This window comes from Sorex fumeus, unplaced genomic scaffold, assembly GCF_029834395.1.
Source record: "Sorex fumeus unplaced genomic scaffold, SorFum_2.1 ptg000153l, whole genome shotgun sequence".
In the NCBI taxonomy this organism is placed as follows: Eukaryota; Metazoa; Chordata; class Mammalia; order Eulipotyphla; family Soricidae; genus Sorex; species Sorex fumeus.
Window position 1 is genome coordinate 1,829,673 of NW_026606210.1, and position 60,791 is coordinate 1,890,463.

The 60,791-nt window shown below is 61.3% G+C and overlaps 2 protein-coding genes across 3 annotated transcripts; one reads left to right on the top strand and one right to left on the bottom strand.

The window, feature by feature from the left end:
- The first annotated feature begins 2,142 nt into the window (after positions 1-2,142).
- PHF21B (PHD finger protein 21B) lies at positions 2,143-27,211 on the top strand. Of its 2 annotated transcripts, none has more exons than XM_056107007.1 (13): positions 2,143-2,385; positions 3,182-3,244; positions 18,194-18,286; positions 18,968-19,324; positions 21,353-21,475; positions 22,988-23,039; positions 23,157-23,233; positions 23,786-23,840; positions 24,397-24,419; positions 24,830-24,988; positions 25,492-25,564; positions 25,672-25,775; positions 26,863-27,211. In XM_056107007.1, exons 1-13 carry the CDS (start codon positions 2,332-2,334, stop codon positions 27,061-27,063), a joined length of 1,434 nt encoding a protein of 477 aa, XP_055962982.1. In that variant the 5' UTR covers positions 2,143-2,331; the 3' UTR covers positions 27,064-27,211. The 2 variants fall into 2 exon arrangements, with proteins under 2 accessions (XP_055962982.1, XP_055962981.1); XM_056107006.1 differs by lacking the exon at positions 2,143-2,385 and adding an exon at positions 2,824-3,031.
- Positions 27,212-29,298: 2,087 nt separating this feature from the next.
- On the bottom strand, positions 29,299-45,295 carry ARHGAP8 (Rho GTPase activating protein 8). The gene is made up of 14 exons (XM_056107077.1): positions 45,259-45,295; positions 42,590-42,736; positions 41,973-42,060; positions 40,361-40,492; positions 40,167-40,253; positions 38,738-38,836; positions 37,944-38,054; positions 36,658-36,731; positions 35,911-35,988; positions 34,936-35,064; positions 34,706-34,809; positions 33,074-33,325; positions 30,444-30,561; positions 29,299-29,435 (listed from the first exon to the last, which is right to left on the bottom strand). The coding sequence occupies exons 1-14, from the start codon at positions 45,293-45,295 to the stop codon at positions 29,299-29,301; spliced, it is 1,593 nt and encodes a 530-aa protein (XP_055963052.1).
- Between the last annotated feature and the right edge of the window lie 15,496 nt (positions 45,296-60,791).

Here is a 60,791-nt window from a genome sequence, read left to right on the forward strand (position 1 = left end):
TTTTTTTTTGCTTTTTGGGTCACACTTGGCGATGCACAGGGGTTACTCCTGGCGGTGCTCAGGGGACCATATGGGATGCTGGGAATCGAACCCGGGTCGGCTGTGTGCAAGGCAAACGCCCTACCCACTGTGCTATCACTCCAGCCCCCCCGTTCCCCATTTAAATCTTTTTTCTTCCTTTTTGGATCCCACCCAGCGATGCTCAGGGGTTCCTCCTGGCTCTGCACTCAGGAATCACTCCTGGCAGTGCTCGGAGGACCCTATGGGATGTTGGGAATCGAAGCTGGGGAGGCCGCGTGCAAGGCAAACGCCCTCCCTGCTGTGCTATCGCTCTAGCCCCCGACTCAGAGATCTTAAGCGGCACCAAGTTGGGCTCCTGGTGCTCCCAGGGCGACGGAAAGCATTTCTCATTTCTGAGCAGCCAAAGTCCTCACCTCACGGGGTGCATAAGGACAAGCACCGAGGGTTAGGATGACTGACCCTCATTGTTTGGGGTCTCCACAAACACATCATCCGTGATGGCAAATATCCCGATTGCTGTCAGAGGAACACTGGGGTCCTGACCTGAAAATAAAATCCAATAATTCCTGCTGACCTTAGAAGCAGCACATGGTCTGTTGGCTGATGTCCAGCGGCCTCTGCCGAGTCCGGGGGTGAATTATCTGAGCCATGGAGGAATACGAAATTAGTTCAGTGTTTAACTTGCAGTAGAACAACACCTTTGCTCTTCGTCATTTCCAGGCTGCAGTGAACAGGGCACCAGGAACCCCGAAATGAGCCAAGGACGGGAAGATTTACTTATTTATTAATTTTGCTTTTTGGGATCACATCTGGTGATGCAAAGGGGTTCCTCCCGGCTCTGCACTCAGGAATGACTCCTGGCGGTGCTCGGGGGACCCTATGGGATGCTGGGAATCGAACCTGGGTCGGCCGTGTGCAAGGCAAACGCCCTACCCGCTGTGCTATCACTCCAGCCCAGGACGGGAAAATTTATTCACTCAAACCTTCATCCCGTGGCAACCGGGGCTGGGACTTGTGCAGCAGGACAGGCTAGCCAGAGTCGCCCTCACAGAAGGTTCACATGGAGCCCGACAATGACGATTCGAACCAGTAGTTTGAAAGTTTAATGGTGGGGCTGGAGTGATAGTACAGAGGGGAGGGCGTTTGCCTTGCACGGGGCTGACCTGGGTTGGATTCTCGGCATCCCACATGATCCCCCGCCAGGAGTAATTCCTGAGTGCGTGAGCCAGGAGTAACCCCTGTGCATCTCCGGGTGTGACCTCCCCCCCCCAAAAAAAAGAAAGTACAGGAACATGTGTTGAGAGTTTTAGTGGCAAAGGTTGAAAATAAAAATTAATTCGGGGCACAGTCCAGAGATGAATTTGCATGCTATTTTCATGTGGTGTCTGTCAGGCTCTGGGGGTACCAGCTGGTGACCAGGAGTCCAGAGCAGGGGGCCAGGGGCCCCATGAGAAAGGACATTTTTCATTCCACACATTTTTCATACATCCCTTATATTTTCCTTTCTTTCATTCACAAATTCCAGCCCCACAGGGGGGGAATGCCCCCCCCAACACACACACACACACACACACCGTGTTCCTTGGGTTTGGTCTCTGAATGAGTGGCTCGGAGCACTGAGCATTTTGTGCATTTTGAGTTTTGCGTTTTATTTTTGGGGGTTCCTCCTAGTTCTGCGCTCAGGAATGACTCCTGGCGGGAGCCTGGGGGACCCTATGGGACGCTGGGAATCGAACCCGGGTCGGCCGCGTGCAAGGCCAACGCCCTCCCCGCCGTGCTATGGCTCGGGCCGGGCCCGGGAGCTTTGGGGGAGCAGCTGCCCCAGCCAAGCCGGGGGGACCCGCTTTGCAGCCACTTTGTTCTCGGCTCCCGGGCCCCGGGCCGCGGCGGGGTGGCAGCGCGCACGCGCGGGCCGGGCGGGGGCGTGGCCGGGCGGGGGCGTGGCCCGAGCCGGCCCCGCCCCCGGCCCGCTCCATCCGGGCACTGCCGAATTCGCCCGGCGCCGAGGCACAACTTTGCCGCGGCCCAGCGAGATCCAGGCGCGCGCCGGTGGAAATATAGTCCCTGGCGGCGGGGCGCGCGCGGGGGGCGGCGGGGGGCTCCCGGCGCCGGGCGGGGGGCCATGCGCCGGGCCGCGCCCGCAGCCCGGGCACCCGGCGCAACTTGCCGGGCGGCTTGAGGAGTTGGGGTCCCCCCGCGCGCCGGCCCCGGGCTGGGGAGTGGGCGCGCGTGCGTGGCCCCGCCAGCCCCCTGCCCCTGTCCCCGCCGGGGCCGCGGCCAAAGTGAGCGCAAGTGCGGCCAAGTGGCGGGATGGAGCTGCAGAGCCGGCCCGAGGCGCTCGCCCTGGAGCTGGCGCGCCCCCAGGTAGGCGCGCGGCGGGGGTCCCGGACGGACGCGAGAGCCCCGAGACCCCTGCCTCTGGGCAGGGTCTCCCACCTCTCCGGGGGCGCGGGGAGGATGGACACGCAGAGGCCCTCTCCCTGGGCTGGCCACCCACCCACCCCCGGGCAGTCCCGTCCAGTTTTTATTTTTGGGGGGGTGCGTCCCTGGTGGGCTGCGGGACCCAAGCGGGGCGCCTTCTGGTCCTCACGGGGGTGAGGGGCGCCCGGAGGGGGCCCCTGCCCGAGGCTGCCCGGCGCGCGCCCCGGCCCCCCGCCCCGCGCAGACCTGCACACTTTGCAAAAGTACTTTTGGCGATTGTTGCTCGGGCGCCGAGCGGGGTTGCAGGGTGCGCGCGCGCGCGCGTGTGTGCGCGCGTGTGTGCGCGTGTGTGCGCGCGTGTGTGTGTGTGTTGGGAGATTAGGACGCGACTTGAATATTTATGAGCTTTGCTCTACACGGACTCGCCGTGTTTACTTGGCTCTTTGTTCCTCCCCCCTCCCCCTGCACACATTCACACTCCTCGCACACGCACCCCGGCCTGCAAACTTGCACGGCTCGGGGCGCGCCGCCGGGTGGCCTCGGCCCCCGCCCCGCCCCGCGAGCTGCCCCGATGCGGCGGCAGCCACAGGTAAGCGGCCCGGCGGCGCGCGCGGGACGCGGCCCGGGAACTTGGGGGCGCAGGGCAGCCGGGCGCGGGGGGCGCCGGGGCTCCGGGGTGCGCTCGCCCTCCCCTCCCCTCCCCCGCGCCCTGAGCCGGCTCCCCCCGTGTTGTCCGCAGAACGGAGACCTCAGCAAGCTCCACGAACGGCAGCCCCGGATCGCGGCGCTCAGCGACAAACAAGTAAGCGGGCCGGAGCTGCGCCCCCAAACCCGGCTTGGGGGGAAGGTCGCCGGGTACTTTAGCAGCACCCTCAGAAGTGCCGGCCTGGGCGGGCGGCGCGCACCGGCTCCCCGGAACCTCCAAGTTACCCGCACCCCTTTCTTTCCTGGAGAGAAAGAGCCGCTGCTCCGAGGCCGAGGGGGGCTGAGGCCGAGGGGGCCCCTCGGGCCCCCCGCAGCCGCTCTCGGTCGAGGCTGCCCTTAAAAGGCCACCCGGAGCCCGGCGTCCTTTTGGAGGTGGTGGACCTGATTTTGGGACGGGCACCCTGCACCGGGCCGGGCGCCCCGCGGCTGGGGGTGCGGCAGGGGTCCCCGAGCTCCGGGGGAGCGAGTCCCGCGCTCGGCGCAGCCCCTCTGCAGCGCGCCCCTGCGCCCCTCTCCCCTCCCTCGTCACTCTTGCTTCCCGGGGCCCGGGGGACAGCAGCTCCGGGGGAACAAAAGAAAGGCGCCCCCGGGACCCCCAGCCTCGGCCTGCCCGAACTTTGGTCTCCGGACCCGAGGTGTCGGCGTCGCGCCGCGCGGGGAGCCCCTCTCGGGCGGGGGCCACGACTGCCTTCTCCCCCCCAACCCCCCAGTCCCGGCCTCCCCCGAGGTGGCGGGGAGGAAAAGTTGTCCATTGTGACTTAGTTGCGCTGAGCTCAGCGCCCGGGGTTTCAGCACCACGAACAGATGCCGCGGCCCGAGCGCGGCCCCGGCCCCTCCCCCGCCCTCGCCCCTCCCCCCGCCCCTCCCCCCCGGGCGCTCCCCCCACCGCGCCCGCACGCGCGCCCGCCCCTTCCCCAGCCGAGAACTTCGGGCGGCGCGGCCAATGGCTTGCTGGGGGGCCACGGGGGCGCCGGGGGGGGGGACGGGGCGCCCCCTCCCTCGGCCCCGCCCCCCGCGCCCCTCTCGCTCGTCAGTCCATCCATCCATCCATCCATCCATCCATCCATCCATCGCGCTTGCTCCGGAATGCCGCCGCCGTGGGTACCAAAGTTGGCGAGGGCGCACTCCCCCCCGCAGCGCCCCGCACCCCAGGGCCGGGCTTCAGGTCTGCCCTTCACCCGCCACGCACCCACCGCCCCAAAGAACCCCCAAAACTCCTGCTCCAAAGACCCCGCGCCGCCTCCCTGCAGGAATTTGTCGGAGTGTCAGTGTTGGGGGCGGGGCGGGAAAGCCCGGCACCCCGAGGACCCCCCCCACACACACACATCTTCATTCTCTTTCAAGTCTTCTAAAGTTAGAAAGTGGCGGGAGGCGGCCGTGCCCGGCCGGGGTGGGGGAGAGGGATCCCCGGGAGGCCCGGGTAGCGCCGCGCCGACCCCCACCGACCCCCGCGGACCCCCGGCCCGCGGCGCGCGCCCCCCATGCGCGAGTGGAAGCTTCCATTCCCGCCGGAGGGGGCCGCGCGCGGGGGAGGGGACCCGCCGGCATATTACCATTTTGATTGCTTTGACGCCGTTTTTTTTTTTTGGAGGGGGAGGGGCTGGCGGACCCTCTGCGCGAGCACAAAGATGCTTCGTCCCAGAAGCCGCCGCCGATCCAGTACTTTCTTCCAAGACGCAAAGGCCCCGAGCGGCACAGCCGGCCACAAAAAGCGCCGCGCACACCCGCGTTCCGGGGGGCCGGCGACGAAGCACCCCTCCCCCCCTCCTCCCCCGCGCGGGTGGGCGCCGAGGGTCGCGACGCCCTTGTCTGCCGCGGCAGATTGCGGGGAGCGCGGCTCGGGGAGGCTGCGCCTTGTTGGCGACAATGTATTTCTGTCGCCCTGCGCTCTGGCAACAGTTTCACAATTATTTGCGGGAGCGGCGGAGGTTGCTTCCGGTCTGCTTGTAACTGTTTCAAGGCTATTTGAATTTTGATGCTGGTGGTCAGTGAGTCGCGGTTTATTATCTGTCCTGCCGGAATGTCCTTGAGGCGGAGAAAAACACTTAAAAAAAAACAAACAAACAACAAAAAACCTGGTTTTCTCTCTCTTTGGAGCTCTCGCCCAGAAGCGCTGCCTTTTAAATTGGATCCCGGGCCGAGGAAGGGGGGCCCAGTTGCACCCCCCGTCTGCCGTCTTGTGTTTGTAAGGGAAGGAAAGAAAGACCGAGGGGAAACTTGTGTTCCCCGACCTTTTAAAAAACGTTTCTCTCTGAAATGACTTAACAATAACCGCCGGGAAGCCGGCGGGGCTGGCGGGCCGGCACTTGCCCTGTTCCGCCCGGCTTGTGAGTCCTTTGTGGCATTTTATGTAACAAGGGCTCGTAAAAAAAGAGGAGGGGAGGGGGCCGGCCGTGCTGGCGCATGCTAATAAAGAAAGCGGCCTCGTCTGCGCCGGGCCTGGCTCCCCGCGGACACCGAGGGGGCGGCCCGGGAAGGAAGGAGTTGCCTGGACTTGGCTGAGTTGGAGCGAAGGAAGAGTCGGGTGGTTCTGGGCCCCGTGGCCTGGACCGGCTGGTGGATTCCGGGCTGCACCTTCCGGTCCCGGAGGAACTGCTGGGGGGTCGGAGGGTACCCCCCAGCCCCAGCTCAGGTGGAGAAGGGAGAAGTGGGGTCCACATAAACTGAGTGTTTTGTTTGTTTTTTGTTTTTTGGTGGTGGGGGGGCCACATCTGTGCTGGCAGACGAGCTCCTGGGGAGGGCACTTATAGGGTGTCAGGGATTGAACCCCAGTTGGCTGATGCACGGCAAGCACATACCTGCTGTGTATCATCGCTCCAGCCTGTTTAGGGGAGTCTCTCGCTGGCCGTTGAGTGGTGCTGGGTGCTGTGCGTCTGGAGTCCTGGCCACGAGGGTGTTTGCGCTGGAGATGCACACTGGCTGATGGCCAGGAGAGTTGCTGGCCCAGGCGCTGTGGAGTGGAGCAGGACAGTGCTGGTTGGTCCCCGGCCATCGGTTTCCCGTGCCTACTTGGGGCCCTGGCATTAGGTCAGTTACTTGGAGGACGGTGCACTGGGCCAAGCTTAAAGATGTCTGGGGACTCAGGGCTCGTAGGTGGACGGGCCGGTGGTCAGAAGCGTGCAGACGTCACCTTCCCCCACCACTGGGGTTAGGGGAAAAGCCAGGGTTGGGGGGAGTGGTCAGCTTTGGTCTTGGAAAACCAAGTTCCATTTAAAAATAAATGACGGTGATGTGGGGGGGCCAGGCAGGAGTGTCGCCTCCCCGGAGTGGGTGGTCCGGCTGCAGGCTTGCGCTTTGGGGGGCCGGCAGACCCTCTTCTTTAGGGAGACGGGATGTGTGAAGATGTCTCGTCTCCATGAATTGCTCCATGAGTGACTTTGTGCCGTGAATTTGCAGCACAGGAGATGAGGCGATAAACGTGTCTGTCTGAATGCCAAGCCACAGACACTTCCATGTAAATAACAGCTTCGTACAGGCAACTCTGGGATTCTGGAAGTGGTGCCGGCACCCTGTGGAGCTGGACTTAGGGCAAGTTTGGCCTTGTCTGGGCTGGGGATGTGTGTGTGTGTGTGTGTGTGTGTGTGTGTGTGTGTGTACATACACATGTAGATATATGTGTGACTGCCTGTGTATAGGTGGAGGGAGCACCACAGAGGTGAGCCTGGGAGCACGTGTCCTGTCCCTGATGGAGGCTAAATTCCAAGGCGTTTGTTCTCAAGTAGCAGAAAAATCCGTCTCCTTGAAAGGTGTCGTTGGTGGCATCCGCCCGGGCCCTGCCGCTTGGTGATTCACTCTCCGTGGCCAGCCTCGCTGGGGTTCAGCTCTGAAAACATCCCCCCAGGGGCACCTCAGGCTGACCGGATGCCCTGGGTCTGGACCTTGCTGGGGTTTTGGTTCTGCGCTCTCTGCCCGAGTTGCTGCGTTTCCATTGCTTGGGCGGGAGTAGTCTGGGCCAATCCGGGTTTGAGCCCTGGGTACCGCATGAGCCCCTGACTCCCGCTGGGAGTGCTCCCTGAGGGGGCCCTGAGCACATTTGGGTGTGATTCCCCCCAAATGTCGTCATCTTGAGCTGGTCCCCCCCAATGTTCTGTCTCGTGCGTGCATTTCACACTGTCAGCTCCCTGGAGAGAGGGTTGGACCCCCCTGTGACTCGGGGTCTCTCTCCACCTGGCTGCAGGGTCGGGAAGTTGGCTCACTTTCGCCTGGGAGATCCTAGCTTGCTCCCCAGCACTGCCAAGTCCCGAGCACTGTTGGGAGCGACCCGGAGTCCTGAGCTGGGTGTAGACCCAGAGCACAGCCAGGGGTGTACCCGACCTGCGCGTAGTTCTAAGAGTTGGGTGTGCGTGACAGATTTTACACCAGCTGTGTACATTAATACGACTCTCTTGATTTTTTTTTTTTTTTGCTTCTTGGGTCACACCCAGTGATGCTCAGGGGTTCCTCAGGAATTACTCCTGCCGGTGCTTGGGGGACTATATGGGGTGTCAGGGATCGAACCCTGGTCAGCCGCGTGCAAGGCAAACGCCCTACTCGCTGTTCTGTCATTCTGGCCCCAATGCGACTCTTTTGATATCAATCATCTGATTTTATGAAACGTTTATCTGGTGTTCATAGAATTGTTTGCGGGTGTAGGATTAGGCTCCTGAAGCAAGAAGACAGATTATTTATTTATTTATTTTTTGCTTTTGGGTCACACCCAGCGATGCACAGGAGTTACTCCTGGCTCATGCACTCAGGAATTACCCTGGCGGTGCTCAGGGGACCATATGGGATGCTGGGACTCAAACTCTGGTCGGCCGCGTGCAAGGCAAACGCCCTACCCGCGGTGCTGTCACTCCAGCCCCAAGAAGACAGATTTTGGAGGAAGAAAAATCATTCCTGTGTCCCGCCCAAGGCCAGCCCTGCAGAGGAAGGTGCAGCCCAGGCCTCTGGGCTGTTTCTGTAGACTTAGGGGCAGAGAAAGAGCCCTTTGGTGCGTGCGGGGGGCCTCACCCAATGACAGACTCGTGATGTCACAAGCTGTGGCCACCCCCAGCAGAGTCGGGGGTCCTGGGTGTTCCTGGCATTCCTCGTGCTGGCGCTGGGGGCAGTGCCCAGGGGGCCTTTGGGTGTTGGGGACCAGACCCAGGCGCGTGAGCTCTGCCCCCCGAGCCCCCTCGGTGCCCTCCCCCAAGGCCATGGTGGAGAAGGTCCTCACCCTGCTGGCGGGGGCCGGGTGAGGGGGGCCACTGCACCCAGTGCTGATTCATGTTCGGGAACGGGGGCTTCTCTCGTGGGGGTTTTGTTCATTTGCTCTTGGGCCACCACCGTGAACATTTTCTGTCCCTTCGCCTCGGGAAGGTGCCAAGTGGTTTATTTCCCTGCAAGGGGGCTGTTGGCCCCAGAAGTTTGAGAGTCTCTGCCCTGCCTCCTCCAGGCCCAGAGAAGGGGTCCGATGGCTGGGCCGTGCCCACAGTCTTGGGGGTCCGTCCTCCTGACACACCCCTTCTCAGCGCTGTTCGTTGCGTTCTGTGCTGTCATCTCTGACCCCCCCACCCCCCCACCTCCCCGTCCTGCCATCCTGGTACCCACAGACTTAGCCCGAAACTCAGCGCTTCTGCCTGATCCGCGGGCTGCCGCCCTGTGACCTCAAGTCCACCCGCGTCTGCACGATTCCCAGGAACCCCCCCCCCCCAATGCCAGCGCCTGCCCGGGAGGGGCGTCAGGGGTAGCAGCTGGGCCCACACACGTAAGTGCAAGTCACGTCAGTGTCATCGATAGCCGCCCCCCCCCCCCGCACCCCATCTCCTCCGCTGCCCAGTTAAAGTTATTTTATTAATCGAGTTCTGCTGAGTGGGCTCCGACCGCGGATCTAATTATAAACCCGAGGGCCAGCGGCGGGGAGGAAGCCGGGTTCGAGGGAGGGGCGTGGCAGCGCGGTGCGAACGCTCCCGTAATGAGCTTCTTGGCACTGTGTCTTGGCGACACGTTCATTACATCCCAGTGCAGCCGGGCGGGCACAGCTCGGCGATTTCTCCCTGGCCCCCCGCCCCCCTGGGCTTCGGGGCCCCTCGCCTGCCGGTGGGCGGGTGGGGGCGGGGGCTCTGGGTATTTTTATCTGGATGTCTTTGCTGGAATGACTCTCATTTGGAGACGGCGGAAGTGGGGACATTTGCAAAGCTGTCACTGCAATCAGCAAGTCTGTATGTGGTGGGGCCCGGGGGAAGGTTCTAGATGAGGGGAGTGGAGGCGGAGACGCCCGTCCGGGACCCATCTGGGCCAGGCCGAACTTTCCCTGCTTCACGCCGGGCGGACCCTGCACCTGAGGGTGGGCTTGGCCGCCCCTGAGGCCAGAATCTCGCTGTCGAGGTGACCCTGTCTTGCTGCTCCCGGCCAAGGGGGCCTTGGGGCTCGCCACCCCGCGACTCAGCCTCTGCCGTGGCCCCCTTGGGTGGTGACACTCTTCACCCCCCTCCCCGACATCTCTGGGCGTGGAGCAGGCTTGGTGCTGCCCCCTCCATCCTAGGCCCTGGGCTCCCTTCTGGAAGCTTCTCTGCAGCAGAGCCGGACCGCTGACCCTGGGTGTGGACACTGGGAACCAGGCCCAGCTCCTGAGTTCGGGTCAGCGCGGGGCTCTCGAACCGCCGGGGGTTGGATCTGTCTGCGGGGTCCATGTTGGTCTTTGCCCCCACAGCCTGCCTGGGACCCTCCGGCGTCTTTCTCCCCGGCTCTGCCTCCGGCCTCCTTTCTGCTGCCTCCATCTGGAACCTTCAGCAGTTCCCAGTGACTCTTGGCCCAGCACCTGCCTTCCTGACCCTTACCACGGGTGTTGACTTGTTTAGCCTGAGCGGGAGGCCCTGGGCTGCCGTCTCCACGGCGGCCAGGGGGAGCCCGGGAGATGCCCCGGCCAGTGCTCCTGGCCCCGCTGCCCAGGGAGTGAAGCCCACAGGGACAGTGTCGGGCTGAGAGGCGTCCCTCGCCTGGCCTCCTGGACATGGAGTGGACACAGCTCCCAGATGTGCCACAGCCCGCAGGCGGGCCGGCTCTGCCCAGCATGTGTCCCTGCATGAGGACCCCGCCCTTCCCGGGCCTCCACACCCCACCCCCCTCAGCCCACACAGGCCTCTGGCTTCCTCGGGGCTGGGCTGGGGGGACGGGACAGTGATGGCAGGTGGCAGCGACCAGTGTTGGCCGTGATAAGTCAGTGCCGATGTGGCCGGGACAGAGGTCAGGACTGATGGTGTCGGTGAGGGGGAATGACATTGTGGTGGCATTGGCGACCTCCGGACACTTTGGCCTGGTGTGGCGCTGCCCCCGGTCACCCGCCCAACCCGCTCTGCTGTCCCGACAGGACAGTGGTTTGTGACTGCAGCTGACCTCAGCGGTGACCCCGAGCTCCCGAGGTGGCGGCTTGACTCCCAGCACTCCGGGCTGGACGGGCGCCGGGTATGACCCAAAACACAAACCAAAAATGACTGTTTTAGAGACCAGGAGGTGATGGGAGGGTCGGGGCACTTGCCTTGCATGCTCCTGACCCGGGTTCGATCCCCAGCACCGTGTGAGACCCTGAGCACCACCGGGTGCAGCCTTGGGGGGCCCAGTTGGCCAAGTGTGGCCAGGAGTGACTCCGAGCATCGCTTGAGACCCTTTCCCTGCAAAATGTCACAGGAACTGTCGCTGGTGAAGCATCCCCGTCCTTCCTGCCACCATGAGCTGTGGAGCAAGATGAGGTGCAGTGACATACACGGTCCCTGACGGGTGGGGGCACACGGGCCCCCCCTCACCGCGCTGAGACTGACAGTGACCCCATGGGCAGGACCCAAGCCGCACCCCTGGCCCTGGAGTGTGGAGGTTAGGCTGCCCCTGGGATCTGGAGCCCCACGGTGTGAGACTCAGGTCTGGGAGGGGTTGTTGGCTCGTCCCCGAGTGGGTGTCCCGGCTGAAGCTTCGCCTTGCGGGCACCAGGGGCCCGTGTGTCAGTGGCGTAGGGGCTCCGGGTGGAGACCAGGTGCCGTGATGGGGAGAAGGTGCTGCTCGTGGTGACGGGATGGGGAGTTTGTTCGTGCTGTCGAGGGGCTGGTGGTGGTGGTGTTGGTGATGATGATGTGGTAGTGATGGTGATGGTGGTGACGGTGACGGTGGTGGTGATGGTGGTGGTGGTGGTGGTGGGTGACGGTGGTGGTGACAGTGATGGTGTGATAATGGCATGGTGGTGGTGATGATGGCAGTAAGTTCTCTGGGAACCGCACGGATGGTTCTGGCCCTGGTGGCTGGAAGCGGGGGCTTGTTGAGGACGGTGGCCATGATGGCAGTTGTCCTGCCCTCCTAAGACAGGGACAAGTGGAGGCAGGGGCCAGGGACCCTTTCCAGCTTCCTCCTGGTGTGCCTCAGTTTCCCCACTCGTAGCAGGAGGAAGAGCTTTGTCAGCCCCACCTGTCCCGGGGGCCTTTTGACTCTCACCCTGCTCGTGGCTTCTGTCTGTCCAGGGGCAGTGATGAAGGGGGAGGGTCGAGCCAACGGCAGGCAGCGGGCCTTGTCCCCACAGCAGCCCCGTGTCACCAGCGGGAAAGGAGTGGCCGTTCTTTCTCTGCAGTTTGTTTTACTTTTTTTTTTCCTTTTTGGGTCACACCTGGCGATGCTCAGGGGTTGCTCTTGGCTCTGCACTCAGGAATGACTCCTGGCGGTGCTCAGGGGACCCTATGGGATGCTGGGAATCGAACCCGGGTCGGCCGCGTGCAAGGCAAACGCCCTCCCTGCTGTGCTACGGCTCTGGCCCCTCTGTAGTTTGTTTTAGGTGGAGTTTGAGAACTCTTGACGCGTTAAGAGACCGCAGGCCATGTCTGGGGGATGCGGCAACTTCGTGCCAGCCTGCTCTGGGCTTCTCCGGCCTGTCTGTGGGTGCCTGGGGGGCTCTGCATCTCCCTGAGCCCCCCAAGCATCCCAGCAGAAGCCTTTTCCCTCCCACCCGCGGTCACATGGTGCCCCCTCCCCGCCTGCCGAGTCTCCCAGCCCCGTGATAAAGAATCAACCTAATGACCTACTTAGAAACTAAGCATTGATTTCCAGATCCAAATCACAATTAATCTTATAAATGCCCTCTGTAAACTTCTTACAAATAATTGCCCCAAACACACACACAGACACACACACACAAAATCTGAAATTAATGAAAATCTGCAGTCTTACGGGACGCGGGATACTGAGCAGGGCTGCAGAGGGCGGGGCGGTGGTGAGGGCAGGTGTGTGTCCAGCCTCATCCCTGCCATGCCATGGCGCTGTCCAGCAGGGTGGCCATGGGGGACAGCGTGTCCGCGGCACCGGTGCTGGAGTGACCAGCCAAACTCAGCCTGCCTCAGCCCAGGTTCTGCAGAGTCGCTTGACCCGTTCCGACGCCCCTGCCCCCGGGCTCTGGAGCTGCCCAGTCCTTCCCCAGTTCCCAAGGCACAGGGGTGGGGTCTCGGGGAGCCCAAGAAAAAGCTGCCGGCCCAGGGCTGCCCCTGGGGGACCCACGTTTGAGTGGGGGAAAGTCCCAAGCTGGGGCCTGAGAGAGCACAGCGGGGAGGGTGTTTGCTTCCACTTGGCCGATGTGGGTTCGATCCCCGGCACTCCACTTGGTCCCCCAAGCCTGACAGGAGTGATTCCTGAGACTTAGAGCCACGAGTAACCCCTGAGCATCGCAGGGTGTGAACCTCAGAACAAAAGTGCCGAGTAGCTGGAGCGATAGTACAGCGGATGTGGGGGGTGTTTGCCTTGCACGCGGCCAACCCGGGTTCAATCCCCAGCATCCCGTAGGGTCCCCCAAGCACCGCCAGGAGTGATTCCTGAGTGCCGAGCCGGGAGGAACCCCTGAGCATCGCTGGGTGTGACCCAAAAAGTGGAAAAACAAAATAACCTTCCCCAAGGGGCTGGAGCGATAGTCCAGCGGGTGGGGTGGGCGTTTGCCTTGCACATGGCCGACCCAGGTTCGGTTCCCAGCATCCCATAGGGTCCCCCGAGCACCACCAGGAGTGATTCCTGAGTGCAGAGCCAGGAGGGACCCCTGAGCACAGCCCGGAGTGACCCAAAAAGAAAAGAAAGGAAAACAAAACAAAAACAATAAAACACCCAAAGTGCTGACAAGCCCTGCTCGCCCCGTCCCTGTTCCTGCCTGTTCCTCCCCCCTCCCCTGTCCCCCCTCTGCTCCCTCCCCTCTGTCACCCCTACTTACAGTCTGACTGGCGGAGACTGGCGCCTCAGATGCCCCAAACACCTCTGCACCCCGTCTCCAGGGCAAGAACACGGGGCAAGGACCAGGCTCAACTGTGGTTTCTCACCCGCTCGGCAGAGGGGCTGGAGCCATAGCACAGTGGGGAGGGCGTTTGCTTTGTACACGGCCAACCCAGGTTCAATTCCCGGCATCCCACATGGTCCCCTGAGTATGGCCCGGAGTAATTCCTGAGTGCAGAGCCAGGAGGAACCCCTGAGCATCGCCGGGTGTGACCCAAAAAGAAAAAAAAAGTAAAACAGACTGCAGAGAAAGCCACATGGCAAAGTGGCAGGATTTGATTAGCAAGTCGAAATGTATTAGCCGAAAGACAAATGGTATTACACTTAGTGGCAATTAGCAGTGCTGATGGCGGGGAGGGTGTGTGTGTGTGTGTGGGGGGGGGTGGATGCGGTTTCCCCACCCCAAGTTGCGTCCAGGAGGGGATGTCGGGGGTCCTCCGGGAGATACTCCTGGCTCTGTGCTCATTGGCCCCTTGCTGGGTCCCTGGGCTTCGGTCCAGCCTGGATGTTTGGAATTTGTGGTGGTTTGGGGGTCTGGGGCCTGGCCTGGGGGGGACCCGGATCTCCAGCCTGCTGGACACTGGGGGCAGCACAGTAAGTCCTTTGTGCCCCCTTGGACGGTCCGACCCAGCTGGACGTTCCCTGTGGGCGCTCCTGCCCGGGCCTGGGGCACCTTGGTGGGGGCCGGTGCTGCCGGCCTCACCCCCTCCAGAGGAGACACTGGGTTTCTGATGGCATCTTACATATTTGGGGAGGGGTCTCTGAGCTGTGCCCTAGCTGCTCAGACCCGACTAAACAGTGCTCATGCCTGGTGGTGTGGGGCTGGGGTCTCTGTGGTGCTGAGGACCCTACCAAGGCCGAGGCAACCAGCGAGTGTTTCTCCATGGCGGTCTGACACAGGAGTTCACCGGGACCCCCTGATCTGGTTCCCCACCTGAGCTCTGCCAGGATCGACCCCCTGCCCGACAGACAAACTAGGAGGAACCCTGAGCGCTGCCTGTGGCCCCCAAACCAAAAGCCCAGTTAAACAGCGATTGTCGTTCTGTCTCAGGGTTTGGGCCACACCTGGCGGTGCTGGGGGAGGCACCCGAGGGCCTGGAGGGGGGACCCTGGTGGGCTGTGTGCTGTCTGTGGCCCCGAGGCCGCGGTGCTGGAGTCTTCAGAGACGGGGCCTGGTCCCCCGGAGCCACGGAGAGGGCAGTGCCCGGGCACTCAGGTCTTCTCTGCCCTTTTCCCCCTAAAGTTTGGGAATTCAGCAGGTTTTGGCAGAAATCCCTCCAGATTTAGTTAAAATTTCGGAATTTCAAAATTGCGCGGCCACTACTGCAGCCACGCAACATCATATGTTATTCATAACCAGCAATAGAACACAAATTGTCTACTGTTGCCTTTTCAGCAGATCTGAGTGTTGGGGTAAAATCTCAAATAATAATGGTGGGTCTGGTGTCGAAATATTGAATGTGATCAAAGTAGAGAGAGAGTAATGTGGAAATCATCTGCCCCACAGGTAGGGGGAGGGTGTGGGATGAGGGTATACTGGGGCTTTGGGAGTTGGAGAATGGGCACTGGTGAAGGTACGGGTGTTTCATTGTATGACCGAGACTTAAACCCGAAACCTTTGTAACTGCTCTCAGGGTGATTCCATAAATAAAATTATAAAAAATGAAAAAAAAAAAGTAAGGTGGAGTTCATGCCCAATTCAGTCAGCTAATCAGTGGCTGAATAAAGCAGTACTCCTACATGGAAAAAAAAATAATAAAGTTTGGGTGTTAACGGGATCAGGTCTGAGAGCAAAGCAGAACTGTGCAGCGCCCCCTCCTGGCCCGCAGGGGAACACGGCTTCCGGTACTTGGCTCAGCACCCTGGACAGCGCCCGCCTGTCCCTTGGGGGGCCACCGGGGGCGGCTCCCACTTAGAGACCCGGGTCAGGATCCTGCTCTAGGGAAGAGACCCGGGTTCGAGTTCTGTCCAGGGATAGGAGCAGGGCTTCTTCCTGGCTCTGTGGTCGGGGGATCACCCCTGGCGAGGCTGTGGCGGCCGGTCTTCAACGGCGTCACCGTCCCCTTGCCCTGCAGGGCTGAGTCTTCCTGGCCACCACGGGCCTCATGGACCCTGCGTCCATCCTGGCACGTGGACAGGGTGGCCGTGGGCGTCCCCGGCTCGGAGACTGATGAACTTGGCGGCAGTTTCCCTGCTAGTGTTTCTCTTCTCCTGGGGGAGGCGTGTGGTGGGTGTCAGAGGCGGGGGCTGGTTCTTCCCACCTTGGCTGAGGAGCGAGGAAGTGGGGGCCGGGGCAGGCCGGGATGGGTGCTCTGTAAGACGCATCCTAGGGTGCTCTGTTTTTATTTATTTATTTATTTTGTCACACCTGGTGATGCATAGGGGTTCCTCCTGGCTCTGCCCTCAGGAATGACTCCTGACGGTGCTTGGGGGACCCTATGGGATGCTGGGAATCGAACCCGGGTCAGCTGCATGCGAGGCAAACTCCCTACCCACTGTGCTATCACTCTAGCCCCCCTCACGCGTGAATTCAGTCACTTTTTCACACCGGGGGCTGCTGATGGGCTTGGAAGCGCCGAGTCGCTGTTGGTGTCTGGGGTCTCCTCGGTCAGTCTGGGGCAGCGGCTGTGCGCCCCCCTGCCCCCCACCCTGGCTGTGCCCGACCCCCTCCTTCGTTCCCGGGGGCTCTGCGTGGGAAACTGCCTTTGACCTGCACGCCCTTTCCCCCCTGCCCAAGTGCTTCTTGCTGTCTGTCCACCGCCTGGTCATCTCCTGACATTAGCGTGGCCCTAGTGACGGGCTCAGAGGCCGTCTCTGCCGCTGTTAACCCCCCGAGCAGAAAGGTCCCCCCTCGCCGGGAACTGTCTCCGAGCTTGAGAATTAAAGGTCTGTATGGACGAGAGCGTCCACTCAGGACGCAAGGGGGGGCGCGGTGGAGGAGCCGCGGCCCCCCGAAGCAGTCGGGGAGGGACCCCATTCCCCGCTCTGAGCCCCAGGACTTGGGGTGCTGCCCAGCGATGGCCCCATGTTCTGGTGGTCTCTGAGCAGGCCTGGCCCACGTGAGGGCCTTCTGATGAGCGGTCAGCCAGGGGTTGGCGTCCCATGCACGGGCCCTGTGGTCACCTGCTTTCTGGGTGGGTGCTGTTGCTTTGCTGTTCTCTTGGCATGGGGGAGGGTCACACGTGGCGGGGCTCAGGTTACCTGGTTCTGCACTCAGAGGGTCTCTCCTGGCCGGGCTCAGGGACTCCAGGGCGCTGGGGGTGGAACTGTGTCAGCCGCGGGCACACACATGTGTTAGCCACGGTGCATCTCTCTGGCCCTGTAGTTTCTCTGGTCCACGCCTACTGGGGTGCCCCCCCGCCCCGTGGGACTCAGGCCCGGCAGTGCCACCCCACATCAGCTGCCACCCTGCGCCCGGCTGGAGGTGTTGGAGGTGCCACTGCCCCAGTGCCAGGAAGAACTCAGAGTCCCCTAGAAAGGAAGGTGCAGCCCATGGGTGGAGCGACTGTGAGGCCCAGCAGCCCAGGCGCAGAGAAGCCCAAAAGGGAATGGGTGCGTGTGACATGTGACGCCCACACCGACAGCTCGACCCCCCCCAGACCCTCAGCTCTCTCCTTCACACCCCCAGCTCGGACGGCTCCTCCCTCTGACCCCTGGGGGTGTTTCGTGGTCAGCTTCAGGTGGTCTGGACTGTATTTCGTGGTCTACTCAGGTGTTTCGTGGTCTGGATAGGTATTTCGTGGTCGGCTCAGGTGTTTTGTGGTCTGGACAGGTGTTCCGTGGTCTGGACAGATGTTTTGTGGTTGGTTCAGGAGTTTCATGGTCTGGACAGGTATTTCATGGTCTACTCAGGAGTTTCGTGGTCTGGACAGGTGTTTTGTGGTCAGGTCAGGTGTTTCGTGGTCCGGATAGGTATTTTGTGGTCTAGATTGGTGTTCCATGTCTGGACTGTATTTCGTGGTCTGCTCAGGGTTTTCGTGGTCTGGACAGGATCGCGGTGATGCAGACAGGCGAGCCTGGTGCGTTGGTATGAGACTCGGCGTGTTGCTCATAACTCAGTGCTCGCCTGTTGGAAATCAGCATTTTGCGTCCTGGCCGTTGAGTTCCGGGAGTTTCCATCCATTCTCTGCTCTGAGCCATCTCCACCACCGTTCTCTGGACCTTCCCAACCGGGGGCTTACATCCCTCTCCGCCCGCTTTGTTTGCTGCTCCTGCATAGCCCAGACTCCCGGTGTGTGAGATTCTGGCTGCCGTGGCCGACTCCTCCCATTCTCGTCTCTAAGCTTCTTCACGTGAAGCTTTTCTGCTTAGCTCCAGAGCCCGGGAGTCTGGTGACTGACCCGTGAGTTCGTGGGAAGTTGAAACTCTGGCGTGAGCCGAAGTCCCGCCTACGTGCACAGTCGGAAAACGACTGAGAAAGGACAGGACAGCGGGTGGGGTGCTCCCTTTCGTCCTGGCACCCCGTCCAGCCCCCTGAGCCCCACCAGGGCTGGTCCCGAGTTCAGAGGCAGGAGGAAGCCCTGGGTCCCGCTGATTGGGCTCTGGACAAAGCAATTCAAATAAAGCGTTAGGAATGTGGGTGGGCAACAGGCCGTCGCCTTCCTGCCGCTCTTCCTCTTGAGTTTCCAGCATGTCTGGCGTGAGCGTCTGTGACTTTTGCGATTCCAAAGTGCACCAGCACCAGCGGGACTGGAAAGCGGGGGTCAGGGGTCGGGCCGGAGGAGGCTCTGGGTTCCGCGCGCGAGAGAGATGGCACAAAGTGGCAGCAGGAGCTCCCGCCCTCACCCGCTCTCTCCCCCAGGCTCTGGGAACCGTCTCGGCCGTGCCCGGCGTGGGCCTCCCCGTCAGCTCCCTGCAGCGGTTGGCCGGGCACGGAGCGGCAGTGCTACCTCAGGTGAGCCGTGCGCCGTCAGTCTGTCCCCAGCCCCCGGGCACCCAGGGGGGTGAGGGCAGAGCGGACGTCCTGCCAGGTAGCGGCTGCCCAGGGTGTGGCAGTGAGCAGGTCCTGCCGCATTGTGTGATGCCACCCCCAGACAGCCGGGCATGGTTCGGGGCTGGGGGTCACCAGGGACCCACCTCGGGGCCTTGTGCCTGTCAGACCCACAGTGCAGTGCTCAGCGGTGCATCCATCCTGACCCGGGTTTGCCTTTTTGTTTGATCCGGACACAGAGACACTGGCCCGGAGGATCGATCATCTGGTGGGGGGGGGGGGGGGGCGGGAGACCCCACACACAGACCCCCAGGCCAGGGCTCCCACTTCCCCTTTCGGGTCAGACTCTCCGGGTGTGTGTGAGTCAGCACCTCCAGATGCACACACACGTACACCCCGCCTCGCAGCACACGCTTCTGCACACGTGTGTCCATGTTTGCACACACATGGCGAAGCAGACACTCCCGTGTGCGCAGGAAGAACCCGCAGAACCGCTCCCTACCCAGGGGCCCTGCCTCTCCCTCCCTCCTTCCCTCCGGCGGGCGAGTCTTGGGGTGCCCGGGGGTCTGGCTTGGTCCCTCTCACGCCCCCCACCGTGCCCCTGGTGCTCACCCCGCCGATCCCTGTGTCTCTGACCCTCCCCAGGTCAGGCCAAAGACTCTGATCCCGGACAGCCTCCCCGTGGCGCCGGGCCGCGAGCGGCCCCCCAAGCAGCCCCCGGCGTTCCCCAAGGGCACCGTGGTCAGCATCAAGAACCCCAGCCCCGCCCTCCCCACTGCCAACAACACCGTGAGCCATGGGTCGGCGCCCGCCGGGCAGCCCCAGGCCCTCGCCGAGCCCGCGGCCGTCGGCTGTCCCCTGAGTGGCGCCGGGGTGGCCTACGCCATCATCTCCAGCACCCCCAGCAATGCCGCCGCCGCCGCCGTGGCCCCCGGCTCCGCCGTGGCCGTGCTCAGAGACGGCCTCAAAGTGCAGCCGCTTCTCATCAGCACCGACAGCAAGGTGAGGGGCCGGGCGGGGCGGGCACCGAGTGGGCACGAACGAGGGCACCGAGTGGGCATGAACCAGGGCACCGAGTGGGCCCTGGTGGATGCGTCCGTGCAGGATGAGCTCGAGGCAGTGCGGGCTAGGGAGGCAGGAGGGCATGCAGGTCACTGGCTTTGCACCCGCTCAAACCGGGTTCGGTCCCCGGACCCCCATACCGGGTGAGCACAGAGCCAGGAGTCAGCCCTGAGCATCACCGGGTGTGGCCCCAGAACTGTGGCAGAGGGCCTTAGCGGGGCTGCCCTGAGGACACCCCCCAGCCCAGTGAGCCCCCGACTCTGCAGGACGGCTGTGGGGGTCTGGTCCAAAGCACACTGACCAGCTGGAGAAGAAAGACTCGCTCTGGCTCATTCACTCCGGCCTGATCAGCTCCCCCCGCTCCCCGCCCTCCCTCCCCGCCTTCCCCCTGCCAATATTGGGGGTATCGGCCTTCCCCTCTGCCCCCCACTGGTGCTCACCAGGAAGTGCTCCTCGGAGCTGGCACCACCAGCCCCTGCGTGGCGTGTGACCTTCTTATTGGGGATGGCATGTTTCTGGGTGTTGCTCTCAAGCGCCCCCTTCCAACTGAGGGGAGACCCCCCCTTGGCCGGGGTTCTCAGGGCCTAGAGGCCCTTGTGCTGTGGAGCATGGCAGAGTGGGGTCCCGGGACGGGCGGGGTCCAGCAGGGCGTCCCAGCCCCCCGCGGGTTGTCCTGGAAATGTGTCTTGTCCAGGGATGGAGCCGTGGCACAGGCTCGCCACGGAGCCTGAGTACCAAGCTTGCCCGTGGATTCTTCTAGAACTCTCTCCTCTCCTGTGGGGCTCGAGGGAGGGGATTTTTTTCCCCTCCGCTATTTCTCCTTGGATTCGTGTCTTCCTGCCATGAATACAAAACGGGGCATTTCGTTTCCGCTTAGCGCTCTGGGGTTTTGACACACAGAACTGCGCAGGGCTTTCTCTCAGGCCGGCGGCGGCAGGGCTGGATCCTGTTTTCTTCCCCTGCTGCGAGCCCCCCCTCTCCCCCTGTCTTGCAGGAGGGAGGGAGGCCCAGCCAGCACGGCCGGCCGGCGCTGGACAGTGGGCCTGTCCCGCTTGACCAGGAGGGACCTGTGCCCAGAGGGAGGGACCCAGGCTCTCGGAGCACCCAGCTTGCTGATTTCAATTTATTTTATTTTGTTTTATTTTTTTGCTTTTTGGGTCACACTCGGCAATGCTCAGGGGTTCCTCCTGGCTCTGCACTCAGGAATCACCCCTGGCGGTGCTCGGGGGACCCTATGGGATGCTGGGAATCGAACTTGGGTCGGCCGCGTGCAAGGCAAACGCCTTCACCACTGTGCTATCGCTCCAGCCCTCATTTTGAATTTTTCCTTTTTTGTCTCGGAGCCACTCAGCGCTCCTTCCCCGCTGTGTCCCGGACCCCTCCAAGGGGCTGAGGACAGGACAGGGGTCAGCCACGTGCTTCCAGCTGGGGCTCCGTACCCCTGCCCTGGTCCACCGACTTGCTGATGCTTCTTGTGGCCACTGGGCCGTTTGGTCAGTCTAAGGGACAGCAGGGCCACCCGTGAACTTGCGGTCTAGCACACACGAGGCCGGGGGCCCTCTCATCTGCCCCTGACCCTGGGGTCACCGGCTCTGACCTCAGACCCTTCCCTGGCGCCCGGAGCCCCAGACCCTGGCTCAGAGCCAGTGGCCATGGGAATGGGGGGGAAGCAGAGGGGCCAGGCAGTGTGGGCAGATGGGTGGACAGGAGGGACACCCGCCTCAGATCCCTGACCTGAGGGCTCCAGGCCTGAGTCCTCCTGGCCTCAGTTTCCCTGACTTAGGGCCGAGGACACAGTGACCCATTGTCGTGGGGGGGGGTTCTCTGCGGGCAATGAGGGGCAGGTGGGGGGCGTGCCCGCTACTGAGGGACCCACGGCCCCCCGCCCCTCAGCCCTCCCACGGGCCAGGCAGCAGGAGGGGTGGAGGGCGCCGGCTGGCCCCGCCCAGCTGCCCCTCGCGCCTGCAGGTCATCATTCTCCAGCCTCAAGTGCAGACGCAACCCGAGGGCTCAGCCCAGCCCCGGCCGCCCTCCGACGAGCCACCCCAGGGAGCCCCGGATGAGCAGCCCCCGGGCCAGGAGACCCCCGAGGTAGGTGAGCGCGGGGGTGGGCTGGGTGCCCCCAGACCCGGCCCCGGCCCAGCGAGGCCCGTTCCCGGCAGTGCGAGGGGGTCGTCTCTCCTCTCTGAGCGTGGGGAGCGGCGACCCCAGGACTCTGGGCAGTGGGAGGACAGTGAGGACGCACTCAGGGTCCCCGATGCAGGGGGAGGAGCCTCTTGGACCCAGGGTCCAGGGTGTCTGGGGGGGCCTGGCCCAGGGCCCCTGCATGCAGACGGCGCGGGGGCTGTAGAATGTTCTGGAACGGGAGGGTGACCCCACCGTTGTCCTGTCACTGACCCAAACACCTGCAGGCGTTGGAACCCAGGTCTCCAGCAGCCGTGGCCCTAGCCTTGGCCAGAGACGGTCAGGCCCGCTGCGGGTGCCCTGCACGCCCGGGCCTGCCCCACCCCTGCCCTGGACGCACGGAGCCCCCTCCCAGCCCAGGCGGACTCACCCCTGCCCCTGTGACCCCTCCCAGCCCAGACCGGACTCACCCCTGCCCTCCTGCCGGGTTCCGCCCACGCCCTTCACATTCTGTAAAGGTTTTCTGGGCAGATTGGCTTTGTTCGTGAAGTTAATTATTGTGCATGTCTGCAATTAGTGTAATTACATATCTCCGCATAATTAGCGTGAATATGTGTAGTGGTTTCCATAGGACTCAATTACAGTGAGTTCAAGTTCAGGTGGAAAAGTCCTCAGGAAAGTTTCTTTTAGAAGTGGGCTGGAGGGCTCCCCGGCCACTTTTTTTTTCTTTTTTTTGCTTTTTGGGTCACACCCGGTGATGCTCAGGGGTTCCTCCTGGCTCTGCACTCAGGAATTATTCCTGGCGGTGCTCGGGGCGGGGGGGGGACCCTATGGGATGCTGGGAATCGAACCCGGGTCAACCGCGTGCAAGGCAAACGCCCTCCCCGCTGTGCTCTCTCCAGCACCCCCGCCACTTTTAATAGTAACAGCAAGGACGGTGCTTGCCTTGCACGGGGCCGACCTGGGTTCGATTCCCAGCATCCCATAACGTCCCCGAGCACCGCCAGGAGGGATTCCTGAGTGCAGAACCAGGAGTAACCCCTGAGCATCACTGGTTGTGCCCCCGCCCCCGCCCCCCAAAAAGTGGGCTGGGTTCTGAGGAGATGCTGCAGAGGAAAAAAGACACTCGTGTGCATGAGGTCCCCGGTGCTACATGAGGTCCCTGGGGCGCCTCTGGGTGCAGCTGAAAAAAACCCAAAGAATAACCAGGTCAAACAGAAGAGGGCCAGGGGCCGGGGAGGTGGCTCAGTGGTCTGGGCCCCGCGAGCAGCGGAGCTTGACCCTGCGAGCAACGGAGCAGGGTGGCAGGGATTGATGTGCCCTCTGAGAGTCCTGCCTCCCCCACCCCGGTCCGGGCTGATCCGGCGAGCTCTAGAAGGTTCCAGAGTCACCCTCCCTCGCCCGGAACCTTCTGCAGAGCCCCCAGCAGATGCGGTCTGGGGGGGCGTGGGGTGGTGACGCTTCCACTTTCCCCCCCAGAAACTCGCCTTCATGGTGGCGCTAGGCCTGGTCACGACGGAGCACCTGGAAGGTGAGGCTCAGGGGGGCCCCGGGGGCCTGCCTGCCCGGAGACGCTGCCCGCTGGACACAGGCCGGGGCCGCAGGGCGGGGCAGGAAGACCCCGAAACCCTCCCTCCGTGCCTTGCAGAGATTCAGAGCAAACGTCAAGAGCGTAAGAGGAGAAGCACAGCCAACCCGGCCTACAGCGGCCTCCTGGAGACAGAGGTGCGGCGGGAGGGGCGGGCACCGGGCGGGCAGGGTGGGCCCGGAGTGGGGGGGGGGCAGCGGCCACTGTGCGGGGCAGGGCGGGCCCAGGAATGGGGGGAGGTCGTAGTCTCCTGGGTCAGGCCCAGTGCAGGGTTGGGGGAGAGTTGCTGGGCCCGAGGGGAGGGTCCTCCGAGCCCCCGAATCAGAGGAGAGCGGGCTCCCCTGACCCCAGACCCGCCAGCCCCCCAGCTCCAGGGGTCAGGAAGATGCCCCTCTTCCTGCCGCTAGGACACGGTCACCCTGACCGGCATTCTGAATCCTTATGGACTGGAACCAGAGCTCAGCAGGTGGGGATGGGGGGGGCAGCGGGGAGGAGCCCCCCCACCCTGGGTGATGGCCCTGGCTGCCGCCCTCAGGACGCTGCCAGCTCTGGTCTGTGGCGGTCGCCAGCACATGCGTCCTGGCTGGGGTGTGTGTGGGCGACACCTAGCCATGCCCGGCGTCTCGGAGGGGGCAGGCCCGGAGCACACTCGGGGCCCAGCGGCTCTGCCTGGCTTTCTGTCCCCGCAGAGGAAGCGGCTGGCGCCCGGCTGCCTTGGCACCCCGCTGTCCCTCACAGCCAGAGGTAAGTGGCGCCCGGCCTCACGCCAGCCTCCGACGCAGGGGCGTGATGGGTCAAGGGTGACCAGGCTCCGGCTGCTCCCCCTCCCGCACCTCCCTGGCTGCCCGCAGAGCCCTGCCCTCAGCCCCCCGCCACCCACACCCCTCAGCACGACCCTGGGCAGTGAGGACCCTGCAGAGAGCACAGCTGAGCGCACTGGGTTGTTGGTCTAATGCAGAAGGGTCGTTCTTATTGAGTGACCGGAGGGCATGGGGGAGGGGGCTGCAGGAGAGACCACGGGCCCTCCGGCGGGGGACGCGCCCGAGCACTTCGGGAGGAGTCTTCCTGCAGCTCTGCCGGTGGGTTTCTCTGGAGTTTTGCTGTTCCAAGTTAGTCTGGGAGTCACCGGGGATCGCCGTGCTGCGGGTCTCACCTTGGCATGGCATGTGAGGTGACGGTGATTGCCAGCGTGGCGGGTGACCCCCCTGTCCTGGAGCCCTCGTGGGCACAGGGCCCCCCGTCCTGCCTGCGCGGCCTCTTGGCGCCCACTAATGCTCTCTGCCCTTCCTCCCTGTGCCAGCCAATGAGGAGCCCTGCTGGAAGGTAGGTTCCGCCCCCGCAGGGGGCTGACCCACAGGGAGCCCTGACCTGGGCAGCCCTGCCCAGCCGGAGGACACGGCCCAGCAGGGCTCCCGGGCTCTGCCCGCCTCCTGCCAAACCCTCTCTGGCTGGCCGCCAGGTCACCCTCAGGACCTGCATGACCCGCCCCTCCCCGTCCCCCCATTCCCCGGGCTCGGGTGCTGCTGGGCTCCGTGAGTCTCCGGCTGTCCCCAGACCTGCTGGGACTCGGGTCTGCCTGGTGCAGGGGCCTCTGACCCTGTGCCCAGGGGCAGCTGCTGCACCCCAGCCTCCGGCCGGCCCCGTGGCCCCAGAGCTGCCAGGAAACAGGAGGACGGGGCATAGCTGCCGGACCCCCTCCCTGGCCGCTGACCACCCGCTGCTCCCCCTTCCAGAGTGAACTCGCCCACGATGAGCACTGTGCTGTGTGCAAGCGAGGGGCCGACCTCCAGCCGTGCAGCACCTGCCCGGGGTCCTACCACCTCAGTTGCCTGGAGCCCCCCGTCAGGACTGGGCCCAAGGGGCTGTGGAAGTGCCCCAAGTGCCAGCAGAAGGTGGGGGGCTGGGGGGGCGGGCGGGCGCTCCTGACCCCAAGGCCCTGCTGACAGCGACCCCGTCCCCGGCCTGTCCACTGACCCCGTCCCCCGCCTGTCCGCTGACCCCGTCCCCCGCCTGTCCGCTGACCCTCTCCCCCGCCTGTCCGCTGACCCCCTCCCCTGCCTATCCGCTGACCCCGTCCCCGGCCTGTCCGCTGACCCCGTCCCCGGCCTGTCCGCTGACCCCGTCCCCGGCCTGTCCACTGACCCCGTCCCCCGCCTGTCCGCTGACCCCATCCCCCGCCTGTCCGCTGACCCCGTCCCCCGCCTGTCCGCTGACCCCGTCCCCCGCCTGTCCGCTGACCCCGTCCCCGGCCTGTCCGCTGACCCTCTCCCCTGCCTGTCCGCTGACCCCCTCCCCCGCCTGTCTGCTGACCCCGTCCCTGGCCTGTCCGCTGACCCCCTCCTCGGCTTGTCCGCTGACCCCGTCCCCGGCCTGTCCGCTGACCCCGTCCCCGCAGGCCTTAAAGGACGAGGGCGTGCCCTGGAGCGGGATGCTGGCCGCCGTGCACTCCTACGTCACCCACAAGACAGGTGAGGGCCGCCGGGCGGGCAGCACCTCCCTCCCCGGCTGCACGCCTAGGGGACCCCCCAGAGCCCGGGCGCTGCTCACGCCCCTCCCCACCGCCCCTCTCTCCCAGTCAAAGAAGAGGAGAAGCAGAAGCTGCTGCAGAGGGGTGGTGAGCTGCACGCCGAGCGCCAGCAGCTGGAGGCGCGAGACCGGCGCCTGGCCTCGGCCGTGAAGGTGCGCAGGGCGGGGGGCCGGGGGCGGGGGGCGCAGGGGAGCCAGCTCGGGAGTTGCCTCTGCCTCTGCCCAGCATGCAGGGCTGGGCCTTGAGGTCACAAGTCCCGGGGAGGGGCGGTGATGCTGAGAGAGAGAGAAGAGAGAGAGAGAGAGAAAGACAGACAGAGACAGATCGTGATGAGACGAGGCGTTATACGCCCTCTGAGGGTGCGAGGTGGCGGTGAGGGTGACTTTTTTTTCCTTCTTGGGTCACACCCGGCATTGCACAGGGGTTCCTCCTGGCTCATGCGCTCAGGAATTACTCCTGGCGGTGCTCGGGGGACCATATGGGATGCTGGGAATCGAACCCGGGTTTGGCCGCGTGCAAGGCAAACGCCCGACCCGCTGTGCTATTGCTCCAGCCCTGAGGGTGACGATTAGAGAGGGTGACGGTGACGGTGCCTGTGACGGTGTAGGAGATGGCGGGTGACAGTGATGGTGCCTGGGATGGGGTAGTCGAGGCGAGGTGTGATGGTTACGGTGTGTCATGGTGACAGTGTGACGGTGTAGTAGAGACGGGGTATGAAAGTAACGGTGACAGTGATGTAGAGATGGGGGTGACGGTGATGGTGTGACAGGGTAGTAGATACGGGGTGTGACGTGATGGCGCTGACGGTGGTGATCAGAGCTGCCGGCGCTGCTGGTGGCCATGGTCGTCTCGGTGACCCTGATGGTCCTGGCAGTGACATTGCTGACGGTGCTGATTGGGGACGGTGCCCATGTGGGGACGTGTGCAGGCGGGGTGGCGGGGGTGGGAGGACTGTGGGTGAATCTCCACGCTCCCCGCGACCCCCCCCCCAAGGGCTCTGCTCCCTACCCGCTCTCCGCTCTGACGACCTCTCTCCGGCTGTGCAGTGAACTGTGTCTGGCCTTGCTGGCCGCTCTGGGTGAGGGCATCCGGCACAGGTGGGTGACCACTGGGCCGCCCAGCCTCTGTGTGCTGAGCTTCTCCTGCGGGCCGAGGGCAGTGCGAGGCCTGGGTGGCACCTGAGGTCTGAGTTCTGTTCTCGGGGTGGCTGCACTCGAACCCGTTCTCCCCCCCTCCCAGAAATGCCTGGAACTGAAGAGCAGCCTGCTGGCCCGGCAGCGGGGGGCCCAGTCCACCCTGGGCCGCCTGCGTGCGCTCCTGCGGCTGATCCGGGGCACCGTGACCAGTGCCAGCCCCGCCCCACTGCTGCCCACGGCCTGGACCAAGCCGGCCACGCTGCCTGTGCACTCAGTCCTACCGCACCCCCCGGGCCACAACTGATGCCCCGGAAAGCCACTGGGACGCTCGGCACCAGGCCCGGGGGTCCCGTCCGCCTTAACTCAGAAATGCTGTGAATTCCAGACACGAACTGCCGCTGGCCGGCCGGGGCGCGGGAGGTGGGCTCGGGGGCCCGGGGAGGGCGCCCCTGAGGGAGCAAGGCCCCCCCCCCCCCCGCCAGGTGCCGGCCAGAGCTGCGGGCAGCAGTCTGGGCCCCGCCGGTCAGTATTAGGGGCCGCGGCCCCGTCGCTGGGAAGGGCCCCCACGCCCCTGCACTCGGAACCTCGCCCCCTCTCCTCGCGGAGCCGAGGACGTTCCATCCCCCCACCCCACTGTTGCCAGTGCAGACACGAAGCCAAAAACGACCTTTTCCCTTTTTGCGTGGCGTTTGGGTTCCGGGAGGGGCCCGCGGCCGGGGGTGCTGCTGGCCTGGCCGTTGCCCGCCCAGAGTGGTCCCTGCGCAGGGGTGAGGGGGACCCTCCCCTTTGCGGGGGGATTGCTGCCAAACTGGAGGGAACCACTTTTTTTTTTCTTTTAAAGAACTGGAGTGCAGATGGGAAGGAGTGGGCGGGGGTGGGGAGACAGGACGCCTGTGATCCCCGAGACCCCCCCTCCCCCAGAGAGACCAAGCCAACCTGTCCAGAGCCCCCCTGCCCCCAGCTCATCCTAGCCACCAGCATCCCGAGCTCCCAGGGACTTAGCACAACAGGATCTCCGCATCCGACCCCCGCCCCGACTTCCCCGCCTATCACATGGTGCCGAATTGCATAGAACACACGTGTGTGTCGCGGGCTCCCGCCCCACACGCAGACAGGTCAGAGGGAGGAGGTGGGCGGGCCCCCCTGCAGCCCCGGGCCCTCACGCCCTCCTCCAGCCGGGAGAAACTGTGCTGTATGATACAGATCTATTTTAATACACCGACACTGGGTTGAACAAGATTTTTCTATTCTTTTATCGAAGAACAGAGTGTGCCCGGGCCCCGCCCGCCACCAGCTTGGGGGGTCGATGTCTTAAGAAGGTTCGTTTCCTGTCAGTGGTTTGTCTTCTCGGAGGATGAACTGAATCCATTTTCTTTCTTTTTTTTTTTTCCTTTTTGGGTCACACCCAGCGATGCACAGGGGGTTACTCCTGGCTCAGGCACTCAGGAATTATTCCTGGCAGTGCTCGGGGGGCCATATGGGATGCTGGGAATTGAACCCGGGTCGGCCGCGTGCAAGGCAAACGCCCTACCCGCTGTGCTATCTCTCCAGTCCCCCCCTTTTTTTTTTTTCCATTTTTCAATGTGCTGAGAGGCGAGGAGAGGTCGAGCCCAGAGGGGCAGCTGCTGACCGTCTCGAGACTTGGTTTTCTGTTGCTTTCTTTCTTCCGTTTGGTTCGGGGCTTTGGGCTGAGAAGGGCCGGCCAGCGGCTAGTGAGGTAGAGAGAGTGTTTTTGTCTTTGCTAAGCTGATGTAGTTTTCCTGCTGTGAGATGCATTAAACTCATGGATGGTTTCAGCCTTGGTGCCTGTTTCCTGCCTGCGGCGGGGGTGTGGAACAGGCAGAGGGAGGTGTGGACCTGGGGACCCGCAGAGACCAAATAGCCTGGAGCTGGCCCCCACCCGAGGGAAGGAGAGAGCTTGGAGGTTCCTACCCCCCTCGGAGCACACTCCAGACACAGGTGCCCGGGCGGGGCACAGCCGAGCTCCCAGGGTCCTGCATCCGGCTTCCCAGTGGGCCTAAGCCTGAGCCCCAAGGGGTCGCTCACCCTCATTCCTCCCTGCTTGGCATCTGGGTATAGTGGCCCGGCGGCTTCTCTGCAGGGTCACTGTGCCAGGGTCCAGCTTCTCCCGAAGGCCACGCCTGGCCCAGCTGGACACCCATGATGGACCCTGGCCTCGCCACAGCACACGGGGGCAGGAGACACAGATGCCACGGAGAGCCACAGCTGCCTGGCTCAGGACCACCTTGGTCCTGCCTGCGTGGGCGGAGTGTGTGCATGTGTGTGTGTGTGTGCGCGCGCGCGTGCATGTGTGTGTGCCTGCTGGTGCCTGATCCCTGTCCAGCCCCATGGGGTACCAGCACAGCTGCCTCCACACAGCACCCCTGCACTGCCCACCGCCCTCCAGGTGTGCCATTGGAAAGGGGCCCCCAAGTGGCAGAAACCCCTCCCTCCTGCTGGGTCACCCAGGGCCATCACTGGGGGGAGACAGCGCCACCTGGTGGTAGTCCCTGAGCATTTCGGGTTCTTAGAATCAACTTCAGATCTGGTTAGACACCACCAGCAAGACCTCCTCTTCGGCGTGGTCACGCTCAAGCTGCCTGCAAACCTCAGCCATTGGCGGGGAGCCCCAAAGTCTCTTCTTGCCGTCTCCTGAGCCTGCCTGGTCTATGAAAGCTGTGTGTTGGGTTCGGAGTCGGAGTGTTAGGGCAACACCCTGCAGTGCTCAGGGGCTCTTCCTGGCTCTGTGACCGGCCGTGACCCCTGGTGGGACCTTGAAGGACCATGTGTGGTGCTGGGGATTTGAACTGAGGTTGGCCACGTACAAGGCAAATGGCCTGAACCCCTGTGTGATCTTTCAGGTCCCGGCTTTGGTTTTTGGACCACACTCAGTGGTGCTCAGGGATCATTCATGGTGGGACTCAGGGGGACCATACCCAGTGTGGAGGAGCAAGCCAGGCTCTGCTGCGGGCAAGGCAAGCGTCGTAACCTCTCTCTTGGCCCGTTTGCTACGTCCTGTCCCCTCTACCCAGCCCCTGGTGGCAGGAAGAAGCAAGACACTGCTGCTGTAGCCTGAGGAAGGCTTTGAGGAGCTCGGGGTGGCAGCGTGGATGGCGTCTCCCTGGTACAGAGGCCAGCCCGGCACTTTGCTGGGTGTGCCCCCATGGAAGAGGGAAAAGCAGCCCAGCGTCCACCTTGAACTCCACCTTCAAGCTAGAGGGTGCACGAAGGTCATGGTGGGGAGCCCAGCTGGCCCCAGAAGTGGGGTGCCCAATTCTTGCTCTCCGCCCCCACAAAACTGCCAACCTGGCCCATTCCCCAGGCAGTCCCACCACTCTTTTTTTTTTTTTTGCTTTTTGGGTCACACCCAGCAATGCACAGGGGTTATTCCTGGCTCTTATGCACTCAGGAATTACTCCTGGCAGTGCTCAGGGGACCCTATGGGATGCTGGGAATTGAACCCAGGTGGGCCGTGTGCAAGGCAAACACCCTCCCCGCTGTGCTATCGCTCCAGCCCCAGTCCCACCGCTCTGAACTCTGCTCAGACTTCGAGGCCCTGGACGAGATTCATTCTCTCCTTGTGCCTTTTGAGCTGCAAGTTCTGGGCAGCTGGCCTGCTCCCTGCCCACCGCAACTAACTGCACGCGGGCCTGGCTGCGGGAGCGGAACGTTTGCACAACTGACCCCTCACGTCCCCGTCCATGGAGGCCTGGGAGTCCTCGCTCCCACGCCACACAGGGCATCGTCCTAAAGCTGAAACGGGCCACGTGCAGTTTCCACGCAGGGTCGCGGCGATCAGGCCCTGGGCGGTGGATCAGGAGGTGGAAACGGGGCTGCGCAGGTCCCAGGCAAGGGGGCAGAATCGCGCACACCCGCATCCTCGTACTCCTGGAGCTGCAGCCCGGGGCCACCTCTCGGGACTGCAGGCTTTGAGAGAGATCTCAGAAACGTGCGTGGCGCTGCAAAGCCTCCTGCTCCCGGAGTGGGCAGCACTGGGCTGGCTCTGGTTGGCTAAGAGCTGGGGCGCCCTGCTCTGATTGGCTAAAGGGCTAGGCGTGCCCCGCTCTGATTGGCCAAGTGCTGGGGCGCTCTGCTCTGATTGGCTAAAGGGCTGGGCGTGCCCCGCTCTGATTGGCCAAGTGCTGGGGCGCTCTGCTCTGATTGGCTAAAGGGCTAGGCGTGCCCCGCTCTGATTGGCCAAGTGCTGGGGCGCTCTGCTCTGATTGGCTAAAGGGCTGGGCGTGCCCCGCTCTGGTTGGCTAAGAACTGGAGCGTCCCTCCCTGGTTGGCTGAGGGTTAGAGCGCCCTTGTCTGGTTGGTTAAGAGTTGGAGCGTCCCGCCCTGGTTGGCTAAGGATTGGAGCGCCCCGCTCTGGTTGGCTAGCGCTGGAGCAGCCTCCCACCCCCATTGGCTAAGAGCTGGAGCGCCTCGCCCTGGTTGGCTAGAGCCAGAGCGTTCTCCCACCCCCATTGGCTAAGAACTGGAGCGCCTCGCCCTGGTTGGTTAGAGCCAGAGCGTTCTCCCACCCCCATTGGCTAAGAGCTGGAGCGCCTCGCCCTGGTTGGCTAGAGCCAGAGCGTTCTCCCACCCCCATTGGCTAAGAGCTGGAGCGCCTCGCCCTGGTTGGCTAGAGCCAGAGCGTTCTCCCACCCCCATTGGCTAAGAGCTGGAGCGCCTTGCCCTGGTTGGCTAGAGCCAGAGCGTTCTCCCACCCCCATTGGCTAAGAGTTGGAGCGCCTCGCCCTGGTTGGCTAGAGCCAGAGCGTTCTCCCACCCCCATTGGCTAAGAGCTGGAGCGCCCCGCCCTGGCTGCGGTGTGAAGCCAGATGTCTCAAGAGATGGGCCCACAGCCTGCTGGGCTCCCCGCCTGCGGACGGGGCAGCTGTGTGACCTCGGACACCATGCAGTCAGCGAGCTTTGCTGCAGTCAGCTGTCCAAGCTTCAGACTGGACAAGCCCCCCAGGTTGGCGCAACCAATACAGAAGGCGCCTTTTTTTTTTTTTTTTTTTTTTTTGCTTTTTGGGTCACACTCGGCGATGCTCAGGGGTTCCTCCTGGCTCATGCACTCAGGAATCACTCCTGGTGGTGCTCGGGGGACCCTATGGGATGCTGGAAATCGAACCCAGGTCGGTCGCATGCAAGGCAAACACCCTACCCGCTGTGCTATTGCTCCAGTTTTTGTGGCTGGGCCCATTTCCAACCTGCCACCTCACCACCGCCAGGGCTCACTCCTGAGCACAAGCCTGGGGCAGGGCCCTGAGCATGACGGGGTCGGGCCTGACACTCCCCGCCTCTGTCCCCCAACCAGGGAGACCGGACTTGGGCACGGCTGAGGTCACGAGGCCCCCTGACCCTTTGCAGAAGTGGCTTCTGGGCACCCCAGCAACGGGCTCTGGAGTAGGGGGCATCAGTGAAGGTGTAGGGGGCATCAGTGAAGGGCATCAGGGACGCTCCAGTTCTTAGCCAACCAGAGCGGGGCACGCCCAGCCCTTTAGCCAATCAGAGCAGGGCGCCCCAGCACTTGGCCAATCAGAGCAGGGCACGCCCATCCCTTTAGCCAATCAGAGCAGGGCGCCCCAGCTCTTAGCCTTCCCCCCCACCATCTGTCATGTGGACCCACCAGAGTGACAGACGTTGGTGACCCCCGCCACAAACCCAGGTGCCTGTACGTGGGCCTCAGCTGTCCAAGCTCCGAGACTGGACAAGCCCCCTAGGTTGGAGCAACCAATACAGAGGGCGCCCTCTTTTTCTTTTTTCTTTTTCTTTTTTGCTTTTTGGGTCCCACCTGGCGATGCTCAGGGGTTACTCCTGGCTCTGCAGTCAGGAATGACTCCTGGCGGTGCTCGGGGGACCCTATGGGATGCTGGGAATCGAACCCAGGTTGGCCGCGTGCAAGGCAAATGCCCTCTCCAATGTGCTATTGCTCCATTTTTTTTTGAGGGCACCCTCTTGTCACCCACCACTGGGTGGGCTGAGGGGGACCCATGAGGGTGAATCTGGGAGATTTCTGCAGATTCTGGGGTCCTGGGGTTGCCATGGGGGCCTCTGCTGGTCACACAGTCCGGCGACCTCCCCACCTGTGGCCCTGGAGGAGCCTGGCTGGGCCCTGGTGTGGCAGAAGAGGCCAGGCCAATGGTGCCAGCGACCCAGCCCAGTCACATCCCATGCAGACAAGGCTGACCCGGGCGTGGCCAGCAGCGGCTGAAGTGGAGTCACTGGCCAGCGTGGCTGAGTCCCATGACTGAGTTTGGGGCGAAGCACCAGCAGGGGCAGTGCCCGGGGGGGGGGGGGACTGTTTAATGCTGAGTCTGCACCTGTGCAAGTGCCGGGCGCAGGGGCCGCGGGGGCACTGTGGGTGCAGGCAGGCGGGTGGGGCCCCCTGCGTCCTCCCCACCCGCCCCGGGCGCGCGGAAGACCTTCCCGGGGTGCTCGATCAGCAGCTCTGTGAACAGGAGCAGCGGCACCAGCGCGTCCAGCTCAGCTGACCCCCGCCACAGGAGGTTCAGCGCGAAGACACGGGCCAGGCTGGAGCTGCTCATGCCATTGGTCAGGCTCTCCCGGGACACCTGGGGGCAGGGACGGCACGGTCACCTGGGGGTCAGGCCCAGGAGGGGCAGGGGTGGGGGATGAAAGGGACAGGGAGAGGCGGGGCAGAGCCAGAGGGGGTCTTCGAGGGGCACAGAGCATCGCTGGCCGTGCCTCCCCCAGTAAGGAAGAGGCGGGAGACAGGGGCAGCCCCTGCGCCTCAGAGCTGGAAGAGGCAGGAAGTGCCCCGGGAGCCTGGGTCCAGGTTGTGGCCTCTGGGTAGGGACAGAATCGGCTTCTCATGCGGGCGGGACCCCCGTGCCACATCCCCCAATCACTCAGGGTGGCCCTTGATCCTGGGTTGGGGTGTCCCCCCTCCCCCGGTGTGGGCCCCCAGCAGACTCTGTGCACAGGAGTGGACATAGGGACAGGCAGGCTCCGTGCAGAAAGGTGGCCAGTAGCCAGGTCTGGGGCAGTAGGCCTGTCAGGGGCGGGTCAGCTACCAGCATCAGCACCTACTGCCCAAACAGGCCTGGAAGCATGGGTTCGAGGACAGGAAGTGTGAGCTCGGGGACAGAAAATGTGGGCTCGAGGACAGGAAATATGACCTCAAGGACAGGAAATATGACTTCAAGGACAGGAAATATGACCTCAAGGACAGGAAGTGCAGTTTAGAGGATAGGAAGTGTGGGCTTGAGGACAGGAAGTGCAGGCTCAAGGACAGGAAGTATGAGCTCGAGGACAGGAAGTGTGGGCTCGAGGACAGGAAGTGCAGTTTTGAGGACAGGAAGTGTGGGCTTGAGGAGAGGAAGTATAGGTTCGAGGGCAGGAAGTGCAGGTTCAAGAACAGGAAGTCTGAGCTCAAGAACAGGAAGTGCAGGCTCGAGGACAGGAAGTGCAGGTTCAAGAACAGGAAGTGCAGGTTCGAGGACAGGAAGTGCGGGCTTGAGGACAGGAAGTGCAGGTTCAAGAACAGGAAGTGCAGGCTCGAGGACAGGTAGTCTGAGCTCGAGAACACGAAGTCTGAGCTCGAGAACAGGAAGTGCGGGCTCAAGGACAGGAAGTCTGAGCTCGAGGACAGGAAGTGCAGGCTCGAGGACAGGAAGTGCAGTTTTGAGGACAGGAAGTGAGGGCTCGAGAACAGGAAGTGCAGGCTCGAGGACAGGAAGTGCAGGTTCAAGAACAGGAAGTGCAGGTTCAAGAACAGGAAGTGCAGGCTCGAGGACAGGAAGTGCAGGTTCAAGAACAGGAAGTGCAGGTTTGAGGACAGGAAGCATGGGCTCAAGGACAGGAAGTATGAGCTCGAGGACAGGATGTGTGGGCTCAAGGACAGGAAGCGCGGGCTTGAGGACAGAATGTGTGGGCTCGAAGACAGGAAGTGGGGGCTGGCGCGCGGAAGTGTGCCCGGCCCACACACCCACCTCATGCAGGAAGCCCACGAGGTAGCTGAGGACGGCGTGGTTGTGCTCCGGGAGGCTCTGCGCGATCTGGCGGCAGCGGGTCACGCGCAGGCTGCTCGCCACCCCTGCAGCGACAGGAGGCCCTTCCTGGTCCCGCCCCGGGACGGGGGCGCGGGAGGGGGGGAGAAGCCGTGGCGGTGCTGCCCTCTGTGGGGTCTCTGCACCCCTGGGCCCGGGGTGGCCGCCCCTACCGGTGATGCCGAGAATCTGCTCCAGCACCTCGTCGGTGAGCAGCGGCTGCGGCAGCTCTCGGAGGAAGGCCTTGAGGGTCGCGGCGGCCACGTGCACGTCCCCGTAGGCGTCCAAGTCCACCCGCTTCCCTGCTCGGCACAGCACAGGGGTGGTTGGGGGCTGCGGGGGTCCCACGGCCCCCCAGTGTGGGTGTCAGCAGACGCCTGGAACTGTGGCTGGTTCACCCACGCCTCGGAGGTGGTCACAGCTCCTGGGACACGCCTAGATGCAGAGCGGGAATTCGGAGAGATTGGGACACTCACGGGGAAAGGAAGGGTGATGCCGGCATACGGCTCGGCGGCACGGCCCTGGCCCGGGGCCCAGGTTCAGTTCCCCAAACGGGAAAAAAAAAACAAAAAATAAACGGGCTGAGAGATCAGGCTGCAGGGGGGCTCTTGCCTTGCACACAGCTGACCCGGGTTCGATCCCCGCACCCCCATATGGTGCCCTGAGCCGAACCAGGAGTCACCCTGAGCACTGCCAGATGTGACCCCCAAAACAAAACAAGCAAATAAAATAGAGCAATGACAGCCAGGCATGACAGAATAGGGGCAGGGAGGGCTTTTGCCCTGCACACATGGAAAACTGGGGTTCAGCACCCCCAAGGTCCCCTGAGTGAGTGAGTGAGCCCCGAGCACAGAACCAGGAGCAAGCCCTGAGCACAAAACCAGGAGTCAGTCCCGAGCACAGAGCCAGGAGTGAGCCCTGAGCACAGAGCCAGGAGTCAGCCCTGAGCACAGAGCCAGGAGTCAGCCCTGAGCACTGCTGGGTGTGACCCCTACGCCCCCAAGCAAGAAAACAAAACATCGACAGAAGAAAAGGCTGTCATCACGAGCACAGACGTGACCATAAGCACTGGCTAAGAGTCCCCATGTTGGTGACCTGTGCTGGGTTCAGGTGACCCCGAAACGCGGACTGCCTGGGGGCCCCCTCACCCTGGTTGTAGAGCCGCTGGACCTCGCGGACACTCTGGATGCTGGCCGGTTTCCGGAATAGGCCCTTGGTGTGCAGCCCTGGCGGGGGGGAGAGGGCCTCAGGAACCTCGAGGATACCAGCACACGGGGCTTCTGGAACGTTCCAGGGCTCTCCTGCCCGAGGCTGGTGGGGGAAGCTCTCCAGTCCAGTTCCCTCACCCCCACCCGCCTCCTCATTCTCCCCCCAAGTAAACTTTATCGTGGACACAGAACCACTGAATTTTCTATTTTGGTGGTCCCAGAAGGGACCCATATGCCAGTCGGACAGACCCGCCCGACTCTGCTCCATGCCTGCTGTGTGACCTTGCGAAAGCACTGGCCCTCTCTGAGTCTACGAAGTAAAGACAGAGTCTACCCAGAGCCCACCCTGGTCCCCTCCCTGTGGGTCTGGACGTGGGCCTGAGGAGGCTTGGGGAGGCACCAGCCACGCCCCTCCGTGTGACAGATGCTGCCACAGTGGGAACTGGGGGTCAAAGGCATCCCTGCTCCAGAAGTCTTTGCTGTGCCCCCCACTTTAGGCCAGAGGACCACTCTGTTCTGTTTTTCACCTCACTGGGCAGCCAGGGAAACAGAGACAGCAAGGAACAGGGCCAAGATCACACAGCCAGCAGGAACCAAACCCAGGTGGCCGGAGCCCAGCCCGGGGGTTTCTGGTCTCTGCGGCAACCTGGCTGCTGGGGGCCCCAGGGCCGTGCCAGCCCCACTCACCTTTCTCTCTCAGGTACGTCACCGTGAACCGCAGCACAGGAGGAATGAGTTCGCCCTGATTTTTGTCTCTGAGACTGTGAGGAGAGAAAGCGAAGGTTGTCAGGGCGGCTGTGGCGGGGTGCGGGGAGCCCAGGAGAGTCAGAGACCCTCGGCTTGGCTCCCAGGAAGGGCGGCCCTGCAGTGCAGGGCATTCCAGGGGCAACTTCTGGGCGGGGTTTTGAGGGGTGAATAGGAGCCTGCAGAAGACGAAAGAGGGAACAGGCTGCAGGCTGAAGAAGGTGCGGGTCTCAGGTGTGCCCCCAGGCCCTGCAGGTGTGCGGCTACGAACGGCACCACAAAGATGAAAGAAAGGCAGAGGAAACTGCATTGAGGAGGTGGGAGCACACACAGGGGTGCCCAGCGGAGTAAGCAGAACCGGGGTCTCTGGACCACTTCCCGACTGAGAGCTCCAGCCCAGTCAAACCGTAGTCCCTTCGGCACCTCCAGGACCCACCCTAGGGCCCCGAGCTGGGACGAGGTGCTCAGGTGTGGCCCCTAAAGGAAACGAAAACCCGCTTGATGCAAGCCACGTGCACTGGACTGCAGACATGCGTGGACGGGGAGGGAGGTCTGAGCTTGACCCTGGGTCCGAGAACCACCCCAGAGCCGACCCAGCCAGCCAGCGGGAGCCTCAGGCTGGTGTGCCTGGTGGCTCACAGCGCTCATGCGGCGGTGCAGGTCCTGGACCTAGGCTGGACCTAGGCCACCCACCTGCTAGGCCAGTGCTCTAGAGTCCTGGGCTCTTCCTGGCCCCGCCCCAGATCGCCCCGCCCCTTTCCCTGGCCCCGCCCCACCTCTCCCCGGCCCTCCCTGGCCCCGCCCCCATCTCTCCCTGGCCCCGCCCCTCCCTGACCCCACCCCCGACCTCCCTGGCCCGGCCCCGGATCTCCCTGGCCCCGCCCCTCCCTGACCCCACCCCCGACCTCCCTGGCCCCGCCCCGGATCTCCCTGGCCCCTCCCTGACTCCACTCCTGATCTCCCTGGCCCCGCCCCATCTCTCCATGGCCCCGCCCCTCCCTGACCCCACCCCCGACCTCCCTGGCCCCGCCCCGGATCTCCCTGGTCCCTCCCTGACTCCACCCCTGATCTCCCTGGCCCCGCCCCATCTCTCCATGGCCCCGCCCCTCCCTGACACCACCCCGACCTCCCTGGCCCCGCCCCGGATCTCCCTGGCCCCGCCCAAGCTCCGCCCCAGCTCTCCCTGGCCCCGCCCCAGCTCTCCCGGCCCCGCCCCCACCCTCACTCACTACTGCAGGCTGACGCCAAACTGCTGGGTGGGCAGCGGGGGCCGAGGTGGAGGCGTCTTGGCGGGAGGAGGCGGCCGGCCCTGGTGCAGGTTCTGGAGCGCCTCATCGTAGCTGCGGACACAGCGGGGGCTCAGCCGTGACCGCGGGGGAAGGCCCCGAGCAGACCCACTGCCCCCCCCACATTCCAAACCCCTCCTGCGCTGGCCATGCGGAGGCAGGAGGGTCATCTGCTCGGCCCTCCTGCCAACCCGTGACCAGACTGTCCCCCACCCCCCCCCCCGGTGTCTCCAGGGGACATCCCTCTGCTGGACACCTCCCTGCATGGTTTCCCTCGAACAGTCACTCCAGGAGCCACCTCCTCCTGGAAGCCTTCCCTGACTGAGCCTCTCCTAGTGCCTTCACCACTAGGTTCAGCACCTGCTCCGGCCCCTGGCATCACTGACCTAGGGCTCCCATCATGGGGGCAGGGAGCGGGATCTGGTGCCACCAGGGAATTCCCCACAGAGTATGGGACCACATACTGCACCCACACGGACCTCACCCGCCCGAGGACCAGCTCAGCCCTGGTACCTCAACCAGCCCCCAGAGGCAGGTGCCAAGGGCAGGGGGTGGCCAGGCCGACGCACCCATGACAGCACAGCGTTCGGGAGCCGGGCTGCGAGGGGACCCGCACCCTCAGGCACCGTCACCCAAGGCCAGGACGGTCCCGACATTCAGAGCCGCAGCTGAGGGTGGGCGGGGGTCCCGGGCCACAGCCCTGGGGGGCGGCACGCACGGGGGTCCCGGCCACGCACCGGCGGACTTCGGGGGGCACCGTCAGCTGCAGGCCGGGGAACTGCTCCTGCAGCTCACGCAGGGAGTGGACGTACGTGATCTTCTTCCCGAACTTGTGGCTGCGGGAGGGGGCCGAGAGTGACCGCGAGCCCGCCCAGCCTGCAGGGACTGGCCATGAATCGGGGCTGGGTGGGGGGGAGTGATGGGACCCCCTGCAGCCCCCTGCAGCCAGCGCCCAAGGTCGGGCTCAGGGGTGTCCCCACGGGCCTCAGCTGTGGCCAGAGCTGCCGCTCCCCAAGTCCTACCCCATGGGCGGCCCCCAGGGCGAACCCAGCCCCCCCACTTCCGTTCCCCTCCCCCCTCTGTAAACTCCCCCCTCAGCCCCCGGGCCCCCTGGAACGCAGACCTGGCTGGGAAGGGGCCAGCTGCTTCTGATTCTCCATCTCCCCCGACCTGGCGTCCAGCCCTTCCAGCCGGAGGGGACACAGGTCCAGCCCACACTCATGCCCCGCCCCTGCGGGCCGGCCGGTGCCCACCCTGACTCCTGATCAGACTGGGCGACATGCCCACAGGGTCCTGAGTTCTGGTGAGTGTGCGCGAGTGTGTCAGTGTGTGTGTCAGGGTGTCAGTGTCTGAGTGTCGATGTCTGGGTGTGTCAATGTGTGTGTGTATGTGTCAGTATGTGTGTCAGCGTCTGAGTGTGTGAGTGCCGGTGTCTGAGTGTGTCAGTGTGTGAGTGTGTGTCAGTGTCTAAGTGTGTGAGTGTGTCAGTGTCTAAGTGTGTGAGTGTATCACTCAGTGTCTGTGTGTGAGTGTTGTCAGTGTCCAAGTGTGTGTGTCAGTATGTCAGTGTCTGAGTATGTGTGTAAGTGTCTGAATGTACGTGTCATTGTGTGACTGTGTCACTGGGAGTGCCTAAGTGTGTGTATGAGTGTGTGAGCACCTGAGTGTGAGTGTACCAGTGCCTGTGTGTGAGTGTCAAACTGTGAGCATGCGTGCAGGAGTGTGTCTGCGTGTGTGTGTATGTCGTTGCAAGTGTGCGATTCCGTGGGTACTCCAGTATGTGTGTGAGTGTGAGCGAGTGTGTGTTGTGTAGAACCTTCCCATGTGGGCTGGTCGTGGTGTGGTGTTGAAGGCACCTTGTACGCAGCGCCTGCAGTCCGGTCCCTGATACCAGGAGTCCCGAGTCTGGCGGGGTGTGACCTCAGGGGTCCCAGCACCGTCACTGTGACCCGGGCAACCCCCGACACAGGGTGGGGGGCCTTGAGCACCGCCCCTTCGGACCTTCACGCTGAGCCACACCCCAGCAGGCCGGGAATGGCCGGGAGGGTCCGGAGGCCTTTGATCGCTGTCGGGAGACCCCCTGTGAGCATCTGTTTCCCACGCCCAGTACACCCCCCACCCGTGGCCGCGAGCACTGTGCTCCCTAGCGGGGTCCCGGGGCGGCACCTGACGAGGGGCTTGAGCAGGGCCCACAGGACGCGAAGGGAGTTGCTGGGATGCACCACGTACAGGGCCTTCAGGTTCTTCCTGTACCTGCGGGCGCAGGGGGGACGTGGCTGCACACGGGACCCCGACCGCGGCCCCTCCCCCACCCCCGCCCGGGTCTCGCGTGTCCCCTGGGGCGTGGGGCTGCCGCTGACCGGTGCTGGAGCTGGCCATAGGCGCTCTGCAGCCACCGCAGCGAGGGCCGGTTCCCGCGGTGCAGCCCGTGGTGGAAGTAGACCAGCGCGTACTCCCGCCCGCCGTGCAGGGCCAGCTCGTGCTCCAGGTACCTGCGCAGAGAGGCGGCTGCCACCGGGCCCACCCGCAGGCCCGGCTCACGGCGCACAGGGCAAAGGGTCCCAGGCGCCGTCCCTTTCCATGGCCCCTCGGGGCCGCGTGACCAGGCCTCTGGTGGAGTCGGGTCTCAGCAGTCTCGGGAGCAGTGACTGCGGCGGGGGCTCCGGAGGGCACGCGCCCCCACGGGCTCCCCAGGACAGCCGAGCTTCTGGGCGTCAGAGATGGCAGGTTCACCGGGCGGAACAACTGGGGTGTCACGAAGACACGCCAGCCGGCTGGGAGGACACTGCTGGACACCGTGGCCGCAGGCATGGCAGGGCAGGAACCGTGGGGAGAGTGTGAGGGCATTGGGCTCCCCTCCCAGGGCGGCCACAGGGGTGCGGGGAACACGAGGGGGGACCCCAGGGGCCCGGCCCTCCTGAGTAGCGAGCACCAAGTGATGCAGGCTCTCCCAGGGGCTCAGGCTTGGGAGGGGACCCCAGGGCCTGGAGACCCTCCCCCGAGTCCAGTGCAGGGGTCTGGCGCTGCTGGTACTGTGCTGGAGAAGGTCCCGTCCCCTGGCCTGGGCTTGGTGGCCAGTGGCCCAGCCCTGCCCTGCTCGGCTCCTGAGCATCAGCCTTGGCCTCGGGTCCACCCACCCTGCGAGGGCTGGGTGGGATGTGCTGGAGGGGGAGCCCTGCAGGGGTGCGTGTGTGCTGGGGACGGGCATGAGCAGGAGTGTGTGCTGTGGGGGTGCACCAGGGCTGCCTGGGAGAGGAGACTGCAGGGGTGAGTGTGTGACAGAGAGGGGCGTGTGCAGGGGTGCGTGTGTGCTAGGGAGGGGCATTTGTTGGGCTGTGTGTGTGTGTGGGTGGGAAGGGCACATGCAGGGGTGCGTGTGAGCCAGGGAGGGGTGTGTGCAGGGGTGCATGTGTGCTATGAAGGGGAGTGTGCAGGGGTGAATTTTTGATAGGGAGGGTCGTGTGCAGGGGTGCATGTGTGACAGGGAGGGGCACATGCTGAGTCTGCGTGGGTTGGAAGGGCACATGCAGGGGTGCGTGTGAGCCTGGGAGGGGTGTGTGCAGGGGTGCACGTATGCTAGGATGGAGTGTGTGCAGGAGTGAATGTGTGATAGGGAGGGGTGTGTGCAGGGGTGCGTGTGTGCTAGGGAGGGGCACATGCTGGGTGTGTGTGGGTGGGCAGGGCATATGCAGGGGTACATTATGTGACAGGGAGGGGCATATGCATGGGTGCATGTGTGCTAGGGAGGGGCATGTGCAGGGGTGCTTGTGTGAGAGGGAGGGGCACATGCTGAGACTGTGGGTGGGAAGGGCACATGCAGGGGTGCGTGTGTGGCAGGGAGGGGCGTGTGCTGGGGAGGGGTGAGTACAATGGTACATATGTCCTGGACGGGCAGCACATGCAGGGGTGCGTCTGCCCATGGGAGGCCAGGCGGGCAGTGAGGTGCGCGCGCAGCCCGTGGGCCAGACTTACTTCAGCAGGCGCCTGTGGTCGAGTTGGTGGGACGGGGGCAGGCGGCAGCAGCTGAAGGTGACCACGCGCTGCCCGCAGCGGTCCTGCCCTGCAGGAGCAGAGTGTCAGCCCCACAAGCGCTGATCCCGGGCCCCTTCTCGCCGAGGAAGCACCCCTACGGGCATCCCCTCAGACCGTCACCAGCTCCTGTCCAGGACCTGCATGCAGGAGCCACCTGGCTTCAGAGAAAACGGGGTCCCGGCTCAGCCCACAGAGGGGTCGCCTGCCCATTGAACTGAAACCTACAGAACTGACCTCAGGGCCGGAGCGATAGCATAGTGGGGAGAGCGTTTGCCTTGCACGCGGCCGACCCGGGTTCGATCCCCAGCATCCCATAGGGTCCCCCGAGCACTGCCACGAGGGATTCCTGAATGCAGAGCCAGGAGGAACCCCTGTGCATCGCCGGGTATGACCCAAAAAAAGTGAAAATAAATTTAAGAAATAATAAATAAACACTGTCCAGTCCTCAGTGGCCGTGGGTCTCCTTCAAGCACATGTCCCCAGAGTGAGTATGAGATGGCACCGTGAGCCCCCCTCAGCCCTGCCCCCGCCCCCCTGCCCCCGGGCCCAGACCCCACCTGCCACCTGCAGGAAGCCGTGTCTAGCCACATCGTAGAATGGGTGGTCAGTGCTCAGCGCCAGCTGTTCCTCCGCCACCGCGGGGGTCTCCGAGGGTCCGTAGGCTGTGCCCAGCAGGGCTGCCTCCTCCTCTTCTCTTTGCAACTCTGCAGCAGACAGGGCAGGGGCAGAGGGGGGGTGGGGGGACGCGTGCTGTGTTCCCGGGGTTACCTTGTAGGGCAGTCACATGTCTCACTGCCCCTCCCCTTGCCCCCCCCACACCCCCCTCTCCTGGGCACCCCCCAGCGCCCATCTCTGAGTCCTGCCCACACTGTCACCGCCACTCCCAGGCTGACTCCTACAGAGAAATAAGCCCATCGGGGTGGGGTGGGGTGGGGTGGGAGGACGCCCCCACAAGCCCCTCTGTCCCTAGCAGCACTGGGTGCACGTGGATTGATGCCCAGTTGCGGCCACTGGCAGTGGGCAGGAGGCCCCAGTGGGGCCGGGGAGAGGGTCCCCCACTGCTGAGTCTTCCTGGGTGTAAGCGAGGTTCTTGCAGACACCAGTGGCCACCGGAGCCCGCAGAGCTGACGGGTCTGCCGGGTCCCACCAGAGGCTCGCGGTGGCCTATAGCAACTGGTGTCTCCCCTGGGAGAAGCTATGTGTGGGTATCAGGGCCCCACGGCTGCACCCCAGGGCTGGTGTCCCCGCCAGAAAAAAACATGGGCACAGCAAGGAGGGCACCAGCGGCTGGGGTCCCACTGACAAGCCCCTGGGTCCTACCCTAGAACGGACAGGGCTGGTGTGTGTGTGTGTGTGTGTGTGTGTGTGTGTGTGTGATAGATTCTGGCAGTGGTTCCCAAGGCAAAGCCAGGCTTGAGTGTCCCCTGGGTGCAGGGCACACACATTCCTCCACATCAAGGAACCTGCCTCCAGGCCAGTCCCACGCCCCCTCCTCAGGACCTCGCCCCTGTCCACTGGGTCTGTGACAGCATGAGGGGACGGACGTGTCCCCCGCCCGGGGTGACAGGTGGGTCTCAGGGCTGCAGATGCACCCACGCCCCCCACCACAGACCCGAAGAGATGGACACAACGTCCCTGCGACGCGCACTGTAGAGGCTGCTGGGCAGCGCTGTCCTCATCCCGGAGCAGAGTCGAGAAACCCCACGTGGGCAAAGGGGGCGCTGCAGGTGCGAGTGGGCGGGGAGGGAGCCGCGGGGGTGATTGGGTGAAAAGCAGAGCCGGGTGAGGGAACTCCAGCTGTGATTGGGTGAAAAGCAGAGCTAGGCGAGGAAACTCCAGCTGTGATTGGGTGAAGGGCGGGGCTGGGAGAGGAAGCTACAGCTGTGATTGGGTAAAAGGCAGAGATGAGGAAACTCCAGCTGTGATTGGGTGATGGGTGCGTGGGCGAGGAAACTCCTGCTGTGATTGGGTAAAAGGCAGATGAGGAAACTACACCTGTGGATGGCTGAAGGGCGGGGCAGGGAGAAGAAGCTACAGCTGTGATTGGGCGAGGGGGCGGGGAAAGAGGAAACTCCAGCTGTGATTGGGTGAAGGGTGGGGCTGGGAAGGAAGTTACAGCTGTGATTGGGTAAAAGGCAGAGATGAGGAAACTCCAGCTATGATTGGGTGATGGGTGAGTGGGCGGGGAAACTACACCTGTGGTTGGCTGAAGGGCGGGGCCGGGAGAAGCTACAGCTGTGATTGGGTGAGGGGCGGGGGGGCAGAGCTATGATTGGGTGAAAGGTAGAGATGAGGAAACTACACCCGTGATTGGATGATGGGCGGGTCAGGGAGAAGGGGGCTCCAGCTGTGATTGGGTGAAAGGCAGAGATGAGGAAACTACACCCGTGATTGGATGATGGGCGGGTCAGGGAGAAGAAGCTACAGCTGTGATAGGGCGAGGGGCGGGGGGGGGCAGAGGAAACTCCAGCTGTGATTGGGTGAAGGGTGGGGCTGGGAGAGGAAACTCCAGCTGTGATTGGGTGAAAGGCAGAGATGAGGAAACTACACCCGTGATTGGATGACGGGCGGGTCAGGGAGAAGAAGCTACAGCTGTGATTGGGCGAGGGGCGGGGGATGAGGAAACTCCAGCCGTGATTGGGTGAAGGGTGGGGCTGGGAAGGAAGTGACAGCTGTGATTGGCTGAAGGTGAGGAAGCGACAGTTCTGATTGGCTGGAGGGCGAGACTGGGCGGGGGCAGGGCTCTGCGGGTCTGGAAAGCGGCTGCCCTGCAGGGAGCGAGTCTCCTGGGCTGTACGTGCACAAGCTCCCGGCCGCGCTGCGTGTCGCATTCCTCCGCGGTGTGTCACTGCTCACAAGCACGTCTGCAGGCTCCTGCAAACGCACTGCCGCTCCTTGCTTCGTGCCCTGCCCGGCCGTGCGCAGAGGCCGCTCCTGCACCGCGTGGGCCCCGGGTCTGCTCCTGCCTCTGCTGGGGGCCACGCGGCGCCGGGCTCGAACCCGCGCCCACTTGCAAGCCCGTGCTCAGACCTGAATCAGCTCCGGCCTGGGAAGGCCCTTTCCTCTGCCCTCTGGAGGGATGTGTGCGGTGGACACACCCCGAGCTGCCCTGGGGGGAAGGTGGGCAGTGGACACACCCAGGCTGCCCTGTCCCTTCGCGGGGTGCCACTGTCCGTCCGGAGGGGCACGTGTGCTCTGCCGAGTCCCGGTCCCGCCCCAGCGGTACCTATTTCAGCCAGTTCCTCCAGCTCCAGCTGGGACATGCTCTCCCACGGGTGGGGACACCCAGACGTTGGCCGGTTCTTGGGGACCCAGGCAGGTCCCTTCCGACACCCTGAGGGAGAAGCACAGAGACCGGGACAGTTCCTTCCAGGGCCGAGGAGCCCAGGTCAGCCCCCAGTGACCCCCAAGCCACAGCAGCCCCTGCCCGGGACCCCCGGGGTCTGAGCCTGCATCCCCCCCCTGCCCCGTGGGGCCTGACCAGGAGTCCCCGCTCCTGAGATGGGGTGGCGGGAGGGGGTTCGGGGTGTGCCAGGGGGTCAGGTTCCGGCCGGCAGCGGGTCACTGTCTGCAAGTCCCACCAGGTCCACACCCAATGCCACCGTCCAAATCCAGCTCAGCAAGACGAGGCAGGGGACCCTGGGCCCACCCGGTACCCCCTCCCACCCCGAGTGAAGGTGAGAAACTCAACCGTCCACGTGGCAAGTTCTGGGCATGGCCCAGGTCACCTGGTCTGCACGGACACCAGAGCCCAGGCCATTGCAGGTCCCCCCAGCCGGAGACCCTCACTGTCCTGCACCGCACCCACCCTCAGGGCAGCACGAGGGCCCCCCCCTCCCCCAGAGCTCATCTGTGGGCTGGAGATGCGTGACCAGAGGGACAGGCAGCCTGACAGCGGCTCTGGGGCCTAGATCCTGAGAGACGGACGGGACAGTAGGTGGGGCGTGGTGGACCTGGGGTCCATCCCTACCACTTCCAGGACCTGGATCCCCGCCCCCTGGAGTGATCCCTGAGCATAGAGGAAGGAAGGAGGGAGGGAGGGAGGGAGCAAGGGAAGGAAGGAAGGAAGGAAGGAAGGAAGGAAGGGAGCAAGGGAAGGAAAGGAAGGAAGGAAGGAAGGAAGGGAGCAAGGGAAGGAAAGGAAGGAAGGAAGGAAGGAAGGAAGGAAGGGAGGAAGGGAGGAGGGAGAAAAGAATGAATGAATGAATGAATGAAAAAAGGAAGGAGGGGAAGGCAACAGCTTAAAGACCTGAAGGAATGAATGAAGAAAGGAAGGAAGGGAAGAGAGGAAGGAAGGGAGAGAGGGAGGAAGGGAGGAAGGAAGGAAGGGAGGAAGGAAGGAAGGAAGGAAGGAAGGGAGGGAGGGAGGGAGGGGGAGGGGGGAGGGTGTCCTTTTAAGAGCCAGTTAAGCAAGCTGTTTTCTTCCAACCAGGACTCAGGGTGGCGTGGTGGGAGGGCATGCAGCACCCCATTCCTTCTGTCTCCCAGAGTCAGCGGTTAACAGGGCTGGTCCGTGAGACACTGGTGGGGGGGGCTCCCTCCTGGGCACTTGCTCCCCGGCCCCTGCGATGGGTACTGGGAAGTGCCAAGAGCCCATGGAAGTGAAGCAGAGATGCCGGCGGGGGGTGGGCTTGTCCCTGGATCCCCCTGGCCTGCTCCCTGGGAGCCCAGCTCAGACTTCAACTCCCCCCAACGGTTCTATTTATAATTCACAGCCAAACGGTTTGTTGCTATAAAAATACATTTGCACATTACACAAATAGACCCTCACAGCAATTACCCCGATGCTGTAGCTACAAATTAGCACCTACTTACCTTGGGCAAATTAGCGCCAAATTTCCTTTCACTGGCGCAGGCAGAGGTCCAGGGAAGAAGAGCACTCAGAGGAGGGTGTGGGGTGTCCTGATAGGGCTGGGGTGGGGGGGGTGCTCCTTCGTGCGTGTATCTGCCTCTGAGCCAGAGATGCTCGTGGCTGAGGGGTCACCGCCTGCAGGCACCCCAGAAGTTACTTTGGGGCCAGGGCAACAGCTTAAAGGCCTGGAGTGTGTTTGCGTGGGGGGTCCCTAGGCGAGACCCCTGGCCCGGTATGGTCCCCTGGGCACCAAGCTGGCCCGGATGTGAACCCCCAAACAAGAGAGCAGCCCACGCTTCTGCCCCAACTCTGCCACAGCCTCCTGAGTGCGGGGGCGCCCCCCAACCTCAGCCCCAGGACCGGCCACAGGCAGCAAGACCCTGGGTCGGAAGAGACAGCAACGGAACTCGGAGTTGACTCTGGGATTGAGCACTGAGCTCAGAGCAAGCGGGTCCCCCTGATGTAGGCAGGTAGACAGGGAGGGCCCCCTCCCGAGGCAATGATAAGAGCCAGCCCTGCAGAAAATAGGAAAACAGGAACTAAGGCTTGATAAAACCCTCACCTGGCTCCAGCAACAGACCCAAAGAAGCTCCTCTAGGAACAAAAGGCCAGGAAAGGAATTTCAAAGAAGACCATCACCACTCCCATCCTCCCTGGCAACCTCCTTAGCAACGGGACATTTACCTGGGAAGAAGCCCCACGTGGGGGCAGGTTGGAGGAACCCTATAAAGGCCACCTTGAACAAAGGAAGCACGCGCATTTGCTGCCCGAGCCCATGTGCTGCTTGCGCCCACGTGGCCGAGCACATGTGGTTCCCGAGCACATGTGTCGCCCGCATCTCCCCTCTTGAGATGTGTACTTTCATGCTTTTGTGTCTAACTTTACTCTCTCACTCTCTCTCCCTCCCTCCATACCTAAAAATCCTCCAAATAAAATCTATTTACTTCACTGCTTGTCTACTCCTGAAATTCTTTTCTGCGAGCGAGACAAGAACCCCAGAGACCTCGGGTAAGGCTTGGGACTGGTCTCTCCTTTCCTGCAAAGAGCAAATTCTCGCCCCAGCTTGAGTCCGTGGCTCCCCGAGCAATCGGGTGGCGGGGATTAACTCCCGTGCCGAGAAGATCAAGCGGACTTCAGGTGTGGCTTGACAGCCACCTTGTGGGGCTGGCGGGGCTCAGGCCCGTGCCGAGCAGGTGCTCACTGCAGACTTTACCGGTCCTAGCCTACCCAGGGTTCCGGGTGGCAGAGGCGGGTGGGGAGAAAGTGGCTGTCTTTCTCCTCCCCACTTCACATAAGTCACCCGTGGGGCCCACCGACATCAGATGGCGACCACGAAGGGACAGATGCAGTGAAGAAATCCACGAGGAATGAGGTAATCTGTGGAAAATCTGCTGTGGAGGTATGCTCCCTTGGAAATCTCTAGGGGGAAGGGGGAGGAATGTGATAACCTCTGTGTGAATGTGTGTGTGCATGAGCACCCTGATGGTCTCTGCAAAGAGGCACCCCTCCTTCGTTTGTCTTGGGTCATCGTCCACTATGGGAGGAATGGGAGGAAAGCCCAATAGTGTGAAGATTCTGGGAAACTAAAGCAGATCAATTTCCAGACAGAAAATCTCCCCAGTCTAACTAGAAAATCCTTTTCCCCAGCCTAACTAGAAAATCAGCTAGAGGTCATTTGAAATGCTAATGAATGAAGGCAGTCCAGAGGTAAGACAGAAAGAAAAAAAAAGGGTAAAAGGCAGGTAAAGAAGCCTGAGAAAAGCAGCGAGCCAGCAAAAGCAGGGAAGATGTAGCAAGCTGAGAGAAGGCAGAACTTTTTCAAGGAGAGAGTTTAAGACCACAGCACTAGGTTAGGCTCGGGCACACAGCTGTGGGTCTGCCCGATGCCAGGTCCGCCCAGGGACGCCTGTGGTGGAAGCAGAGGCCATTGGTGGAGACGGTCCAAATCCAGTGAGCCTCTGACAAAAGGCCAATTTAGTGGGGGGTTTGAGTCCCCTCGGCAGAGACCAGGGTATACAGGGGGTTAGAGTCCCCTTGGGAGAAGCCAAAGTGAAGGCCAATTTACAGGGGGTTAGAGTCCCCTCGGGAGAAGCCAGAGTAAAGGGGTTCGAGTCCCCTTGGATAGACCTGAAGAAAAGTTTTGCCAAGGAACCATCTTTTTCATAGATTATTGCTTGCAATTAGGGAATATGGGAAATTCTACATCAGTACCTAAACATTCTCCTATGGGTTGCTCCTTAAAACACTGAAAGAGCTTCCAAGTAGGTAGTTTAAATAAGGAATATCTTGTTGACCTCTGTAACACCACGTGGCCTGAGTATAAGTTAGAATATTGGGAAGGATATACAGTGAATGGCAGTTTGCATTACCAGATCATTCTGCAGTCAGATCTTTGCAGGTAACAAAAGAAATAGGATTATCAAAGCAGAAGAGGCAGGAAAATGCAAGATTATGATACTAGCTCCCTGCCTCAGAACTAGCCTTGACCAAAATATGGTAACATCTAACATCTGACCACCTTAGGTTTTAACATCTTTGTCATAGTTTATTTTGCCGGCTTATATCAACAAAAAGCTCTTTCTTGACCCATTCTGAACAAACAGGCGACTGACTGGTCAGGCTGGGAAACGGGGAGCACTGTTCCCAATCGGCCGACAGGGCTTCTTTGCCCTGGGGACTGCTTCTTCCTTTCTCAGTCCATCAGTTTTCTCCCTGCCATTTTTGAAGGGTCAGATCGGTCAACTGCAGATATGTGCACATGTACGTGTGGTGTTTTCGTCAGTTCACTGTCTGTGTCCGTCTGTCTGACTGTGTCTGTCTGTCTGTGTGTCTGTGTGGAACACTCGAGTGCTGGAACCAGGTTGAACTCAGAAGTACTAATTCTAGAGAAGTCAGTGAGTGATATGCAACCTAGGGATTTAAGAAGTGTAGTTGTTTCTGGAACTTGCTAGACAAGGTTTAAACGAAGATTTCTTATCAGAAAGTTACCTACAGAGAAAGCAGAATTCTCAATCAAAATTTCTTATTGGAAGAACATTAATGGTTATTAACAGTTGAAATCCTTTTTGAACTTAAGAATCTTGTACTATCTAGAAGAGCTATGGAACTAGAACCTAAAACTAAAGTGAAACAAGAGTTTAGAGAAAGCAAGAACTTATCTTACAAGCCTCAGCTAACTTTTATGAAAAATTTGTAAGAGGCAGGTCCCTTTTCTCACAGAATCCTAGCAGTTCTTAGATATGCAGATCTAGCCAGGCCTGATCTTTTGGGATGTAGATTCCAAGCTCTAGCAGACTGGTCTTTGGGACGCAAGCCCAAGTGCTCATAGCTTGTGAAAGTGCTTGTGAAAGGTTTCAGTGTGGTTTTGTATCTTCTTTCCCCAGGCCAAAATTACTGGCCTGCAGATGTAAAGAAACAATGTACATTTTGCTGCCTCAAGGTTCTTTCTGTAACTCCTCTTGATGGCACCACTATATTGCAGAGGTACTATGATCTATATAAGGGAGATTTCAGGGCTCTCTGTGGGTCAGAGAACTTGGAAAGATGGGGCTGAGGACAGAAACTGAGAGAACAAATGTGCACGTGCTTGAGAGATCCTGGGGCCTCCATGACATACATCACTTCCATGTAATAAACTGCTGCTAAGACCAACCAGCCTGGTCCCCATTTCCTTCCTTCTCCTGCCCATCGCCATCCACCTCCCTGGAGTGGGGGAAACTACCTAATGGGGCGGTGGGAAAGATAGATTGTTGCCATCCTTTTTGTGTTTACACAGCAATTCAAGTATTTTCTTATGCTAATATCAAAGTTTGGTAAAAAAACAAAGGGCTTTTTCTGCGTCTGAAAGCATGCTTGTATTCTTGTGGAATTGTTAAAAGTACCTGTTGTAGAAAGCTCATGATTTTAAATAAGGTACAAGAACTATTGAAATTAAGCCAAAGGTTTTATCATGTTTTATATTAATTGGTGGTTCATGGGTTTTATGCTGTTATATCAATGTATATATTTGTATCTGCATTGGATTAGAATGACCTAGAATATCTTGCGAGTTGAAATAATGTGGTACATAAAAACAGGTTCATGTTTATTTTAAAATATGAGTTTCTAGAGTTATAAAGTTGGTTGCAAAACTTATCCTACCAGTGGTTTTATTTGATCTCTGAGACTTTTGGTAACTAAAATTTCTAGAGGTACTTAGCAAAAATTATAATTGATCTCAGATGTGAGCATTGTGCCTTGGTAAAAATTTGAGATATGAATGGAGAATTGCATGGAAAATGTGGGAAATTTTACTATGTTGTTAATCAGCCTGTCTATTGCTTAAAAGTGCCTGCTATTATTATGATAACTTTATTTCATGCCAACTTTTGTCTCCAGGTATCAACCTAGTCCTGACCTTCAGAGAGCTTAGTACTTAAGTGTGAAATCCTTTCTGTTTCATGGTAATCTATGAGTGTTTTAATCTTTGAATCTGTGTTGTCCTAGAAATCAGAATTTTAAGATGTCTCTTGGTTAATTTCTAATGTAAAGTGATCTTTTGCTACCTTGTAAGAGCTTTAATTGTGAGCATTTTTAAGGCTTTTTGAATCTATAGAACTGATCTAATGCTTTTGAAATAGCACTGCAGAGAACAGTTTTGTCATGTTAAGTGAGATGGTTTTGAACCGAGATGAAGGAAAGTTACAGGACAGAATGAATGTTAAGGAATGTGCAGAAGGTTTGAGGTTGTTTTAAAGAAAAGGAACTGGTCAAATTGTTTATAAGAAACTCCTTAAATCACATGCAGAATTATTCTAGTACCTTTTTGTAAGATCTATGGGAAAGATACTGGACGGATTATCCGGACTCCTGTTATAGTGCTCTTAGATATTTGAATTTTTCAAAAATTGCAGGAAATCAAGAGTTTTTGACATGGGATTAAATTAATTAGACATGTTAAACTGTACGCTGGACTCCTGGTACAGTGCTCTTATTAATGAGAAGTTAAAGTTTTTCACATGGGATTGAAAACATGTTAAACGGTATGCTTTATTTCTACAGACTTTAGCTTCTCTGACTAGGACCCACAGCAAACAGGTGTATTACATCTCTGTGAGTAAAGTGAAATGCTTGGTTTTCTCTTCTTTTGTACCTTCAGTATGTTTTTTGATGTTTCATGGCACTATGTTGGTTTGCATAAATCCAGATAAGTCTTTCCTCTCTGTAATAGGGTCTACCCCTCATGCAGACAGGAAAAACAAACTATGGGACCCCAAAGCCCCCTTCCAGGGAACAGTCAGGGGATCTGTCTAAATGACAGGAGCAGGGATTTAATGGGTACTGTTTCAAGTACCCTACAAACCTCAGGGCGACCCTAGAGGCAGGCCGGCTTGAGGAAAGATGTGGAAATCATCACTGCTATGGAGAATGAGGAATCCAGGACTCTGCAATGACTAACTCAGTCTGGGCCTATTCTCGGCGTCAAGGAAAAACCTGGAAATCAGGATTTCTCCCAGCCCTGAAGAAGGGATGGGATGGACTTCTTTCTGCCACGGCATCTCTGTGGAAAATGAGGCCCAAAGCTACATCCAGCTCAACCTGAAGGCTTGATGCCATCAATCCAGTTCATCGTGGGACATCTTCTGGCCAGGCCTGGGTAGCTCTGACGTGCCAGATAAGATTAATGCCACTATTGGTGTGTCTCCTGTCTTTAGCCAATCCCCAGGACTTCTCAGTAAATAATGGGGTATCCCAAATGGAGAGTTCTCTAATCTTACTGTGCTTATGCAAAAGAACAAGCCAGGTTTGTTAAGCTATCTTGCAAAGTTTTAAAATGAAGGTGGAGAGAAAACCATGTTTCTGCAACTTGCCTTTTTGTAAGAATCAGATTCTAATTCTACAGAGGTGATTGAATAAATGTATTTAATCTTGATCTAAAAGGTACCCCTCGTTGGGAAATTTAGATAAAACTTGGTTTACTGACTATAGGTAAACAGCCTAATGTATAAAGGAACTCAATGTTATGCATGCTGTCACTAGTTCGATCAGAGCTTTACTAGGGTGAAGCTCATCTCAAAGTGCAGAATTGCTTTCCCCCAGTCTGTGAATTGGCCAAAGTGTCAAGAAAGGGCATCTAAACTGGTTAAGTTAGAATGGATTAATAGCTTGTTCTAAAATACTGTGAATTTTCTTTCTATACTTTTTGTATTGAATCTCATTTTCTGTGAACAGTCGTTTGGAGAGAACAAGGATGTTAACAGCTCTTAATTTTTGTTGCATCATGGGATTAACACCAGAGAATATTTCCTCTAAGCCAGAATGCTCTGCAGAAGAGGAACGATGGACATTGGAGGTTTCCAAAAGGAAGTTGATGGATTTACCCAACAAGGAAAGTTACTAACTCCTGGACCTATGCAGTGGAATATTATTAAAGGGTCATGTTTTAACACTAGTGAGAACCATCTTCCATGGGAAGGGACTGAACAGGAAGTAAGGCAGATGTAACTCAGACCTGTGCTTTCTGTGCCATTAATGAACCTCCTCTCCTAACACCTGTTCAGCATCAAGGAACTTAGAGGATGATCAGCAGCTTGACCTTATGCAAATGATCAAATGCTCGTATGTTCAAGGTATAAATATCTATTGGTTCTTATTGATAGCTTCAGTGTATGGGCAGAAGCTTTTCCAATCTGCACTGAGAAAGCCAGAGAATGGCTTGGTGTTTCTGTGTCCAGTAGAAAAATCTGGACACAGGAAGTCATTTTTCTATCAGCCAAACCTGTGGGTAGAGTTATTCCTTTCCGTTATTTTAATGATAGATATGGGTAGATATGGGTATGGCATTATGTTGCTTTGGTTTCTGTTGCTTTAACTCTCGTTTTTTTTAAGACAGCAAACAACATTGTCCTCACTGGGTCAGAAAGGAACTTCTAATCCTTCAGGGTCTAACCATTTCAAAGTGATATCCCTCAGTCTAATCCATCTGATCTTTTCTTTCAGATAACTTCAGGAACCCAACCAATTCATTGCCTGGGGCCCATTATAAACTAAGGTAGTTTGAGATTTCCCCCTTTCACAGGCAGGGTCTGCGCCCCTTGTCAGCATGAAGCAGCTTCAGAAGATAGACCACCGACCAATTTCCCCTTAAAGATTTAAGGTGGTGAAATCTCTAGGGGGGATATGATGTAGGCAGGTAGACAGGGAGGGCCCCCTCCCGAGGCAATGATAAGAGCCAGCCCTGCAGAAAATAGGAAAACAGGAACTAAGGCTTGATAAAACCCTCACCTGGCTCCAGCAACAGACCCAAAGAAGCTCCTCTAGGAACAAAAGGCCAGGAAAGGAATTTCAAAGAAGACCATCACCACTCCCATCCTCCCTGGCAACCTCCTTAGCAACGGGACATTTACCTGGGAAGAAGCCCCACGTGGGGGCAGGTTGGAGGAACCCTATAAAGGCCACCTTGAACAAAGGAAGCACGCGCATTTGCTGCCCGAGCCCATGTGCTGCTTGCGCCCACGTGGCCGAGCACATGTGGTTCCCGAGCACATGTGTCGCCCGCATCTCCCCTCTTGAGATGTGTACTTTCATGCTTTTGTGTCTAACTTTACTCTCTCACTCTCTCTCCCTCCCTCCATACCTAAAAATCCTCCAAATAAAATCTATTTACTTCACTGCTTGTCTACTCCTGAAATTCTTTTCTGCGAGCGAGACAAGAACCCCAGAGACCTCGGGTAAGGCTTGGGACTGGTCTCTCCTTTCCTGCAAAGAGCAAATTCTCGCCCCAGCTTGAGTCCGTGGCTCCCCGAGCAATCGGGTGGCGGGGATTAACTCCCGTGCCGAGAAGATCAAGCGGACTTCAGGTGTGGCTTGACAGCCACCTTGTGGGGCTGGCGGGGCTCAGGCCCGTGCCGAGCAGGTGCTCACTGCAGACTTTACCGGTCCTAGCCTACCCAGGGTTCCGGGTGGCAGAGGCGGGTGGGGAGAAAGTGGCTGTCTTTCTCCTCCCCACTTCACATAAGTCACCCGTGGGGCCCACCGACATCACCCCCACAACCTTGAAACAAATCCCAGGGGCCCTCAGTGTGCCCGTGGGCACGGGGGTCCCGAAGGCCTGTTGGGGTTTCCCCCCAGCACCAGGCCCCGGTGTCAGGGGGGATGCAGACTGCATGGACAGACAGCTGACCCCAGCCCCCCACTGGGGGGACACAGGGACATGCAGGTCAGCGTGGGCCATGTCTGCCCCTGCACAGAGTGGAGGAGACAGCGGCATCCCCCACCCCCACCCCAGAGGCCCCTGGGGGGGTCACTCACACCCAGGGGCCTCACAGGAAGCAGGTGCTAGGGAGGGCGAGAGGGCAGGGAGGGAATCTGGGGACAGCCGGGAACCCTGGTCCAAACTGGGGGCCGGACATCAGGCTGACCATGTATGGCTGACCAGCCCGTGCGGGGGTGGGGGGGCTCCGCGCCCCTGTCCCTCTAAGATCACAGGACAGCGCTGATCTGACCCAGAGACAGGCCCATCCCTGAGGGCAGTGGGCAGGGAGAGCCCAGGGAGCAGATGGGGGACGGTGAAGGGGGGAGGGTCAGCAGCCGGGGCGGGGTGGGGGATGGGTAGTGGGGTTCTGGAGATGCAGAGGGAGGAAGCCCTGGGGGGCACAGAGCCCAGCTTGGCTGCGACATGGGCACCCCAGGAACACGCCAGTTTCTCCCCCTAGCAGGGGCTCAGAGAAAGGATGGCCTGGCGGAGGGGGGGGGGCTGGGTGTGCCTGGGGGCAGCTGACCACCCTTCGGCCCCCCCTCCTGCAGGGACAAGCCTGCCCACGGGCCTCCTGCCTGGTTTTGCTTTTAAGAGCTGGGGGTGGGGAAGGGTGGCCAGACTCCAGACCTGCCAAACCGGTTCTTGCTGATGGCCACGGGTCACCAGCCACCACCGAAAGTGACCTGCTACCCTGCTACGCCCAGCAGGGACACCCACCAGCCATGCAGGGGCTGCCCTGGGATTCTCCCAGAAACCCTGAGTTCAGGGCAGCACCTCTCCGGTGCCAGTGTGTCAGAGGGGAAACCAAGTCACACTCGGGCCAGCAGCTGGAGGTCCTGGGGTGGGAGGGGGCCAGCCCTACCCTGTGCCCAGCCTGGGGCACCTGAGGAAACTTGGAGGTGCCCAGCCAGCCTCACCTTCCAGGGACCCAGAAACCTGGCCAGGGGCCCAGATCTCTGCCCGGAAGTTCCAGAAGCTTCCAGATAAAATGCACGGGGTGCAGGTGGGACCGGGAGAGACTCCAAGGGCTGCACACAGACTCTGCACGCAGGAGCTCTGGGTCTGACCCAAGACTGCAGGTCCCCTGATCACCGCTGGGTGTGACCCCAACACCAAAACCCCAACCAAAATCCCCAACCAAAATCCCCAACCAAAATCCCCAACCAAAATCCTCCCCTGGGGCAGAAGCGGGGAGCCTTGTCCTGCGGCTGAGCACAGGGCTTCCGCACTTGGGGCTCAGCGGGTGCCCCAGTGGGCCCCCTGCCCGTCCTGTGTGCGTGTGTATTTGTGTGTGTGTGTGTCTGTGTGTGTGTGTCTGTGTGTATTGAATAATGGCTAGGCTCGGAAGGGCCAGAGCGATAGCACAGCGGGGGAGGGCGTTTGCCTTGCATGTGGCAGACCCGGGTTCGATCCCCGACATCCACAGGGTCTCCTGAGCACGGCCAGGAGTGATCCCCGAGCACAGAGCCGGAGTACGCCCTGAGTTTCGCTGGGAGTGACTCAACAATCAAAAATAAAAGGATCCGAAAAGAACCAGCCCCAGCGTCGAGCAGTCAGTTCCCAGACCTGAGGGGCCAGGCAGAGGTCTCACTTCACCGACCCGGAACGACCGAAGCACCCCCTACCCCCTCCTTCGGTGCTCCCCCCACTCCCCCCCACTCCGTTCCTAGCCTTCATCCGCCTGCTTAGGGAGGCGCCTCCTCCAGGAAGCCTTCTCTGATAGCCCTCAAGTCCCTGCATTCCTCCCTCCAGAAACCGCACCCTGGGGACTGAGAAGCCTCTTCACCAGGACTAAGATAAAGTCGGGGAGGGGGGTCATGCCCCTCTTTGTCCCCACCAGACCCTGGCAGTGGCCGGGGCAGTGCCCACAGGCCAGATCTGAGGCTGTAAGGAGGCTGCCAGCGCCCGTCTTTTGCTCTCCATCAGCTTGGCCGGTATTTCTCGTCTGAACCCCCCAGTTCCTGGGCTGGAGGCCCTATGGGGTGGGCCCCAGGGGAAGGGAGACCACCCCCCACCAGGCAGGGAAGGAAGAGTGGGGCGGGCCAGGCCGCCCATCCGCCAAGCAGAACACGAGGAGAGGAAGAGACAGGACAAGAAGTGGGGTGCCAGGAACCGAACAAGGGGTGCAGGGGGAGGGGCGGCGAGCAAGGGGCGCAGGGGGAGGGGCAGGGAGCAAGGGGGTCGCAGGAGGGGGTCGGCGCCGCCCTCCAGGGCATGCCCAGCTCAGCAGTGGGCCAGCCCCCGGGGGCCTGGCCGTGCCCACCGTGCCCTTACCGGCTGCAGACTCCGCCACCGCCTCACCTGGGCTCCCAGGCGCGCCACACACCTGGCCCCGACACACCTGGCCCCGCTCCGGACCTGGCGCCCGCCGGGGCCCCGCCCACGCCCCGCCCACGCCCCGCCCACGCCGGAGGCGCGCTTTCCGGGATTCCCCGAGTGGGCGGGGCCCTAGCAGTGGCCCCGCCCCTTGAGCGCAGAGGGGCGTGGTCCCGGGGATGGCTCCGCCTCGTGTGCGCAGGGGGCGTGGTCCTGTTGGTGGGTGGCTCCGCCTCGTGCGCAGAAGGGCGTGATCCTGGCCGTGGCTCCGCCCCGTGCGCGGAGGGGCGTGGTCCCGGCGATGGCTCCGCCCCGTGCACAGGAGGTAGGACGTGGAGCTGGAGCTGCTTGCGCATGCGCACACTCTCCCTCCCTCTGCCCGCCCCCCCCCCCCTCAGTCTTCAGCATCATTACTCCCAGGGAGAGGGTCCCACCCTCAGAGGCCAGCCTGGGGCCCGCCTGTGCCAACGTTTTCTGACCCCAGAGTCCTCAGTGGGGGGCGGTGCAGGGCAGAAAGATGCTTAAAGTGCTTGCCTCGAGGCCTGAGGGGTAGTACCAGGGGGCCTTCCTGGGCTACTGACCCTTGTGCAGAGGCTGGAGTAAGCCCTGAGCTGTCCCTGGCCCTGAAATCCAAGGAAATAAATCAGGGCAGCCCTTGCCTTGCACGTGGCAGACACCGCGACCACCACCGACGGTCCCCTGGGCGCAGAGGCTGGAGGGTCTGGGTTTTGCTCCTGACGACACCTCTCGCTCCCAAAGGCTGGAGCAGGCGGACTTAGGCCGCTCCTGGCCACCCACGGAGGACCTGGGCTCTCGCTCAGGTGCTCCCGTAGAGCCCCCGACTCTCCCCCACCCCCGACGGCACAGAGGGGCAAAACTACACACATTCCACGGAAAACATGTTTCCAAGGCAGGAGCAAAGGGCGGGGTGCTTGCCCCTGGCATCCTATAGGGTCCCGTAAGCCCCACCAGGGGTGATTCCTGAGCGCAGGGCCAGGTGTGAGCCCTGAGTAAGTCAAAGGTGTGCCCAACACCCCCCCCAAAAAAAAACTAAAACAAGATGTTTTTGATGCATGGTGTGTTTTTCGAGGAAGGTGTGGACTGCCCTGGCCTCCAGGTGCATGAGGGCCTGGCCCTCTTCTCTGGTCAAACAGTTCTTCCTGCTCGGAACAGGACAGGTCCGGGGAGGCTGTCCCGTCACGGTCTGGTTCCCTGCCAGGCCGCTGGTCATCTTTTCTCCTTTCCTTTCTCTAACGCCAACGTTTTTGTTTTGTGAATCAAGGTAGGTCTCTGCGGGGAAGGGGCAGTTCGCAGGCAGGCGCGTGTGGGCACAGACACCACAGCTGCCTAATACTCAAATACTCAGGTGGGGCGGAGGAGGGGAACGGGGGGGGGGGTAGGTGTGTCCCCTCATTCTTTATACAAAGAGAAAGGACAGAGAGAAACTGCCAGGCTGGCTGACCCCTCCTGGGCTTCTTCCTCTGTTCCCCGCCTCCCCGCCCCCCCCCCCCCCCCCCCGCCCCAGCCTGTCTAATCATTTGCCTTCGCCGCCCCCCCCTCCCCCCCGCCCCGTTCCAGTTCCTCGCTCCCTTTGTCACCAGGAACTAAGGCCCTAGTCTCAGATGCTTTGCACAGAGAGGAGTCAGAATGCAAAGTGGGGCTGGAGTGATAGCACAGCGGGTAGGGTGTTTGCCACGCAGCCGACCCAGGTTCGATTCCCAGCATCCCATAGGGTCCCCCGGGCACCGCCAGGAGTCATTCCTGAGTGCAGAGCCAGGAGGAACCCCTGAGCATCGCCGGGTGTGACCAAAAAAAAAAAAAACCAGAATGCAAAGGGAAAGCATCCCATCTGAACGACGCTATCCCCACGCTATTACGTTTGCTGCTATAAACATTCACGAAGTGACGGTCTCTTCTCTCCGCCTCCTCCCTCCCCTCTTCCGCCAGCAGCAAATTCCACATGAACAAGTTGGAGAACTGAAAGGGGGCAGGAGAGAAAGACCCCCTCCACCATCTTCAGCTCCAGTTAACTCTCCCTGTCAGCTGCCCGTGGGGCCTTATAAGGCCCCAGAGTTTCCCCACTGTGTGGGGGCTTGGGGGTCTGGTGGCCGTTTCTGCTCCACTCCACAGCTGGCAACATCCAGAGCCAGGGAGTCAAACAGAAACCCTGTGGAGCCAGAGAGATGGTCCAGCGGGGAGGGCGTTTGCCTTGCAGTGGCTGACCCAGGTTCAGTCCCCGGCACCCCAGAGGGTCCCCTGAGGAGCACCACCGGGAGTCATTCCTGAGTGCAGAGCCCGGAGGAACCTCTGAGCATCGCTGGGTGTGACCCCCCCCCAAAAAAGAAGCTTGCTCCTGTTGGCAGACAGAGGACACCCCTGCCCGCCCCAGCCTCTGCCCCAACTCTCCTGGGCCCAGCGGGTCAGGCCCCACTGGCCAGACACTGAACTATGGAAGTGCCCTGCCCCCCTGGCCTCCTTCAGGGCCCAGCCTCCCTGGCCTCCTGTGCTGGCCTTGGACTGTCCGATGCATCCCCGCTGACAGCACCAGGCACTCCAATGTTCTCCCTCCCCAAACACAGGCGTCCAGTAGCCACAGTGCCCTGGGCATCTGCTACGCTTGCCCAAACAGATGCCCGCTCTTCCTCCAGCGTCACGTGGTGAAACCCACCCCCACCTGTTTTTGTAACTCGCTTCCTCTACTCAGCCTGATGGGATGGGATGGTGGTTTTTCTGGGACAAAAGTCCACAATTCAGAGGCGCAGTGCAGGAGATAAGGCACTGGTTCCACTGCTGGGCGGGGCCCAGACCTGCCCCCGCCCCAAGGAAAGAATCCAGAACGTTCCCGGGGTGCCAGCAGCTGAACATGCCGGAGTTTCTCTCAATCTTTGTCTCTGAAAAGTTTGTGTGTGTGTGTGTGTGTGTGTGTGGTGTGATATTCTGTGGTGCTCAGAGCTGACTCCTGGCTCTGTGCTCAGGGCTGACTCCCGGCTCTGCGCTCAGGGCTGACTCCTGGCTCTGTGCTCAGGGTCACTCCTGGCCTCACAGCGAGGACCAGGAAGGACTTGTCGCCTCGGTGCCAGGTACAAGCCCTGTCCCCGACCCCACCCCCCCCCCCACTCCCCCGGCTGGCTGGGAGTCAACAGCAGCGCGGGGGCCTCCCCCTCTCTGCAGGAGATGCTGGGGCCAGGTCCCGAGTGACCTCCGGCCACTCTGGAGCCTGGGAGCCGTTTTCAGCGCCCGGCCTTGGCGCCCAGGAGTACCCGGCTGGCCCTTGGCATCACACGACCCCAAGCACGAACACTGGGAGAAACTGAGCTCTGTGACATGGACTCCTGGGGTGTTGGGCCGCCCCCTC

Coding starts and splice junctions, on each gene's coding strand:
- PHF21B (XM_056107006.1), top strand. CDS start 2,843: ATGAGCTTTGCTCTACACGGACTCGCCGTGTTTACTTGGCTCTTTGTT. Junction 3,032..3,181: donor CGATGCGGCGGCAGCCACAG/GTAAGCGGCCCG, acceptor TGTTGTCCGCAG/AACGGAGACCTCAGCAAGCT. Junction 25,565..25,671: donor CTACGTCACCCACAAGACAG/GTGAGGGCCGCC, acceptor CCTCTCTCCCAG/TCAAAGAAGAGGAGAAGCAG.
- ARHGAP8 (XM_056107077.1), bottom strand. CDS start 45,295: ATGTCCCAGCTGGAGCTGGAGGAACTGGCTGAAATAG. Junction 35,989..36,657: donor GACGTACCTGAGAGAGAAAG/GTGAGTGGGGCT, acceptor CCCCCCCGCCAG/GGCTGCACACCAAGGGCCTA. Junction 35,065..35,910: donor CCAGCGGCTCTACAACCAGG/GTGAGGGGGCCC, acceptor TGTGCCGAGCAG/GGAAGCGGGTGGACTTGGAC.